Here is a 72,089-nt window from a genome sequence, read left to right as displayed (position 1 = left end):
ATGGATACAAGCCATCACATTCCAACCCGAACCCCAGCACCCCATGTGGACAGCCAAGGCAGGGCAATATGATTCGCTCCTGAATTTTCCCATTCGGTGGCTGTCAAGTTCAAGGAATGACTCTATTCATCTGTTGAGTCTTTGCTATCCCAGCTCTCTCTCCTTGATGATGAATTCCAGAATATTCTCAAGGGACTGCACATTATTATAAATTTACCTGGTGCCAATAGCCTCATTATACTCAGGAAAACAAAGGCTGCTCTTCAACTTCTGTGCAGGACTGAGTGAGGTACACTAGCCAGCTCAGTATAGAAAATAAAAGCAGTTAATTTTTCACATGTTCGATTCCATATAACTCTGTGAAGCCCCAGAAATGGGCCATCATTTCAGTAAAAACACAAATCAAGGATTTTTTTTTCATGGCTGGCTTTCTTTCCAAGTTAGAAGGAGGTGATGTTATAACGAAGCCTCAAAACTCTTACCTTTGCTAAGCCATGCTTCACGCATTGAGAAAAACTCCAGAAAGTTAAACACACGTGTTTAAGAATCCTTGTCCATGAGAGAGAAGACAAAACACTTGTCCATGAGAGAGAAGATCATCAGCAAAGAAGAAAACATGAAAGGAGAATGGTGAAGTTAGAACAGAAAGGCAAATTGGAAACTCCATCTTCACATTCTCCACAGCTAGTGGCTTTCAAGTTAATATCTAAGACCTTTGTCCTGTGGCCTCTGGGGGCTCTGAGGATTCAATGTCAGTTCTAAAAACAGCACCAATGAATTATCCTCAGGTGTTTTCTCAGAAGTCCTCGGCACACCAGCTTCTACCTTCTCCTTTCCGTCTCTCCACATTAATCTCTTCAATTCAATTAGATCACACTAGGTACCTGCCAGCTCCACAGTTCCCAGCCCTTTTATCGTAATAGGATTTTCCAGAAATCATTTGGATATGGATCATACAAATTATTCTGCCCCTTCAGCTCTCGGTAACAGGAAAGCATCTGTTAATGAGATTTCAGTTTTGAAAGACATCAACATTTTCCAGAAAGGAGAAGGCATCATTTTCAAAGTACAGGAAACATTTCTCAAATGACAGGTACAAAAAGCACAAGAAATAGATAATGATGGGTGTAAAAATTATGGTCATAGGGCAGATTATTTATTTTTGAGCAATATTTCTAAGCATAAATAACATATGTTTTTATGATTCTTTCAATTGGGAGTCAGCACCCCACAAAATACTTGAATACATAAGAAATGAGCACTATCTGAAACTCAACCTCAGCTAGGGAGACACATAATGTAGTTGGTATTGGTCTTTTTTCATTTTTCTTGATTAGTACACTCACAGAAAGGCAGAAGCTTCTAGTATTCCCCAAAATGGATTCCATGGATCACTAATAGATACTCCTTGATTAAAAGCATTTGTGTGCAGGAAAAAAAAGGGTGCTTCAATGGAAAACTGTGATTGTTCAGTTCATACCTTTCTCAGTTATCTGGTTTTGTGTTTCATTCTCTTTGAACTATTTTACCACTTTGTAAATTGTAGATTATTGATAGCAATGCAAAATAATTATTGTTTATAGATGTGCAAATCTGTCCTGTCCTATAGAGGTTCAATGAGCTTCCCTTTCCTCTTGTGGAAAAACCAGATTTGCCTCCATTTGCACATTCATTTTAATAGTTCTAATCTGTAAATATGCCTGTCTTTCATCCTCTCCTTTACACTGGCTATAACATCTGCCTGGTTCCCTTACCCAATTATGAGTTAAATAAAATCCTTAACATGTATTCATTTTTATTTTATATGTTAGTCATGATTGTGTCCCTTTTTGAAAATTATCTTTTAACGTGTGTGTATATAAAATACATATTTGGGAAAGGTTGCTAAAGGAAATAAAGCACTTGTGCTACAAAAAGGAATGAAGTTGCGAGGCATGCAACATTGTGAATGAACCTGTGGGACATTGGGTGAGGCAAAATAAGCCAGAAACAAAAGAACAGTTATTGTATGGTCTCTTTTAGAAAATGCTTATAAGAAAACAGGGGCCTAGATTGTAAGCTCTTATAGCAGACACATTTAGTCCAGAGTTGTAATTATTATTTCTGGATTTTGAGATGCTGTTTTATATATGTATAATCTGGTATTTAGAGATAAGAAAGAAGCCAATCAGGTCAGGATTAAGGTAATTAAGAACACAGGGGTAAGGAAGACATTGTCTATATTTTAGAACCACATCTACTCTTTGAGACCAAAGGAAGAAAGGTTTATTTTGTCTGGAACCTAAATTTTCTGTGCACATAATCTAACTCAACCTGTCTGGATAGCTCATTTGAAAAATTGAAACATAGGGAGTCCAGAATAAGAATGAGGGCCTTTAATTCTGTATAGCTTAATGTAATGCCTGGATACATTCCAGATATATTAAGCAGATAATCAAAACATATTGGCAAAAAGTAAAAAAGAAGTATTGGCAAAGCCCCTCAAGAGATGGGAGAAAAAATATGGACCTATTGAACTTTACCACCAGAGAAATCCCTGTTACTGTGTCTAACATTGGGGACACCAAAATCAATAGGTCAAGCCCTTGATCTTCAGGCTTGCTCTTGTGAAGCTTATATAGGTAGCAGAGGCGCTTAGCCTACCTATAGATATGCTTAAGAGTTACTTCTGAAGGACCTCTTTTGTTGCTCAAATGTGGCCTCACTTTCTCTAAGCCCAACTCTGCAAGTGAAATCATTGCTCTCCTCACTATACGGGGCAAGAAATCCAGGGGTGAAAGTCTCCTTGACGGTATGGGAGATGATTCCCAGGGATGTATCTGGCCCTGGCACTGTGGGATAAACAATTCTATTCTGACAAAAAGTGGGAAAAGAAATGTGACAAAGTATCAGTGATGAGAGAGTTCAGATACAGCCGAGAGGCTACTCTGGAGGTCACTCTTACATAAGCTTCAGTTAGACATTGCTACCTATCATAACTTGCCAAACCCCTACCAAAACCAGTCCAGCCAACCCTAAAGAACACCTAGGGCAATATATGAGATTCTACAAAGGTTCCATGCACTAGTGTAACTTTCCAGAAACTTACAACCTCCAGATGGGTCTGTGGTCCAGATAAGTCCTGAAATGTTCAGCCTCTCCAGAACATTAACTAGTTCCATCTCCCTACCCCATATTATTGACAGCCCCTTCCAACATGAAAAAGTTAGAATGGCCATAGCCCAAATACCCCTAAAGAGTGGGAGAAAGATCAAAGGTGATGATGGAGTCATATGGAGAAGGTAGGGTTTAACAATGATTGTTGAGTCATTATACTGATATTTCTTTTAGTCTCCAGTATCTTAGAGCAGCTAGAAGAAAAACTTAAAATTGTGGAATTGTAACCAATGTCAAACTCTGAAAACTGTTTTACAACTAGTTGTTGTGCTGTGCTTTGAAATTTATTGCTTTTTTATTATATATATTATTTTTTACAAATAAAGAAAAAAATAGTCGATTGTGATGATTAAAAAATATTTATTCCTTCTAGCCTCCAAAGTTCTGGGGCAACTAGAAGGAAAAATCTGAGATGATGTTATGGTAGTCCATAACAAACTCTGGGATCTGTCCTGTAACTACTTGTTGAAGAGTGCTTTGAAAACTATTGCTTTCTCTTTTCTTTACTTTGTATATATATTATACAATAAAAAAAGTTAAAAAAAAGAAGAAGAAGAAGAAAGCAGGAGATCAATACATGCTGATGTTCAATACATGCCAAGATATGGCCAGGGGTGGGGGTGGGGGAATAAATTGCAGAAGAATTCATATTATATGATTTCATTTATGTAACAAAACATCAAAATCAAAACTATGCATGTAACTAGTTTTGCAAATTCCTTTGAATCTATAATCATTTCAAAATAAAAAGATAAAAAAGAAAGAAAATAAAGCACTTGGCCAAGAATCAGAAACCTGATTTCTACTCCAGATTTGCCATTAACTACAAGACAGCATTCTTCTAATTTTTTATTATGGAAAATTTCAAGCATACTAAAAGCAGAGAGAAGAGTATAATGAGCCTCCTTCCATTGGATCACCACTCAGCATCACAATTGTCACCTCATGACTAATCTTGTGCCATCTATCCTCTTCTCCCAACTCTCCTTCTCCCAACTCTCCTACTCCCTCCAGATAATTTTAAAGCAAATTCCAGACATCATATCATTTTTGTGTATCTCTAAAAGATAATGGCTCATTTTTTAAAAAAGCTAAACCATAACCACAATACTATCACACCTTGAAATTAACAAAAATTCCTTAAAATCATCAAATATCCAGTTACTATTCAAACTTCAACCTGTTGATTACTCATTTTCCGACTCTCAATCTCACTTCTTTGGCAAAGGGAAGCAGAATACCTACGAGCCTCTTTCTCTTTGATATACTGTTTGAAGATGCATTAGAATGCCTTGCTTTTATGCAGTGGCTGTATTCCTGGAATATTGAGCTTGTTCTGAAATTTTAGAAGCCCGCATCTTGGTTCATATGTGCCAGGAGAATTACTACTTTAAAAAAAACAGCACAGGATATTTGTAATTGATCATCTCCCATTAATGCGTTTGTATGTCTAGACTAATGGGAGCCAGCTTTCCTAAATTGAGACCCTCTTGATCTACTTTAAGAAGTATTATAAAATGATCATACTTCAAAGCATAATTACCAAGAGAAGGTCTTTGAATTTTCCTGCAAGGACATAGACATAGTGGTACTTATTTCATACCTTTAGATTGGCCTAAAACATAATAAACAAATAAGAACATCTCTGGGATCAAGAGATGGAATGAACTGTCCTCACTGTTGTGTTGGGTAATCTACTCCAATAATTTCATTTTTCATGCATAATTTGCCCAGTTGTATAACCAAGAAAGCAGGATTAAAGAGTTTTTTTAAAGGGATGATTTTGGTTACTGAATCATTATATAGATATTCCTTTTTGCTTTCTGGTATGTTGGAGTACAGATGGAAATTTCTGAAATCTCTAAATTGTAATCCAGCTGATTTGACCTCTGATAGTGATTGTATAGCCCTTATCTTCTGCCTCTATGATTATAAAAACCTTGTGACTAACCTTTATTTGTACTCAGTTACAGTTTTTCAATATTACAGTCCTGTAATCCTTAAAGACAGTCTCTAGTATTTATTAATGAAGGGTCTTGGGTCAGCCCAGAACTAACCTACCCCAAATCTAAAGTTATCTTGATGACCAAGATTGGATCTAACCAAAGTGGGCCTGCCTGACATGCTCAGTAGCTTAGACTGTAGTCTAAAAGTCACCTATATCTCATTCCACCATTTTCTTACATACCTTCTGTGACTAAGCACGTGATCAATCTGTGCATGCTCAATAATCAGATCAGCTCTAATTACATCATCTGGGGCCACTGTGCTCATTATCCTAAATTCTGCCCATCTTTTTCTCTAATAAAACTACCAGAATTCCTGGAGTTTGGGGGACAGATTTTGGGCCACTAGGCCATCTACACTCCTACTACATGCCTAGTAATAAACTCTTTCTCTCTTTGAACCCTGGTGTCTCAGGAATTGGTTATTAAATCCATCAGACAAAGGAATCCACAACCTTTGTCTGGTAACAATTAGGTGACCCAGATGCTAAAAACCTAGGAGGCTATCAATTTTTCTCTTTCTCTTGCACCTTCCAAAACCAATCCAGATTCAAGTCCTATCAGCTCTACTATTAAATTGTGTCCCAATTCCCACCACTAATCACCACTTTTATTTTAACCACCTCAATCCAAGTCACTCCCTTCTCTCAAATGGACTATGACCAGAGATGAACTTAGAACCTAAGTCAAATCACATCACTCCCCTGTTTCAACATCCCAATAGTCTGTCATCACACTTAGAATAAACTTCATGCTTCTCCCTAGGTGGCCTTTAATGTGTTAAATGATATGACCCAACCCCAAAGCCTATGCTTCATCTCCCCCTTGCTTATTTTGTTTGAAGTTATCAAACTCATTCCAGCCCCAGGGCCTTCACAATTACTTTGCCTTCTCTTAAAAATATCTATCATCTAGCTTTTGCTATGGCTGGATCCTTCTTCCCGGTCAATAAACTGTTGATAATATCACTTTGTCAGAGAGTCCTTCCTTGACCACCTTTTAAAAATTGCATCCTCTCTCCCTAGTTCTGCACTTTACCCTGATTTATTTTCTTCACAGTACTTGTAAAAATCTGAAATTATATCATTTATCCATTTGATTTTGATTGTTTATTATTGATGCCCCTATGAGAATGTAAGCTCCTTGAAATCACAGGTTCCTCCCCTTTTCACTGTTGCATCTCCAGTGCCTCAAGTGGAGTATGACGTATAGGATGCTGTGGTACCCTGAAAGGTGGACTCCAAAGATCTTTATCCATATCCTAATCCCCAGAAGCTATGAATATGTGCCCTATCATGGCAAGTGGGACTTTATAGATGTGATTAAATTAAGGACCTTGATTGAAATGGAGAGATTATCCTGGATTTTCTGGGTGGGCCTTAAATGTAACCACAAGAATACTTATAAGAGGGAGGCAACAGGGTCAATGTGATGCTGATGTGATAATGAAAGCAGAGATAGGAGTCATGTGTCCAGGAGCTAAGGAATGCTGGCAGCTTCTAGAAGCTGGAAAAAAAATGGACTGTCCAGAAGGGACTCAGGTCTGCAACCTCTTGATTTTAGCCCTTAAGATTTCTTTTGGACTACTGTGAAAGGATAAGTTTGAGTTGTTTGAAGTAAGTTGAAAATTGCCACAGTAGCCATAGAAAACTAATGCAGATGTATTTAATAGGTACATAATGAATCGATTACTTATTAGAGGCAATGTAACGATTGAGAGCACAAGCTGTAAAATAAGACTGCTTGGGTTCAACTCTCATCTCTTAGATTATGCATCAAAGCCAATTCAATCACTCCCTAGATTTCAGCTGTATTATTACTGCATTGTAAAGTTCAAAGAGAAGCCTAGTCCTATGTCCCTTAACCCTGATTGCACATTAGAAAACACTTGGAAAGCTTTAAAATGTTCGTACTTTATCTTTCAAAGGCAGGGTCAGCTACATAAGTTGCAGGGCCCAAAGAAAATGTGGGGCTCTTTCGTAATAACGTATAAAGAATCTCAAAAAAGAGCATTAAACCAAGTTCTAGACCCTTCTAAGCCTGGGGCACTGTGCAACTACACAAGTCGAATCCTCATGAAGCCTGCCTTTCCAAAAATATTCTGGAATAATTTTCTAGGATATTAAAAGCTAAGTCACTGTGGTATACAACCAGAGTTGACAACCACTGTTGTAGTACAACGGCATTATTTAATAAAAAATACCAAGGCCATGTCCAACGTTGGCACCCCAAAATATCACTGAAACAATCTATTGATGAAATGAAGTTGAGTTTATTGCTTAGGGTGGTAAAAGCAAGTACTACCTTGACAGTGACTTAGTAGCATCTCAGAGGGTGAAGGATAATTATTGAGATTTGGAAGTCTCGTTTAAAACGGGTTTTTCGATCGCGCAGGACTTAGTTAGGACTGGGTAGAAAATAGGATCCAATGGTTAGGGTCTGTGAACACAGTAAGACAAAAAGATTTGTAACCTGGCTTTTGATGCTTTCTACTGGAGTCTGCTGGATCTTTCAGAAAGTACCGAGAAAGAACAAATAAAGTTATTCAGGATTTTTTTTCCCCCAGGGTAAATGTTTCCTGGGATGTTAATGTTACATTGATGAAGATGGTGGAAAAATAAAATCATGATAATATAAACCAAAATCTGTTTAAATTGTTTGGGTTCCCATCCAGAAGTGTTAAATGATGTGCATGGAGTCACCAGTAGTGAGTCAAAGCAGAACCTAGAGGTTCTGACTTCAGATAGAACTCAACACTTTAGAGGCTGCTGTTACGCAATATATGGGACATGCAACCATCCAATTAAAACCTTTCAAGTCATAATCAGAATTTTCTACATTAACATATTTCAAAGAACGATATCCTCAGCAGCTATTACACTTTCAGGAAAATCAGAAAATAGTAACTTACAATTGAGGTCAAAGTATTTATTTTCATCACTATAAAGATATTTTCAAATCTAAAGGTAAATAGTGAAAAATTTTATAGAGGATTTCAAAATTGCTGTGCCACAAATGTAATACACCTGTAAATTTTGTAGTTAAAGCAGAGAATACTGAGTTGGCACAGAACTCCGATTTTAGAAGGTGTCACAAATTTTTATTTCAAAGCCATTACTGTAAATGAAACCTATTCTAGTCCTTCAGACTGTGTTTCCCTGTTTCAAATGATACAGCAGCGTACTTAGAAAATGTTCTAAGAAATTCCCATTTTTCTGTATCCACTTAGTTACGTCAAAGATAAAAGTCTTTGTTTCTTGGATTTTATCTAAACGAGAAAAGTTGGTGTTGTGAACAATCAACCCATATTTTCGCAACTTTTACAATGAGGATAAGTTCTAATTTCCCCATCAGCTTTAGCCATTTTTAAAAAAAGAAAACTAATTAATGATGCTGTCTTTGATGGGGAGATTATTTTCTTGAGCAGATAATGTACAATGCTAAGAAGACAACTGACCTCTGGAAATATTTTTACATATAAAGTTAAACCACATACATAAAAACAAATGCATTACTCATTGCACACTCTTTGTTGAGAACTAACGATGGTGGCACAGATGGACGGAGTCCAAGGGAAAATTCTCCCTGTGCTGGTGCAAGTAGTGTGAGAATCTCTTTTTTACACCTTCAAGGCTATCTCACTTCTGGGCAGACAGGTAGAACTGAATGGAATATTGCCAACTTGGAAACTCACTACACACCATTCACTCAAACATGAAACTTGCTGTGAGTAAATGTTGTAGAAGAGAGGAAAAACAATGGTGTTATTTCTAATTTTAGGCTGGAAAGCCAAAGAATCAGAAAGGAAAAAAGGTGGGGAGAAGAGAAAGTTGTGGGCAAAAATAAAGCTCTTAGATGCAACAAATTTTATCAGAAGGGACAATATATTAATTTGTGAGTATTGAAGCTTTCCCTCCAGCAAGGAATCGCACAGCTTTGTCTCATTTCTTCCTTTGCCCACACTTCTCCTCTAGTAGACCTTATTATGCAAGTTCAGAGCAGCCAGGGATACAGGGGGTGGGGTGGGGGGACACACAAGTCAAGAGGAAAGAGGGGGAAGAGAATGAAGAATGAGGAATGGGTCAAAGTTGAAGGGTAGCCCCATGCATGAGAGAGTAGAACAAAAGAAATGCGAAGGCACTCTTAAATGTTACTCTGGATAATGAATTGGACTTGTTTATTTTTTAGAGACAAAAGCAATTAATCATGCTTCTGGCTCCTGGGCTGAGTTTCTTTGGCTGGAAAAACCAGACCATATAGCGTTACTGGATTTAGGTTTGGGAGTGACCCTCCAGGGCTCTGGATTTGTGATAGGATAGCTAGTGCACTCTGGATAAAATTATCACCTGAGCCAATACTGCGTTTTTATCAAGAAGACCACACTTTTGGAACAATGGAACAAAGAAATAGGGACTAAAGAGTGGGTTCTTGAAATAGCTCCAGAAGCCAGAGCCAATGTGTTTGAGATCTTGCAAAACTGTAATTTTGGTGAAAATGTTTCAATTTGAAAAGCAGGTTTATGTAGCAAATATAATGGAATAAAATTGAAATTTTCTTTAAAAGAAAACTAAAATTCCCTTGTAAATTACAAATTGGACATTATAGCTTTAAGACAGCTTCAATGTTCATCCAGTTTCTTAATAAATTATATTATCTTCTTGACAGAGAAAGACTAAGTTGGTCCTGCTTGGAGCAGACAAAACCTGCTGTACTGCTGGTAGTGAATGGATTTATTTCAGTGGGATCTAGCTGCTACTCTGGAACTCAAATTCAAGCAGACCTTTGGAACCACTTGAACAGGCTAATAGCTCCCAGAAACTTCAGAAATTTGTGGGAAGTATTATGCCAAGGAAAAGTCAAATAAAAAAAAATCTTGAATTGCGGTTTGAATATTCCACTAAAATGATACAAAGACATAGAAACAGATTAAAAGAATAGAGATGCTAGTATATAATATCCTACATTAAGGGTGACATGTGAAGGTAAAGCCAGAAAGTTGCCATTACGGACATCTTTGAGAAGATGTATCTTCAAGAAGTGGCTGGAAGAATTCCCATAGCGGGCTACCTGACGAGGGATGGAATGAAGCTTGGAGCACGGAGGTAAGCAAGCCATGGTATGCTGAGTTTTGATCCTGAAGCAAGAGCCACCTGAATTCTACCTATTGGGAAAGCTGACCGAGGCTGAGGAGGAGGAGAAAGAATGGATTTTAAGGGTTCACACTAGAAGCCTTGAGCAGATTTAGGGAATTTTAAGTCATGACCAAAATATTTCAGCCTAGTAAAATCTTGGATAAGCATAAGACAGAACTCAAATCCCAATCGGTGTTCCTGCAGATAGCTCTTCTTGGAAACCGTACGCACCATTTGACTCTTAGTGCCAGGAGGGTTACTGTGAGAAGAGGATGTTTAGAAGTCTGTAGGCTGGGTGAGTTCATGAGGTGACCACCCTCGGCCTACCTGGCCAAACTTAGAGGACTAGATGTGACCAATGTTTCCTCCAGTTGTGCAGAAATGGAACATCTAGTAGTAGCCCCTGTCCTGAGGGTGTTAACCAGCTGGACCATCTTTCATACATGAGGAATGAGGGCTAGAAGAGAGGAGTTGAGATTCTCGTGGGGAGGGGGAATTTAAAAATTGGACATGTTAGCTACCAGGGAAGTTCTCCAAAGTTGGTGGAGAGGATAATGGTGAATTTTGGCAGAGGCAGCTGAGTCTGACAGTGCTTCCTGTAAGAGGTCCTGGCAGGAAATTTGATCTGCCGGAGAAGTTGGGGAACAGATTTCTTTTGAAAGTGCATTAGGCACAATTTCTTTTGACATATGGATATTCATGGCTACCCTCCCAACTCCCAACCAAGGAGAATTCTGGCAGAGCCATTTCAGCATTTACCACCTCCTTGGGGCTCTGGGTGTCAGAAAGGATTAAGATTTCCTTTCTCCAGAATTTCTTCATTTAGGACACTATCTTCAGACTATGAAAAGAGTGTAAACTCAAACTCCAGTAAGGTCATGCCCATCGATATATCAGGAAATCTACTGTTTTTCAACACAAAAGCCAGACCAAGACAGATATATGTTGCTGTAGTCTCCACGTGCTAGTGAGCAGATTTGTGTTTCACCAAGGTCATAGCCGCCATTTTCCAGCTCCCTACAGCCAAGGCCCTGCACCCTATACCTACATGGCCAGTAAAACACACACTCTGATGACCCAGGCTCTTCACTACCACCACCATTACCAGGGCAGCCAAAGTGGCAGTCGTGATTATTTTTCCTTCTGGCTTTTAATTTTTACTTTCCTTTGAGCCTGGTTCTGCCTTAAAAAAAGATGTCAACTAGATTTAAGCCAACACTCTCTGTTGCACAATATTGCTTGTCAAATAAGTTTTGGAAATGCTAAAAACTAAACTCCCCCTTGGAACTTTACATCTTTAGCCTATTAAAAGCTAAAAATTTAAAAATATCTTCGGGCAGGCCACGGTGGCTCAGCAGGCAGAGTTCCCACCTGCCATGCCAGAGACCCGGGTTCAATTTCCGGTACCTGCCCATGCAAAAAAAAAAAAAAAAAAAAAAAAGAAAAACCTTTGATCACAAATAGGCAGTATACATTAAGTTGTCTCCTTAACTTGGGCTTGCCTCTAAATAACCATTGTGTTTGCAAAATATGAATGAGGCAGTCCTCCCTGTGCATGAATAGCCACGGGCTCAAGTGTTTCTTGTGGTTAAGAGTTCAACCTATCACTAGGATTGCATTGTGGGCACAGGGGAGGGGGTTGTCCTTGTCATACTAAGAGAACAGACCTGCAGCGTTAAAGCAAATGCCAGTATTTTTTCATATATGTTAAAAAGCACAGAAAAATTATATATTATCCCATCTTGTGCCATTTAAGAGGACAATTCACTCTGTTAGAAGGTAATTCTTATTCTCTCAGGGTCAGTAGCTTGACTCCATAGTATAATCACATGGTTTTGCCCACAATTTATTCCCATCTATGGAAAACCTTAGAATACTCTCTTCAATGTTATCTGTTAACATGATAAGTCAGTGGTCATCTATGCATATCTTTCCTGGTAAAATATCAAGTCCACAAGAGCACACGCAGTTCTGAAAATTCTGGCATCTTGAAGACTAATAATGGCAAAGTTCGGAAGACAACCAGAATTGGGCCCATAAGTACCCTCTCTCCAGCCACAAGCATATGCATACTACTAGCATTTCTCAGGAACTTACACTTGACAGGAACTAGGTATGTAAAGGTAAGTCAAGTCACTATACCAGAGATTGCTAGCTCTCCAACATTCCTCTCACCATATGGCATGGTTACCATTTCCGTTCAGTATGTCCCTGGGACTATGCCCCATCGTGGGAATGTGAACAGAAGTGATGTATGTGTGCCTCTTGGCAGCCTAGCCTTAAAATCTCCCAGGACTGTCCCTCCATGTTCTTTCCCCTTCTGACTGGGGCTGGAGGGAGGTAGCCAGTTACCTTAGAAGCTATAAGTTAGAGACAGCTGAGCCTTCCTCGACCTGGGTGCCTGCATGAATCAGTCACTAACACCTGTACTGCCTACCCTGGACTAAGTGAAAAAGTAACACTACTCTTGTTGCTAAAACCCCTGGGAATTGGGAATCTATTATCACAGCCTGGCCTAGGAGATCACGTGGGAAGAATTCTTAGTATTGCAGAATATGTGCTAAAGAGCCTTCAAGATTGGGACAGAGGATTAGTTTGTAATAGAATGGTGTCAAAAACTGCAGCTTTTGTTACCACCAAGAATGAGACCAAGTTCCTCTGGGCTGAGACACAGTCTAACATCATTTCTCTGTAAGTGCCACCAGTCAGGCATTCTGAGCCAGTTCATCTGAGGAAGGAACTTGTGAGAAGCAAGTTCGATAATTTCCTTCTAACTACACAAATCCCTAGTAGTCTTCCCAAGAGAAAAATCAAATCTCCTGGTAGTTTTTCCCAAGATAAAAATCAAATCTCCATTACTTTATTTATGAGTGGCTTCACTTTTTTGTGCTTCCCCCTGCCTTGGTGGTAAGGAGAGTTGGGGGCAGACCAGTCTGTCGAATGCTCTTGAGATGACTCAGACCACAGCGCTGGGGAGGAACGTCAGAACCCATTGCCACTTGTGAAACCTCCAGTCACCCGAGATCTGTGGCCAGAACGAAACCTGAGAGATGGGGGCACTGAGTGTCAAAGGCAGCACAATGGGCTGAAGTGAGGAGGAGACTTGGGATCTTTGGTCTTATCCTTTTTTTAGTGCAGACTTTCCAGAGAAGTTATAGGGCAGATAGGATGGGTTTGGTTACCAAGTCAGGGCAGGGGCAGGAGAGAAATAAGACTCTGTGAATATACAGAGGAAAATTATCTTTTTTAGCAAAGTCATATTTCTTTCACTGCCTACACAAATAGCTCTTGTGAAAACAATATGGAAAGGAATACACCATTTTGTTTTTACTCTTAATCATCACTATAATTTAGTGATGATTTGATGAAATTTTACAACGAAATGAAAAGATAAAGGCTCAAGAATTATGTACAATTATGATCATGTAGTTTGTAATTCAGGCACTGTACTGCTTCAAACTCGTATCAATTTCTCATTCTAGTTACTGCAGATGCTATTTGAGGAAGCAAAGAATACATGAGGAGGAAAATAATTAAATCCTACAGGGCCAAATAATCAAGATATTACAAAGAACACAAATAAATTCATAATGAATTGCAATACAAATAAGCAGTATTCTTAGTATAAAATTGCATTTCCATGATGAAATTGTTTATAACAGATGTGATTAAGTCACATTGGAAAAAATCAAAATTGTAGAAGTCGCACATATACAACGTCACAGTCTACATGAAACTTTACTGAGAATAAGCCATCAGAAGGCCGCATCCAGGTTTGAGATTTCAACTGACCTTCCTGCTTTAGAAAAGCCATCAAAGAGCCACCATTGGGTTTCATCAAACTAGTTAACTCCACATTTGGCTTTTTCAAGACAAGCTATAATCTCAAGAAGATCAAAATGCAGAACTGAGGTAAAGTGATATTCAAAAGAAAGGATAGTTTCTGTTGGCACAAGAGATACCTATGAATACTCCCCAAAGTGCTGGCATACTTGACAGGATGGCTCAACTAAACATTTGCAATACTGGTGGAAATGACATTGCAACACTGAGATGAAGGATATAAACTTGATGCACATTAGCAAAAGCACCAGTCTCCCCCTTCCTCTCACTTCCTGCTATTTTAAGGTTTTATGCTAAAGTATCAGGTTTACCCTACTTTTTCTTGTCTTTTTTGGGAAGATGGGGTGGGAATGGGCTCTTTACTATCCCTCCACCGATAAAGTATCTACTCCACTCCTGAGGGACTTGATAATAAAAGGTTGCATGCTATGTACTTGCCTTAAAAGACATTTTTATCATCTACCCCAAAGGAGTTGGAGGATGCAGGCTCTGTAAATTGACATATACCCAACAATGCCACAACTATCAACAAGGTTTTTGCTAGTAAATAAGCCATCCAACCCTGCCAAGGCTTAATTTTTTAATACAGTAGCTACCTTGAATTCTTTACGTAGTTAGAGACATGTACCTAACACAGACATATGTATGAGGCCAAGTTACAAGTTTGAGCCCAAAGAGAGCAGAGCACTGTTAACTGAATGTGCCCCGCCCCTCATTGTATTCAATGCTGACACTTCAAAGGGAAAGGATTGGGACTGCTGCTTCCATCTGAGATCTCTAAGCAAGTCAGGATGGTTAATCAGATCTAGTAAATAGATGACTAATAAAAGAAGCTAATATAAAGGGATCAGGAAAGTTTCAAACTTTCCTTTTAATCAATGAAAAGGCAGGTTGCTGCAACTACCCACATACAAAGTAATGCATCTCCTTTCCAAAACACAAAGTTCCCTTTATTTAAAATCCACCTAATTTTAATTTACAAAGAATACTATTTTGGGCTTAAAAAACTGTTATTGAAATACAGGAAAGCATGATTACTTTTTTTTTTTAATCAAAACCATGTTTCCATGCATGTGATTTCTGGATTAAGTAAATTCTCCAGGAGAAAAAATCCATTAAATTCTATTGAAATGTTGATCTAATTTTAAATTTAAGAGTTTAGGTTAAATTTTTTCCTTTACTTTATATTCATTAAGTACTGAAAATAAACCTAAGGCCTCAAGTTGAGAAGACATTAAATGAGTGACTCATAGGGCTGTACAGTTAAACCCATCTTAAGCCAGAAAGTTAAAAAAAAAAAATGGAAAAATTGTTCACACAGCCAGATGCTTAAAATTTTAATGAATCTTCTTCTCCAACATATTTTTCTCCCCTCCCTCCAGTTTTTTTAAAAAAGAATTTCTGAGAAAAAAACTTATATTTTTCATATTATATATTTGGGCCCTATTGGAAATTCACACTAAATTTATAAAAAGACAAGGCAGATAGTATTATATTCATTCTTTCACTCCAGTCAATCAGTCCACAAAGCAAATGAGTATTTCAATTTGGGGGGAGGCATTATACAGAACAGCCACACTATGAAACTTTTCTTATCCCATACCTCTGAACTCGAATTTACTAATCTTTGAAAACCTTGTTTCATGTGAACATAAGAAACTCAGTGATGGGACGGCAGGCTCAGCTCTGCTCTGGCCCTGAAAGGCTTTGGGGTACCAGCAGGCAGAGCCAACCCCACCATAAGGGCACTAGCTGGGGGTATGTGTGCGGGCCCCACATGGTGGCAGGGCAGGAAATGGCCCCACCCAGATGCTCCCAGCCCTAGGCTCCAGTACTATCTGAAGACCATGATTACTGGGGCCTCTTCAGGAACCTCACATTGTATTGGGGAGGATACTGCCAGATATCTGCCTCAGAAAGACTTAAAAATAACCATCTCTAAACATCGGATCCTGTTAGAAAAAAATCTCCCAATGGCCTCATCAACCACACGAGGGCAGGGAGTCTGAGAACCCCCATCTCGAGCCCAGTGTAACTACAAGGAAAGGGCTATATAAACAGCCAGATACAGGTATACTGGATATTCATTTTAAAGGATGACAGAAACCTTCTGAGGTTCATCAACCATGTCCCTTACTATTCTGCCTGGAACCAAGGAGCATAGGATTAACTTTAGGCATCTTGCTTAAGCCTGGAATCTTATTCTACGAATTTATTCTAAAATATAAATCACGTAGAAAGGAAGAGGATGGATGGTTTTCTTAAAACAAACTGAGTCCCCTGGGTAGTTTTAGATTTAGTATTGAGAGATTTACAGAGATAAAATTCTTTAGAAGATTAAGGAGAAGGAAAGGAAAACAAATCTTTCATTTCAAGTTATTGACTTTCATTAATTCTGTCACCAAAAACACCTCTGTGAAGGAGAGCCAGAAGTGGGTCTCCAGTTATTATTAAACTGGCTCAAGGGCCAGGGAACCCTGTGAAATGGAAACAAAACCTACAGTCCTCACGTTCTCTGCACAAAACTACCTTGTGCTGGCAAGACTTAGAGGAATTTTTGGCTTCAGAAAGAATACTGGAAAGGAAGCTCTCTGGAAAGAAAACTACTACATTTGGGGGGGAGGAACCCAAAACAACCTTTCCTATAAAATTTCCACTTTCTTTTGAATCTCCAGACTGCGATTTCATCTGAGATGCTTGGCAGTCATAGTTCACACACTGTGGTTCCTGATGATCTAAATCCCCAAGTCAGAACCAACACAGCTGGCACAGGCCTGCATCGGTAAAGAAAAATCATGAAGACTGTGGGGAGCCTGCAGGCTCATGGTATAAATCGGTGGAAAAATTAAAGGTGAGAATAAGACCTAACGAAGGTCCAAGCTCTTTTCTAAAATCATAACCACGGTCCCCTCAAATTCAGTCTGTAAAAATGTTTCCCTGCGCTAGGATGCTTGATGTTTCTTAGCAAGTTTGACAAAAATAAATACTTAAGACAAGTACAGGAAGCAAGACTTCTGCTACACCTCTGAGGAGGCTCAGGAGTAAAGGCTGCTTTGCTTTTGATTTATGGGGCCTGCAGTCTTGTCTCCAGAAGATGCTAATCTGGGGGCTGCCTCTCTAGCCCCAACTAAATGAACTTGTTCCCATCCCAAGCCACCAAACAGATCCTAATACCACACTGGTTTTTCTGTTTCCTGATTGTCTTGCCTAAAAGATTTTCATTAATATACATGAGGCTTAATGCCCTAAGACAATATGACTAGAGATTGTCTTTTAAGAGAGAAGCTTCTCATTGAGGAAAAATTAAGGATTTGGTTTAAACTGTAGACCAGAGGGAAAATGATGCGTTCTTTTGGTCTGTATCACTGGAAACACCTTCATAAGATCTACGGTCCCTCCTCAGTGTGCTGACTTTTGCGCTGCCTCAGTGAGTCCTCTATCCCCTTCGTGTTTGCGGAACAAGACTGCTCGAGGACATCTCCTTCAGGCCCTTCAGGCTCCACGTCCCCCGGGGCTGCGTTGTCCTCCCTCAGGGGCCCCTGCTGGCTGGCGTCACTCCTTTCCTCCTCGCCGCCAGCAGCCAGGTTGTCTTCCTCTTCCTCCTCCTCCACTTCCTCCTCCTCGCCGAGATCTTCTTTCTCTTCTTCATCATCTACAAGGCTGTCCTTGTTCTCTTCTTCATTCGAATCATCCTTTTCCTCCTCCACATCCTGCAACTGTTCGGCCCTGTGAGCCTCCTGTGACCTCTGATTCTGCTCTGTGGAGGGAAGAGAAAGAACAAAAACTTCCTGTGAATAAACAGTAATAACTCGGCAATCATTTTGAGTATGTTTAGCTTGAAATGCACAGGGCAGAAGGCAAGAGGTACTTGACAATCTTTTCTACCATGAAGCTATGTTATCACACAGGACAGATTCTCTACTTGGTGTTCAAGCCCTGTCCTTCTCCGGGGATGGATTCTCTGTCTCTCTCTAGAGAATTCCCCAACCCTGTTGGCTTTGGCAGACAGACACGTGGACAGAGAGAGCAAAGGTTCTTCACTCCCTGAATTCTGTACTTGTAGAAGGCTCAGCAATATGATGGAAGCTGGGTCAATCAGAGTACACCCCAGGAACCTGGGGCCAGAATCAGGAGGAAAAGCCTTCCCTCGTTCTTCAGGGACTGCTAAACTAATAAAATGAGAGCCATTTTTATCAGTTTTTAATAATTTGTGGAAGGCTTAAAGCCTCAAAAACTTCAAAAGGAAACATAAATGCATACTCAGTTAATCTCCCACATAAAATTTAGCAATTATAAAGTCTCCATACAAATTCTCAAAAACAATCAGGAACAAAGACACAAGAGTATGTGGCTCCAGAAACAGCATGGAGCAGTCAAGGACTTGAGACTCAGAACAAACTGTCACAAACCAAGTTCTGTCTCTGTGACCTGGGACAATTCACTTAGCCTTTCAGAACCTCTATTTTCTTGCCTGTAAAAACTGTTAGGAGACTGCTTTTAAAGGCTTTAGCAGAGAGTTACACAGTAGAGGATCAAAAAATGTGAGATCCCCTCCTCCCTTCTGGATCCAGTGGGAATGAAGGAAAAGGCAACAACTGATTAATGAAGGGCATATCTAAAGGGAAAACACAATTGCTAAAATGAAACTTAGAGAATGAACATAAGAGCTTTTGTTCAAATACAGCTAGAAAATATATTTTAGATAATTTGGTAGTGGTAATGGTTTGGTCATCCAGCAAATCAAGGGTAAAGTCCACTATGCATCTGAGAACAAAAGGAAGGAAAACCAAGGAATTAAAAAGATACTCTATTCTTTGAGTTTATCAGGCTTACCAGAATGTTCAGATAAATGCCTTGGAAGTGGTACATAGAAACATTCTGATATTATCACCAAGACCTGGGGAAAAAAATGATTTTACAGTTAGTAGCTAGGACATTTATTATCAAAGGGCTCACAATTAGGCCTTACTTCTATAAACAGATATTCTTAGATAAATAATTAGTTGGTCAAAAGCCCTCAAACAGGACAAAGGAATAATTAGAATTTCCTATTTCTCAAATGTGGCATAATGGAGAAAAATACTATGAATTTACAACAGGGGTCACAAAGTCAAATGTCTATAGAAAAATCACTAGAAATAGATGAATCAAGCAGATTAAAGAAAAGGGACATTATCAGCCATTATAACGGTCTTTCTAAAAACATTATTCTGGACAAACAAACCTCATCTGCATATGGGTGGCCCATCACTAGTGGGTAATCCCCATGTGAGTGGAAGAACATTTTAGGGCCTGGAATTCTCACAATTACTATGAGAAATTTCCACAAATGATAAGAAACCCCATCAATGATGTGAACTAAACCCTATTTTAGACAGTGATTAATTTGCTTTATTTTTCATGCATTACCAGCCTGCTTTCCCCTAATAAACTCCAAACTCCCGAAGGGCAAGATCACGCCATTCCACGTTCCATGCCTGGGAGTGGGCATAGGTCATGGTGGTGAAGCTGATGGGAAATTCCAAAGGGGGAGAGTTAGCTGGAGCCACTCTCTACATCTGTGACTTTTCCCTTCTCTACAGCATCCCAGAAAACCAATGAGATTCAACACAAGAAGAAAGAAGCTGCCTGGGTTACAACCATTTGCCTACAGGAAGGCTATACATTTCTTCTTGTACTTAGTTAATCCTGGACAATGTCCTCACTTTGAACAATTGACTAGTCTTCAAAAGCGGAATAGCACTTCCTACATTAGTGGTTTAAAAGTGCCACAAAATGTTAAAGAATCCAATTTTTTGGATTGGATTCAATCTTATAAACATCAAATGAGTACTCTACATTGTGCTTACAATTATTATTGTCCATATGTCAATTTACTACTTTACTCAATATTTGATTCATTAGGTTCAAAGCATCCCATTAAAAGGAGCAGCTTCAAAATGAAGACATCACAGTCATGGCTCTTCAGGCAATTTAATAATAAGGTAATATGGCACATAAGTCTCATAAGAAAATGAACTTTGAGACTTCAGGGATAAAGAGATGACAGCCCATCACAGGGTAGGGGCCGGGAAGTCCCAGGAACAGGAAGCAGCAGGAAGGGCTGGGCAGGGGCAGGTGGGGATGGGCAGCACCAGCTGTCTACCTGCTCCTGGCTTATCAGTGACTGCTAGGATATCATTTTTTCTTTATTTCTTTTTCCTTCCTTAATTCTTATTAGAAGGGAAAAGTTTTGGTCCTTATATCACAAGGGAAAGAAAAATCACCTTCCAGTAACAGGAAATACCAAAATTTATAGCAAAGCCTGGGCCACCCAGAGGGCTAGCTGCATAAAGGGTTCCCAGAAAGGACTGACCAGATAGGAGTCACAACTTTGTCTCTCATTAGCTGTTTGGCCCTGCACAGGTCACTTGACTGCTCTCTCATTTGCATTCTTTCTCTAAAAGAAGGGTTTGGGTTAGCCTATGTTGAAGTCCATTATAATTCTAACAGTAGACAATTATATTATAGAGTCCTTCTTCCGGAAACCCCTCTCCCCCTCTTAGATTCTCTTAATTCAAGATCAATTTTCTGGTCCAAAAAACCCTTCCCTCCCTGAGTCCCTAAGAATGGTACTATTGAAAAACAGAATTTATATGGGAATGGTGCCTTCCTCTTCATCATCCATGATCACTCTTTCAGGGTTATAGATTCGGGTTTCCGCATCTATCCAGAGAACCATGCACCTGTGAGGAGGGCAGATGGCCTTACTATATTTTAGAGGGTGACATTCATGGCTGCTAACACTAGAGCCCCTCCTCTCAAGGACCTCTGGCCCAAGCACCACTCGGAACCATCGAGAAAGAGTACGAAAATTTGCACAGTGTCTACACACATACCAACCAAAATGGAGACCAGATAATACAGGCAAAAGAAACCCTGGCCTTTTATTTTTGTTACTAAACTATTACAGCTGAAGAGCCTTTACATCTAGGTCACCTGGATAGCTACCCATAGTCTCCACTGCTCTTCTGCTTGTCTAGAGCTTTGCTTTATTCTGACCTTGACAGCAAAGTCACTGCCAGAGTGATTTGATATATAGGATATGCACCTAACACTCAAAAAATATATTAATATCTAAAACTGAGTACGTTGTTTACATGTGAAAAATAATATTTAGCAAAATATTTCAACCATCACTGTAAGGTAGAAATGCAAGAAAGTCATAAAACCTGCATGGGCTGTAAATTTTGCATAAGGACATCAAATGGAGCATCTAAAGGCACTTTCCTTTGAAAAATAGGCAATTCTTATTACTCCATATGGGATATTCCATTCTCAGCAATTTCATTTCAGATTCATTCCATGTGAACTGCTCATTTAATTTAGACTCAGTTGGTGAAGCTGTAAATAATGTTTAGAGCCCAGATTCTCAAAATCCCCTCATAAGAGATCAAAGAATACTGAAGGCAAAATTACAGGTACTGTGTGCTTCTTTAAACACATATCACAATCGTAGAATAGGCCTTTGTGCAGCAGTATTTGCTTACAATTTTTCAAAACCATGTTAGAAAATATATGAGCCTATTAACACCTTAAAATTATTATTTTGCTAAATAAAGTTCTCTTCCCAACTTCTAATAAAGGAACAATATTCTGTTACTTAATCACTTGAACAGTCTAGAATCAGCACTCTTCTTTCTTCAGGCCAAACCTCCTGGCATCCTACACTGATTATCTGAACCTAAGTTTCCAAATAAATTTAGGCCCTAGGCAGGCCTGACTCAATGTCTTAGACTTAAAGCCAATTTCAAAGCTAAAATTCTAAAACTCTCTATGCTGAGAAGAGTTTTCAGTAATATTCCAATAGGCTCACACACTACCTACATTATCCATAACTCTTTCTCTGCATCATCCAAGACCTCTAATTGTTTTTCTCTACAAGAACTTTATACTCCATGTGACTCCAAAATACACTCCTAGAAAAATCTAGCACTGACATTAAATGGGAGAAGCACAGACTGTCACATTTCTTTCATATCCAAAGTCAAATCCCTTTTCACCCAGAGCAATGGAGACCTGTTAATTAGCAATAAAATCAATTCAACAAAATGAAACATACCCAAGACCTAATGAATGGTACATATATAGGCATCTAAGTCCAATTACCAGCCCCTTGCAGCAGCAAACAAATCTCAAAGGTAAGCCATGAGTTAAGGATGTCTGTGGCAAAATAAAACCAAGCCTCCTTGGCTCCCCAGAGTTATGACACTGTCATTCCAAGTTAAGACTTCTGTAAAAGCAACAGCTAGCATTTAAACTTCCCCTTAATAAGACCGTGATACAGATCCAAAATTCATTACAAAAAGCAAGGACAGATTTTTGGATAACATTACCAAAGAGTTTTTTTTTTTTTTAATTCAATATTTAGTAATCTTTAGCTATTCCCACTACAGTGTGTAGAAGCTGTCTGATTAGGATGCAGTACAATGGCTTCTGAGAATTCTCCTTATCTTAAGTAGAGTTTAAAACTCAGTAAAATTGATGAAGTGTAGTTAAAGGAAACTACACAGAGTTATTTCACTCTATCAAATAGTAAAACGCGCCAAAATACTTATAATTGTGTTTTGTAATAAACAATAATAGTAATAAATTTATTATTTCTACTCTCACCTAAAACATACTTAAGGAGAAAATACACAGATATCTACTGGATACTGATTTTCATGCCCAAAGGAGATAGATAATACGCTTTGCATCTGAATGGGTGGTTCTGGACACATTTTTTTTTTTACATAATCCACGTTGGAAAACCCAGGGTAGATGCAGAAGCGGCTGGTTAGGGCTAGAGTTACAACTGGAGGAAAGGAAAAAGAAAACTCACCTTGTCTACCCAAGGGACAAATTCACAACTTTGGTTTTTAGCAACACTGTGCTAATCAAGCAGCAACATCTGCTACCACAGCTAACTCAGTTGTCTTTGAAACTGACCAGTCTTGGAAACTGATCACATCTAAATTCAAGTGGGGCCTCTATCTTTCCTTTCATCACTACCCATATTCTAGACAGTAGATGCTTTCAGAATATGTAAGGGAAAGGACTAAGACATAATTTAATCAAATCTCCATATAACTCAAATTACCACTGAAAGTAGCATCAAACCGACAGATGTTATTAATTGCATAGATTACATACCAAATGATGTTTATGTCTTTTTTTTTTTTTTTACTAGTTTTGCATGAAATCCATTTTGCTTTTAAGATAGAAAAAAAGATTGACATTCTCTCTCACCAGACCCATGAAAAGGCCAAAAACCAAGGTGGCTACAACGAAAAAGACATAGGAACACCAAGCAGGAATCCCAAGGGTCACTGTGAAATAGTTGTGAAGATGCTGTAATTAGAAGAAAAAAATAAAATATTTTATTCACATATAATGAAAACTAAACATGTTTGAATTTCTTTCTCTTGCTATACCTCAAGTCTACAAATTGCCACTCTAATTATTACCTCCCACAAAGATCATGCAGTGGTTGGTGCATCTAAAGACTTCTAAAGAACAACTCAAATTGTACTGGGACTCTGAGGTTAAGAATCAAGGTCATATTTAACAAAAGTTATATTTCCCAGGACTTCATGATCTGGGTAGAACTCCATTAGAATTCTTTTCCTACTCCTTTCTTCCATGATGTTTTTTGTTCTTTGGTCACTTTTCCTAATAATTATATACACGTCAATGCTCTCTCATTAGAGGGCATTCATTAAAAACATTTAAAATTTCTCTATACTTTTTTTTTCTGGTTAGAGTCATGCTATATCCTACCCTTATTCACCCTTAACAAATTTCCTACGCTACCATAAAACATAATACATACTGTTAGACAGAATTAATATTAGCTCGTTTCCCCTTTAATTTGTTATGATAAATGAGAGTTCAAAATAGACTGTATATCTCTTCATGCTTACTGTTCCTCAGGACTCCATTTGATGACAAACACTAAAAAAAGTGTGACAAGATATATCTTAGAAACAATTTATGTTCTAAACTAAGCAGAAATTACATCTATGAACCTGCTAGTTTGAAGTCAAAGCCCATTTAGGTGTGGACTTACTAATTCAACTAAGACATCATCTATTTAAGAACCTCAGAGTTTCAAAAGTAGTCATTCATTATAATTTGCTTATTTAACAAGCAATTACTGGGCACCCATGATAAAATGACCCCAAGTCAGATGCTACCACAGGCAGAGATAATGGCTGCGTGACTTGCCTACAATGGATAAGGTTGATGAAAATGGAACCAAGTTTCTACTTTAATTACTTCATATTTTTCAAAATCTAAATCACTGAAGTATCTCCCATTGGTTGCTAAGTTGGTAATTATCAACACAATTAAATAACATTTTATTGATTGAACTCTGAATGATGAAAAAAACAAAAAAATGTGGTCACTAATCTAGAATAATCTGAGATCTCTATTCAATTACTTCTTCAGCAGAAAAAAATTGACCTAAAGCAAGCAAGCAAGCATTTTAAATAGTGAGACATGAACTCAAAGTGCTCAGTACTTACTGTCAAATAAGGAAAAAATACTAGAAAATGTTTAAACCATTCACAGGAAATATAAACAAACTTTTGATTTGTAAAGCAGTCACTCTCTTTTAAAGATGACCTGGAATGATGGAACTGTTTATCAAGAGTAATCAAGCACTTTGCACCCCCACAAGCAAAAGAGGTATTTGGGGTTTCAAAAGATTGTGTCATACAAACTCTTTCTAATGGAAATTCTAATATTTATTGTCTGGTTCCTTGTTTTAAAAATAATAATAAGCATACATAAATGCTTTTGCTTTTCTTGATGATCCAATGTTATCATCAAGGATAACCCTTGAAATGTATCACTGAATCAGAAGATACGGAGTACCAGGCTGCCTCTACACTGATGCATGGATGTCCTTTGGCACTTGCTTTATAAATAACATTGGTTCATTCACTTTACTCTATGGTTGATATGAATAATGTGCAGTTACAAGTCCCTCTGCACAGCATTTTATGCCTTTCTGCAAAATAAAATATTGAAGCCTCAAGAAATCTGCTAAATTATTTCCTTGATTTCAGTAAATTTTTTGCTTTAATTCCTTTAATCTCTGCATTCTAATCCATGCACTTCTTAGTGTAGTCAAAGCATCCTCTCATAAACTCCTTTATGGGATTTATTTGAGCTTCTTATAAAAAACCTGCCATCTTGTCATCTTTTTAGCGGTGATTATTAAAGACTCATTAATCAAGTTGTTTTGTTTTTTTAACAACTGCAGATATAACTCTGTTTACTTTGTCCAAGTTCACTAAGGTTTTAGAGCCCCTTAAGAGCATTAGAATTCATGGTACTAGGTACTTGAAGTTTTGCTGTATATATTTTTCCAAAGTACTAATGAAATAAAACTGATCTAATTTAGTTTTAGCTTTTTTGTGTTTCTGTTTTTTTAATTTCCGGGAAAAGTAACAGTTTTTTGCTGGAGAATATCTGATCCTTGTTCTGTATTGTATGTGTACACAAGTTAACACCCTACTCCATTTACATAAAATGCACTCAAACGACACCTGAGGGGATAATACCTTACATTATTGTAAGAGATGACTAATTAAAAGCTATTTATTCGCCTATATACAGACTGAGAGGACAAAATGCAAATATCATTACACTAGAATAAATGAGAAGAAAATTCCAATCAGAGACCAAACGGACTTAAGAACTGGATGAAGGCCAAGGCCTCCATGGATCAGAAGTATAGCCCCCCATCCCAGGGAAGCCAGCACTTCTCAAGGCATTCTGAACCACTGCAGGCTGGATTACATGACTGACACCCAAGGGCCCCCAGCCAACCAGCCCAGAGTTAAACAGTCTCATTCAGAGCTGGGGTATCCCTGAAGAACACAGAGCCTTTCGGATTCAGACCCTACCAGTGTCACAGAATGTACTCTGAGGAGTTCTAGAACAAGCCCTGTACCCTTTTCTTCAATCTCCCCTTTCTGGGAATGCAAGAAAGGACTCCTCAGTAGTGGCTAGAGGGCTCACTGTCCCTTCCTTGTTTGATTCTCTTAACACTGGGAGACAATCTTGATTTTCTTGTGAGCTCCATGAGAGGTATCTTGTAGATGCAACACTATTCTAGATATTTTTTAAAGGAGTAAAATATTAAAAGAAGAAAACCCCCTATCTACAACACAAATGTTTTTGAGTTTTAAAATTCAGTTTGTTATTCTCCAATCTAAACACTCACAGCCTTTAATTCTTAAAACAAGATGTTTATAAAGCATTAAAACTTCTGCCGTTTTAATCAAACAAGAGGTAGTATTCATCTTACATACTTTCCTCCCAAGCTGGAACTTGCCATATGCCTGCTTTCTTTTGTAAAAATCCATCCACAAAAGCTGTCAAGAGGCTTGGGGAGGCTAGATGTTAACACAGAGGGTAATACCAGATTTCTACAGTGTTGCACAAACATGGGTGAGGAGACCAAAAAAATTCCACAAATCTACTGTTTCTGCCCTTTTAGTAATGTACACATAGACAAAATTTATAATCTATCAAGACAAAAAGCATTATGGTATACAATAATGAAATGCAAACATGGAAATAACAATAAAAATTCTTCTCTTGGAGAAGATTCCAGGCCTATACATTACTTACATTTGTACAAATCCGTAATAACAGCAGTCTGAGGGCCGCTAAAGCAGTTAAGACAACATAACTGTTCCAAACTAATGAAACCTCTGAGGCATCTGCTGGAAATAAATGCTAAATGTTTCTTGAGAAAGAGGGCCTTGAAATTCCCAAAAGAAGAAAAACAAAGCAAGTGCCAATAAAGATGACATCATAATAAACAAATCAAACAATAAAAAAATCCACTTCAAATGAAGATCAGAAGACCAAGTTGATAGAAATTACAGAAGCAGAGACTTCAAAAATAAAACCAGGGTGGGCCACGGTGGCTCAGCAGGCAGTTCTCACCTGCTATGCCGGAGACCCGGGTTCAACTCCCGGTGCCTGCTCATGCAAAATAAATAAATAAACAAACAAATAAATAAAACCAATCTAAAAGATATCATGAAATAATATTTGTTCTAGATATTTAAAAAAACATTTAAATCCTTAAAAAGTAAGAGGGTATTATTAACAAAGAGAATTGGAAAAAATATAGAGAAGTTATTTAAATGAAAAACATATACATGCATTGATATTTAAACTCAGTGTCTGCATTAAATAACAAAAGGAAACACGGATCTGAAGAAATTACTCAGTTGTAGCAAAGAAAGGAAGAAAATACGAAAAGAAGATTAAGAAATGTGGAGGACAGAATAAGAAGTTTCAACATATATCTGCCAGGAGTTCTGGAAGGCAAGGATAAAAAGGACATGGATACTATCTGAGAATTTCCCAGAACTGATTAAAAAAAAACCCTATTAAAAACCATGATACATACCCAGAACATAGAAAAATATTCAAACCAGGACCAAGAGAGAAACGGCAGAACACTGAAAACAAAAATATTTTATATTACCTTTAAAAGGACAAAAACAGGAAGCAGATTTGCAATACAGCAACAACAGAGGAGAGAGGGCAATAGAGCAATACCTACACAGATCAATGAGGAAAAATAATTTTCAGCCTTGAATTTTATTCTAATCTAAATTTTAATTAGAAAACGCAAAACAAAGACATTTTCAATGAATTAAATACTGCTCACAGGCTTTCAATGAAACATTAAGGGGTAAATTTTGGAAAGAAGGAACTTGAACTCAGCAGGAAAGCAAGAAGAAGAGGTATGAAAATTAATTCGTAAACACATGGGTAAATCTAAAATATAACTGACTATAATAACAATACCAAAAATAATGACTAATTTCAAGCATTAAATATTGAACTAAAACCCTGCATAATGACAACACATATGCATTAAAGCATTTTAAGATCTTTGATTTGTTCAAAAGGAGGATAAATAAAAGGATGAACTTTAGACCTTGCTAGTTAAGCACGGAGGTTTAAATTTAAGGATGGTTTCTAAAAGAAAATAATATAACAACTTTTAAATTAATAGAGGGAAGAAAGAATAAAATACATTCAATCAATCAATAAGCTATAGATAAGAAAAAATAAATTTAAAAAAATACAGCAAACAGAAAAAAACGGCAAATGTAGAACCAGATAAATATTACTGGAAGAAATTCATCTGATGAAAGAATTATCCAAATGCTTTTCACAAGGCTCACTTAAAATATAACAATAAAAGGCTTAAAGTAAAGAGATAGGTGGGAAAAAAGATATTTCAGACAAATACTAATCAAAATGAAAAAAATGGTATTGATATTAGACAAAACTGACATTGACCATATAAAATTGTAATTTCTTATGTGTCAAATTTTGTGGTTTATCTTGTAAAATTACTTTTTTGTTCCCTTTCTAAATATTTGGATACATATTATAAAATTACTATACTTATCAATATTATATATACTGTATTCATCACTAAGAACATCTCAATTGGCTATGCAAAGATGAATCACATTCTAATCTGCAAAAAGCACCCTCTGTGCAGTCCAATAGAGAATCCATCTAGGTCGCTCATACTGGGCACTGTGCATACAAAGATAAAATACCTATTCCTGGCTTTGATGTGCTCCAAATGCCAAATATTATAATCATTTGCAAGATATAATGAAATACTATAACTCCTTACCTAAGCTCTTATTTAAGCACTGAATGGCAAGCTGTGTGAGGTCACAGTTATTTATCTTCCCTGATAACTGTTTCTGAAAGTAAACTTCTCTTTAACAGTTTGCAAAGGCCATGGTCAATGTCCATCTAAGCTCTTTTTAAGCCATAGAACAAATTCATCTCTTGACCTGTACTTAATTTAGCTTCTAAGATCTTGATTTCAACACCACCTGACATCCATTTATTACAATCATCTTGATGAATTAGACATTATAAGGCTTCTAAGCTCTTAGCCGGCTAGTCAGCTATGTGGCTCTGTCAACCTTTAGTGTTGAGATATTGCAAAAGGAGGACACCTTACATTCAATTCCTAATTTGCAAATCATAATTCATAGCCCTTGAATAAATTTCTCACTAGTATTAAAAAAAAAAAAACAGAAGGAAATCACATGAACCTCAAACCATATGGAGGAAAGGAAATAGTTCTTATTGTTTAATATGATAAACAAAAGCAAAAAAAAGGCTTAAAAATTTTAATCAAAAATAAACTGAGCCCAAGTCTCTGACTGGCCTCCGTTGTTAAAAAAAAAATTAAGAATAAAAATAAAAAACAAGCTGTTCCTATCTCACAAGGCATAAAATGTAATTCAACTGAGAAACCGCAACAGAAATGGTTCCTCCTAAATTTCTTTCAACAAATATTAATGTGCATGAGAAACAGAAAAGAGCCTTCATGAGCTCCCTGAATACTAAGTTCCAAATGCAACCCCATGATCTAAAAATAATGATTTAGAGCAGATATATGTAAGGTATATTAGCCAGAGTTCTCTGTATATCTGTAAATACAATGATATTTTTGTAAGAATTGTCTCACACAACTATGAGAATGTATTAAATCCAAATTCAGTAGGGCAAGCTGCTAACTGGCAATACTGATGAAGGTTTTTAATGAATTTCCCAAGAGAAGCTGGCTGGCTAAAGAAGAAATGGAAATCCTTTCTTTTGACTGTTGAAATCATCATTTCTCCTTTCAAAGTCTTCAACTGATTGTATGAGATGTCTCCCACTGCTGAAGATAATCTCCTAGTTGGTTGTAGATGTAATTAGCCACAGATGCAATAAACTCACTGAAGATTAAGTCCAAGAAATGTCTTTACAGAAAGACATTCAGTGCTTGCTTGACCAAACAACTGGATACCAAAACCTGGTTAAGTTGACACATGAACTTAAAACCATCACATAGTGTGCTGGTTTGAAAGGATGTATGTCCCCTAGAAAAGCCGTGTTTTATCTAAATCCCATTTTGTAAAGGCAGAATAATCCCTACTCAATACTGTATGATTGAATCTGTAATTAGATCATCTCCCTGGAGATGTGATTTAATCAAGAGTGGTTGTTAAACTGGATTAGGTGATGACATGTCTCTACTCATTAGGGTCAGGTTGATTAGTTTATGAAGTCCTATAAAATAGGAAACATTCTGGAGAATGAAAGCGATTCAGAGAGAGCAGAGCAGAACGACATAGTCATGAGAAGCAGAGTCCGCCAGCCAGCGACCTTTGGAGATGAAGAAGGAAAATGCCTCCCGGGGAGCTTCATGAAACAGAAGCCTGGAGAAGAAGCTAGCAGATAACGCCATGCTCGCCATGTGTCCTTCCAGATGAGAGAGGAATCCTGTGTTTACCATGTGCCTTTCCAGATGAGAGAGAAACTGTGACTGTGATCACCATGTGCCCTTCCACTTAAGGGAGAAACCCTGACCTTCATCGGCCTTCTTGAACCAAGGTATCTTTCCCTGGATGCCTTAGATTGGACATTTCTAAACACTTGCTTAATTGGGACATTTTCTTGGCCTTAGAACTGTAAACTAGCAACTTATTAAATTCCCATTTTAAAAGCCATTCCGTTTCTGGTATGTTGCATTCTGGCAGCTAGCAAACTAGAACACAAAGGGACACATGTCTAAAGATTTTTTGCAATACAGTTAGGAGATATATTTAATTCTACAGTAATTTTGCTAAATCTGGATTTATTCCACTCACACAGACAAAGAGGAACAGAAGACGATGTGACATATTCAAGATTTCATAAACAGTCATTTTAACCTGAATAACAGAGAGTAAATATTATAGTCTTATGGGTTATACAGTTCATCACAATTACTCAACTCTACTGTTTCAGCATGAAAGCAGTCAAAGTCGTATATAATGAATGAACATGTCTGCATCCCAATAAAAATTTACAAAAAAAAACAGCTGGTCCACGTGCCACAGTTTGCTGACACCTGATACACAGCAGCATTCTCCAGCTTGGTAGTCTTTGATCTGTAGATTATGGCAACAGGAAAATAAGAAAGAAGTAAAACCACTTAAGTCCTTCCAGCCTTGAGAAAGGGCCTTCATTACTGTTTTAACAAAAAATATGACTCTGACACAGTACTTATGGGTTCCTGTTCAATGTTGACTTCCTACAGAAAAATAGATTTCCACTGGTGACTCCACATACAAGTAGCTGTGTGGCTTAAGAAAAAAAATGAATATTATAAAAAGTATATCACCTGTTTATTTTCTTACTGTTTAGAAGCTACATTCATACTCTTCACAAACTCTGAGTATATAACTGTAAAAGCATATCTAAGAAAAAAATTTTAAAAAATAAAGAAAAAAAAGTATATTTAAGATTACTCACCCATATTTTGCCAGAGATGCTAAAAAGACCAGCCATTCCAGACATTCTAAAAAAGAAAACAATAAATGGAAGAAAAACCACTGGTTACATATACTATGAAAAATGAACAAAATTCAGGTTACAGAATCCATCCCTCCTCTAACCCCTCACCATTCTGGCTATACATTGCCTCTCTCCTTGAGTCACTTCTGTTTATAAGAGCCTAGCTTCCATGGCCATCATTTGATACACTCCACTTTAAGTATATTAATCCTTCCTTTTGGCCCTTTATTCCCTCCATTGTACATACTCAGCAAAACCCCCAACCCTGAGTAGTTGAATGCCACTAAGGAAAAAAAAAAAAAAAAAATCACATGGCCAGCTGACTGGCCTCACTTCACACTCAAAAATCCCAAGAAGTACTCAATGCTGCCCAGTTCCTCTCAATTTCTTTAGGCTCTGAGATGACAGCATATTTCCTTTTCCCTCTCTTCAAGGCTTACCTATCTTCTCCTGACTGTGAATTCTAAGCTAACACATTCCTCATACGTCGCTAAGATATCAGAGGCCATTATGTGATCTCCTTTACCTTCCAACCACGAAATCTGAGCCTGGTGTGCACCTGGTGTATCATCGTGGTGTAGACAAGTAGTGTCAGTGCAGTAGGGAGGATGGAAACCATGTGTGAATGAATAAAAGCGTGCTGGGGGTGGGGTGCGAAGAACAGTGAATATAGACTGTTCTTTGGAGAAGTTTCCCTTTGAAGCTGGAGGGCCATGTTGAGGTCCTGGGATGCTGCTGCTTATTTTTTTAAGATGGGAGACATTAGAGCATGTATGAATGGAAATGAGAATGATCCAGTATAAAGGGATCTTATTAAAACAGAGAAAGTCCATCTATCTGATCTATCAGAGTCCAATTCCTACACTTGTGCCTCGGATCCTATACCTTTTGCCCTGTTAATGTCTTGGTTATTTCTGTCATCCCCTTCCTGCATTAGCAATTTCTCCCACTACTTGTCTATGCCACGATGATCTCAATTGCTTCATTTAACATCATCTGTCAAGTCTCAGGCTGTATTTTCCTTTATCTCTTGGTAACAAGGTATACAAGCTACTCCCTCCTTTTCGAGTATCCTGTCCTTGGTTTCTAAGAAACCACACCCTCCAGGTTTTCCTTCTGCCTCACTGGAGTTCATTTTCAGTTTCATTTTGCTGACTCCTATTCTACCCAACCCCTGAATGCTGGAGTCTTTCAAGGCTCAGTCCCAAGCACTTTTCTCTTTTTCCCCTCTCTCCAGAGGTAACCCCTTCCTTTCTAAAGCTTTAAACACCATGTATATGTTGATGATTCCCACATTTGTAGCTGTGTTCCTGAACTCTCCATGGTAAGCCATGTCAAGTATCCAACCTGACAGCTCTATAAAGAAGTCTGATTTCAAATTTAATTTGTCCAGTACAGAATCTTTTCTTTTCTCTTATCCAAATAAGTAGCTGGTACCAAAATCTATCAAGTGCTCAAACCAGAAACCCAGGAGATTTTATTTGTTAATCCTTTCTTTTCTTCACTTTGGTCAAGTCTACTTTCAAAACAAATTTTAAATCCACTCTCCCCATTTCCCTGCCACCATCCTGATCTGAACTACTATGGCCTCTAGGTTGGACTATGACGACAGTCCCGTTCTCTCCTCATCCATTCTCACCCCCTCCCACACCTTCTCCTAAAAGTCATCTTCTCACTATATGTACTGATAGCATCCAAGTTCCTCACTGTGGCCACGAGACTTCCATGACCCAGCTGCAGCCGGCCTTTCTCACTCACCTTATAATATTCTTCCCTCTCTTTCACAGTGCTCAACCCTGGTTCTCAAGAATAAATTTTCCAAATTGGCACGCTATATTCTTTCCCAGAAATATTCTGTTCCCACTTTTTGCCTGGCTAGTTTTTTCTATCTTCAGATCTCTTTATAGAGTGGTCAGAGCAGACTCTCCTGACCACTCTACCTAAAGATCCATGCCCAGCTATTTCCTATCTTAGTAGATATGTTTTCCCCTAACAGCCCTTATTTGGGATAGAAATGATTATTTCTTTTAGATTTATTAATTTATCTCATTTATTGGGCGATAAATCACCCAAGGGGAAGGGACCAAGTATGGTTTGTTCACTATTGAATACCTACCACTTAAAACAGTATCTAGCGTAAAATCAGTGCTCAAATATTTGTAAAATGAAACGTCATATGTCAGCTGCTTTAAGGGTAAACTATCTGTTTCCTGAGTATTGTGTGATCTGCTTGTATTTTAGTGAGGATATTTCTTGCACTTGGGTATACTGATATCAAATTATTTACAAATATGTTAACTCATTGTAAATTAAAACTGTAGAAAATTTTATTATGGTTTGGTCTTATCTACTTCATCAAGTATTATATACAGTTTGTCATCTTGGCCAAAAGTTATCCCTAATAGCATTCTCCTAGATGAACATACCATAGACTTTATTTTCCACATAAGACACAAAAGAATTTCTTCATGAACTATCATTCACAAAAATTGTTACTCCATTTTATCAATAATTTAAGAGAAAAATAAGAGTAAATGGTGCTAAATAACATTTTGTAAAGAGAAAACGGTTGAGATGGCTTAAGACAAAAGCTAAATAAAAGTCTTGCTATAATCCACCCAAATCAAGTTATTTAATTTTCAGTATTCTAAGACCTAGCTGAAACATATGTGGGTCATAAAACCAGACACAACATAGGTCAAGCATGGTCAAGTGTGGTCTGGGTAATCAGAAATGAATATGCAGAAAAATGTAGGCTTTTAAGCCCAGGGGAACTTATTACCACTGGTTTTATAAATGACATCTTGTCATTAAAAAAATAAGTTACGTTAGAGAAGCTGGGGATTTCCAGCCAGTCAGAGGCTCAACTGATTGCCATTTCTTCTCTACAATGTAATTCTGCAGGTCTTCAAAGATTCCTGGGCCACGGTAACGGCGAAATATCCCATCCTTTGCACTGTAAATTATAAAAACAAATAGAAAATAAAACCGTTTAAAATAACAGGTGTTATAGATAATAAGAATCAAAATGACTTATTGGTCTTACATATAAATTCCAATCTGAATTTTAAATCAGCTTAAAAAAACATTTATAGTTAGATACAAATTGGAAAACATGCACAAATTTTAATCTATTACAAATGAGACATTTTAAATCTTAAAGCATTAAACATTCTATTTTATCGCTGCACAATTTATGACCAAAGCAAAGTTCTTGGAAGTTTTAATCTGTCAAGTTACTTTTTTTTTAAGAATTAAAATACCTTTAAAAGAAACTTACGTAATATACATATTTTAAATTCTTTTCCCATCAATAAAGGAATCAAAATATTTTCTGAAATATTTTCTCACAAGCTAGCTTCTTATAAAGAATTTACCTTCATTCTACTTTTCCCTCTCTCATTTCTCCCTCCCATTTCCAGAGCAGTTTCTTCTTCCTAAATAACTTTTGGGGTGTTATCAACATTTCTACTATTCTAGTGAAACTGAATGACCAAGTCATCAATCTTTTTTGCTTCCATTTCTTTTTTTTTTTTAATGTTTTTTACTGTAAAATATAACATACACACAAAAAAACAATAAATTTCAAAGCACATTTTAACAAGCAGTTATAGAACAGATTTCAAAGTTTCGTGGGGTTACAGTTCCACCATTTCAGGTTTTTTCCTTCTGGTTGCACTAAGACAGTGGAGACTAATAGAAGTATCAACATAACATTCAATAGTCAGACTCATTCTGATTATTGAATCCTATCTTCTCTGTTATAAGTCCTCCTCCTTTGAACCTTCTCCCAGTCTTTAGAGGTATTTGGGTTATACCCACTCTAACTTTTTCATGTTGAAGCGGTGTGTCAACAATATGGGATGGGGGATGTAATTAGTTAACATTCTTGGAGAGGCTGGCCCCTCTGCATTTCAGGACTTACCTGGCCTAGGAACCATCTTGGAGGTTACAGGTTTTTGGAAAGTAATCTTAGCACATGAAACTTTTATAGAATCTGAGACAGAGCCACAGGTGTTTTTTAGGGTTAAGAAGAATGGTTTTGGTTGGGGGTTGGCACACTGTGGTAATTAGCAACATCCAGCTCAAGGTTGTTCAAGAGTAGCCTCCAGAATAGCCTCTCCACTCTACTTGAACTCTCTTACCCACTGATATCTTATTTTGTTACATTTCTTTTCTCCCTTTCTGTCAAACAAGCTTTGTCTTTTGTCAAACAGGCTTTGTTGATCTACAGTGTCAGAACCAGGTCTTTCCTGGCAGTCATGTTCCACGTTGTCAGGGACTTTCAGTCCTGAATGTCATGTTCCATGTAGGGGAAGGGTAACGATTTTCCTTGCAGAGTTGGGCTTAGAGATAGTGAGGTCTCATCTGAACAACAAAAGAGGTTCTCTGGAAGTAACTCTTAGGTGTAATTATAGTTAGGCTTAGCTTCCTCCATTAAAGAAATAAGTTTCATAAGAACAAGCCTCAAGATCAAAGGCTTGGCTTATTATCTTAGGAGACCGTAATGTTTAAGAGAGTTTCAGGGGTTTTCCAGGTGGGAAAGTTTAATAGTTCCAGATTTTTTTTCTCCAGTCCCTCAAAGGACTTTGCCAATACTTTTTTGTTATGTTCCCAAAATACCCTGGGATGTATCTAGGTATTAAATTAGGCTATAGAGATTTACAAACCCTCATTCCCATTCTGGGCTTCATGTGTTTGGGTTGTTTAAAATGAACTATCCAGGCAGGTTGATTTCGATGGTATGTTACAGAAAACTTATGTTTCTGACAAAATAAACCGCTCTGTCTTTGGTCTCATAAAGTAGGTGAAGCTCTACGATACAGACAATATCACCCAGGCGGGCCACAGTGGCTCAGCAGGCAGAGTTCTTGCCTGCCATGCCACAGACCCAGGTTCAATTCCTGGTGCCTGCCCATGCAAAAACAAAACCAAACAAAACAAAAAAACAAGGTTGATACAGACAATATCGTCCTTCACCCTGTACTCTGATTTATCTAAGTCCCAATCAGTTCAGCTTTGTTCTTATCTCTAACTGAAGCCTTATCTCTTTTTCAGTTTAACAGTTGTTGTATATAGCAAATGTGACTTTTAGAGTGGCAAAACTCCCAAGTCTGAGTCTAAGGTGTCGTACAGGTAGCCAGAGTTCCAGGGAAATACCAGATTATACACAAACAGACAGAATCACAGAATGTAGAAATACACTTACAACTCTGGACTAAATGTCACTGCTATAAAAGCTTACAATCTAAGTTTCAATTTTCTTAAAAGTATTTTCTAAAAAAGACCATACAGTATTTGTTCTTTTATTTCTGATTTATTTTGTACAATATAATGTCGCTAAGGTTCAGTCACTTCATTGTATGTTCCTTTCTGTAGCCGCACAATATTCCATCATATGTATACACTACTTTCTGCTTTTCAATGTGCTTCATAGATAACGCTCAAAATAAACAATCCATGTCTTATAGTATCCTCACTTAGTTGTACAATCATCGACACTCTCAATTTTAGGCAATTTTCATTAGTTCAAAGAAAAATAACATAAACATATCATCACCAAATAGCAAATCTAAACCTCCCTTAACTCTTGTCACCCCCTCCCCCGCCCCCAATTATTTAGTCTGGTACTGCTGGAGTACTAAAGATGTCTTCCTGTTAACTATAGGCCACAGCATGCAATAGTAGTTTTCCTCTTATACCCCTCCAGTATTGTCTCTTTGTACAAGATTCATACCTGTAAAGTACTTCATGCAAGAACTTATTTATATTTATAGTGTTAATCGGTGGGATACATGGCTCTGTACAACCCCTTTCAATCATATTCACCTTCCATATGGCAATATTACTTATAAATCCACTAATGAACTACCATCACTTTTATCCATTCTCATACATTTAAGTTCACCCTCATTTAATTGTTTACCCATCTCTAGCTTCTGTGTATCTCTAGTTCCCCTATCCAAGTTACTTTTTATTATTTTTATTACCAATCACTTAAGTGTTTCTCTTACAACAGAAAAACAGCAACTGATATCAAGTATAATACATTGTATCCACATTTCCAAATTCTTCATCCAAGTTCCTCCCCTCAAGATCAACAGAAGACTCTAAGTCTCACATCCCGCTTCAGACTTTCCTCCTTTTTGCCTTCTCACCAGTCAAGTTTCCTAGGAAGGGACCACACTTGTTATTTTCTCCTTTTTATTATTCATGCACTATTCAGTGTGCTTGGGGGTTCTACTTCCATGACAATATTGAAATTGCTCATATTAGAGTCTCCAATTACTTCTAAGTACCATATCCATGGAATGCTTTTCATGGAAGTAATTTTTACTTCCTCCGTCTTTGGCAGTTTCCACTACTGAACACCTCTTTCCTTCTTCCTTTTCCTTGGCTTTTATGACATGGCTTCTTTGGACTTCGTCCTACAACTCTGACCATCCAATCTCAGATTTCTTGACTCAATCCTTGATAGATGCCTTAACGTTGGTCAACCCCAGGTTCTACCCTTGACCTCTCTCGAAATATTTAAACTGTAATCTATTTCAAAGCTAATGAATTCCCAATGTGTATTTCCAGTCTAGATCTTGTCTTCTGAGTTCTAGCTCCTGACATCAAACTGTCACCTGAAGATCTCCATTCTCCATTAGCCTAGGAACTTCGCGTTGAGTATCTATCTGCTCCATTCTGGACTCTAACTCCCAAACCTAATCTTATTCTAATGGATCCTTAATCTTTAAGGGTGGCAGCATCTTCCCTAGGTATACAGAGCCTGATTGAAGTCATCATAGTCTCTTTCTTTCTTATGGCTGAGTAACCTAGTTTCATTGATCCTACTTCGTTAAGTATTCTGGAAATCATCCCCTTCTTTTTCTTTCCCCAGTCACTACCTGAGCCTCTCTCTCTCTCACTAACCTCATCATCACACACCAAGACGAACTTTATGCCACATGTAAGCAATTCAGAACTAGTTACAGTTTCCAGAAAGCATCTCATGTTCTCCTGAGCTTTTTTACACCCTGTCTCTTCTATCCAGAAAGGCTTTTACACCTTGTCTGCTTAACCAATTCCTATTTACCATCCTACCTCTTACATCATCAGAAATATCTTCTCTGGTCTCTCCTCCCCAGCTACTCCTTCTAAAATTAAATCTCTTTCTCTGCATCATTCTAGGACTACTCCTCGCATAAGAGTTATCCATTCAGTGCGGACTAGTCTTTCTTCCTTCAGAATTCAAGCTGAATGACCGGTGATTATGGAAAACAACTTATAATTCCTAGCATACACCTTAATGATTTATAATCTTTACAGGATTTTTACTTCGGACAGAAAAGTTTTTAAACTTACTGAAAAAATGCTGGGAGTGTGGTAACAAAGAAGCGGCCACTCAAACCTACAAGACATGAATGAGAAAAAGTTAAACTCCAAGTAACACAGCCACATAATTTAAGTTCTAAAAATAAGCAGTCTTGAGCCTCTCCTTTAAAATCATATTACCAAAATCATTACAATTATTTAATCACATTTAAAATTTTTCTGACTTAAAAAAATTTAATTTCTACCCATTCATATCTACTTAACATTTCCCAGGCAGTGACATGCAATTTGTTTATATTCAATGCGCTATCCTGGTGTTTTCTGGCTTATGCATCATTTAGGATTGTATGACAGCTGAGAGGATGGGTTCTTAGAAATACAGTCTGGGTTAAATACTAACCTTTCTATTTACTAGTTTTGTGATTTCAGGTAAATTATATAACCTCTCTGAACCTCAGGTTACCTAATTTATAAAATGGGAATATTAAAGCCTATTCATAAGATTGTTTTGAAGCTAGATTAGATCAAGCATCTAAAGTGTTTAGCACAGTGCCTGATACTGTAAATAAATCAACAAATTATAGGTACTATTACATCAGTTGTATTATTAACTATACATCAAGGGCTATGCTGGGTACACATGAAGACAAAGATAAATAAAACCCTTAGTCACTCAGAATCGGGCAATGGATCATGTCCCCCACAGAAGGTTGTTCAGATCCCAATCCCTGGTCCTATGGGTGTGAAATCATTTGTAAATAGGACCTGAGAGGATGTTTCTAAAGTGTCCCAAACTGAATGAGGGAGGCCTTAATACAATATGGCTTAAGTCCTTAAAAGCAAAGGAAACTGGACAGAGAGAAGCCATGGGGAGCAGCTAGAAGCCAGATGTCAAAAGAACAAAGAGGAGAAGGAAAAGGGCACTGTATTGTGACAGAAAAGCCAAGGAATCCCAAGGATTGCGGGCAGCAAGCCCCAGAGTGCCATAGCCCTTGGGTAGAAAGCATTGCCTTGTTGATACCTCAACTTTGATTTATAACCTAAAATCCATGAGCCAGTAAATTCCTGTTGTTAAAGCCAACCCACTGCATAATATTTGTTTTAGCAGCCAAGAAACTAAATCACTCAGCAAATATTTATTAAGCACCTTCTCTGTCCCAGGGCCTGTGGTAACTGCTCAAGACAAACAGGTGAGGAAAAAAAAAATCTACAGTCTGTACTCATAGAGCTTACAGTCTAATGATAGAGGGAAATAAATTAATCAAAAAATCACAATCATCACTATATCTCAGAGAGATGACAGAAGAAAGAAGCACAAATATGGATGAGACTATAAAGAATAGTGATAAAGAATAGATCTTTGCCCTTTAAAAGTTCACAAATAAACAATATGAGGGCACAAAGAAATGAGTAAGAGTGACGTCATCAGCATGGCAAGTAAGACATCCCCTGGAAAAGTCTCCCCTCAGAATCAACTGAAAAAGGGACAAATCTCACTTGCATGGAACTCTGAAGTATGAGAGATATTAGAGAAGGACTCCACAAATGCTGACTCAAAGAAGGAGTAAAACAAATGCCAAAATCAAGTAGGCAACTTCTGGCTTGGTCCCGCAGGCCCAGACCACACCGTCTCATTCGGTCCCATGCAGCCTGGGAGGGGTATAGAGGTAGCACGCCCTGGCACCCTCCTGCCGTGGAGGCAGACAGAGCCACTCACAGCAGCGACATAGAACCCCACACACATCCAGGCGCAGGGACCCAAGTCCATGGAGAGCTGCGGTGGAACACAGCAGCTGAGGAGTGCCACATACAAAAGCGACCCCAGTGAAAAAGCAGACTCCAGCAGCACTGCTGGCAGAGGTGAGCACACTCAATGCAGCCTCTGTTGGCAGGACCTATTAAACAGGACCATGGAGGCAAGAAGGCAGAGGTATGATGTATTTAAGACACTGAAAGAAAAACTGCCAACCAAACATTCTTTATCCAGCACAAGTGTCCTTCAAAAATGACCTTTAAATATAAAAATATTTAAATATTCACACACTGATTCATAACAGGGAAGAAAATGGAGGCAGAAAAGCCTCATAGAAAAAAATAGGGCAGGATGGGGGTAGCTGGTCTGCTGTAAGACAGGATGGGTCTCAGAAATAAATAGTGCAATCATTGAGACTAAGGGAGACAATTTATATAAGTCAAAGGAGTTACACACACACACCCACACAAAACAACAGATCAAGTTTCCCGGAGAAGGAACAGAGGAAAGAAAGTTTTCTCCTTGAGGTGAAACAATCGCATGCATAAAGGGCAAATCTTAAAAACTGTACCACATACCCACGGCAAAAATCACACACAGAAGAGCTAAGAAAATTGAAACAGTTAAATACAGACTACTCTAAAGTCCAGAACAAGTTGGACAATGCATCAAAGAAGAGCCTTAACACAAAACCAATCAACAATAAAACCCTACACAAGAGGGAGAAACTGACCTTCAGAATTGGGAACATACATGTCCAAGAAATGCAACATGCTCTAAACAGAATAAACCTTAACAGACCCACTCTAAAACACATAACAGAATGCCAAATATTAAAGATAAAAGGAGAATTCTGAAAGTATCCAGAGAAAACTGATTTGTCATATACAAAGTATCCTCAATAAGACTAAGTGCCATTTTTACATAAGAAATCATGGAGGTAAGAAGGCAATGGCATGATGTATTTAAGACACTGAAAGAGAAAAATTGCCAGCCAAACATTCTTTATCTAGCACAACTGTCCTTCAAAAATGAGGGGAAGTTTAAATATTCACACATAAACAGAAACTGAGAGTTTGTCAACACAAGACCTGCCCTACAAGGATCACTAAAAGGAATGTTTCAGAATGAAAGAAAAAGAAGAATTTGGAGTCTTCAGTAAAGGTAACTAAGAGGGTAAATGTAAAACCCAATAGTACTGTACCCTCACTATAATTCTATTCTTTATTTCCTGTAAGAGTGAGAATACAGTTGAACAGGAAACAGCCATATTTCCTGATAAAGGACATACAAAATAAAACAATATAAAGAACGAAAACAGAAGAATATGGGAGTAGAAAACATGTATGCTATTTAAGCTAAATTGACATCTTATATAGATTATAGACATGGGTTATATAATACAAACCCCAAAGTAACTACAAAGAAACTATTAAAAGTATACAGAGACAGGGCGGGCCACGGTGGCTCAGCAGGCAGAGTTCTCGCCTGCCATGACGGAGACCCGGGTTCCATTCCCAGTGCCTGCCCATGAAAAACAAACAAACAAACAAAAGTATATAGAGACAGAAATGAGAAAGTCATCAGTCACATACATCACAAAAGATCAACTATGCAGAAAATGAGGCTGTAATAAAGAAAACAAAAGAAAAAAAAGCTATGATATATAAAAACCAAAACACGAAATGGCTGAAGTACTGCCTTTATAGTAAGAACATTGAATGTTAATGGAGTAAACTCCCCAGTCAAGATACAGGTTAGCAGAATGGATAAAAAAGCACAATCCAAATATATGTTGTTTACAAAACACTCACCTTGGACCCAAAGACACAACTAAGTTGAAAGTGAAAGGATAGAAAAAGATGCAAATAGTAACCAAAAAGAGTTGGAGGTAGCTATACTAATATTGGACAAAACAGACTTTAAATCAAAAGCTTTTATAAGAGGCAAATAAGGGCACTATGTATCAATAAAAGGCTCAACCCACCCAGAAGAAATAACAATCAGAAACATTTATGCACCTAATGACGGTGCCCCAAAATACACAAGGCAAACACTGGCAAAGCTGAAAGGAGAAACAAATACCTCTATAATAATTGTTGGCGATAAGAATACACCACTCTCATAAATAGATGAGACATCCAGATATAAGACAATGAAGGAAACAGAGAACTTGAATAATAGGATAAATGAATTGGCCTAACAGCCATATATAAAACACTGAACCCCAAAACAGGATATCTATTCTTTTCACATGCACATGGATCACTTTCCAGGATAGACCACATGCTGAGTCACAAAACAGTCTCAATACATTTGAAAAGATTGAAATTATACAAAGCATCTTCTCTGACCATAATGAAATGAAGCTGGAAATCAATAAAAGGTAGAGCACTGGAAAATTAACAAACATATGGAAGTTAAATAACACACTCTTAATCAATGGTTCAAAGAAGAAATTAAAAGGGTAATCAGGAAATATCTTCAGATGAATGAAAATGAGAACACAGCATATCAAAACTTATGGGATGCAGCAAAGGCAGTGCTGAGAGAGAAAGGAATAGCCCTAAAAGCTTACATTAAAAAAAGAAAGAGCTAAAATCAAAGTTCTAACTGCACACCTGGAGGAACTTGAAAAAGAACAGCAAACTAAACCTAAAGCAAGTGGAAACAAAGATTATAGTAGAATGAATGAAACAGAGAATTAAATAATAGAGTATTAAATATACCAAAAGTTGGTTCTTTGAAAAGATCAATAAAATTGACAAACCCTTAGCTAGACTGACAAAGAAAAAAAGAGAGAAAACACAAATAAATAAAATAACTGAGAGGGGACATTAGTACTGACTCCTAAGAAATAAAAAAGATCCTAAGAAGCTACTAAGAACGATTGTATGCCAACAAATTAGACAATCTAGATGAAATGGATAATTCCTAGAATTATACTCATTATACTCATACTCACCCTAGGAGAAATAAAAGATTTCAACAGACCAGTTATAAGTAAAGAGAGTGAATCAGTAATCAAAAACCTATGAACAAAGAAAAGCCCAGGACCAGATTGTTTCCCAGGGGAATTCTACCAAACATTCCAAGAAGAATTAATATAAATCTTGCTCAAATTCTTCCAAAAAATTGAGTAGGAGGTCATATACATAAATCATTCTATGAGGCCAACATCACCCTAATGCAAAGCTAGATAAAGATACAAGAAAAGAAAATTAAAGCCCATTTTCTTTATGAATTTAGGTGCAAAAATTCCCAACAAAATACTAGCAAATCAAATCCAACAGCACATTAAAAGAATTATTCAGCATGATCAAGTGGGAATTATCTCCAGGTATGCAAAAGCAGATCACATGAAAATCATTTACTGTAATAGACCACATTAACAAAACAAAGGGAAAAATAACAAGATCTCTCAATTGATGTAGAAAAGACATTTGACAAAAGCACATCCTTTCTTGGCAAAAACACTTAAACTAGGAATAGAAGGAAATTTCCTCAATATAAAGGGCCTGAAAAATCCACTGCTAACCTCATACTCAATGGTGAAAGACTGACAACTTTCCCTCTAAGATCTGGAACAAGACAAGGATGTCCACTGTCACCAGTGTTATTCAACATTGTACAGGAAGTTGTAGCGAGAACAATTAGGCAAGACCAAGAAGTAAAAGGCATTCATATTGGAAAGGAAGAAGTAAAATTTTCCCTAATTGCAGAAACATGACCCTATATAGAGAAAATAATGAAAACTCCACAACAAAGCTCCTAGAGTTAATAAGGGAATTCAGTAAAGTGGCAAGATACAAGATCAACATGCAAAAACCAGGAGTATCTCTATAAACTAGTAATGAGCAATCAAAAGAGGAACTCAAGAAAAAAATTCATTTATAATAGCAACTAAAAGAATCAAATATCTAGGAATAAATCTAACCAAAGACATAAATGTCTTATACAAGAAAACTAAGCAACTTCACTACAAGAAATTTTAAAAAAAGACCTAAATACATGGAAGGATGTTCCATACTAATGGACTGGAAGATTAAATATTGTTAAACTATCAATTTCAATTCTACCTAAAGGAATTTACAGATTTGATGTAATCGAATATTTGGAAATTACTTATCTGATAAGGTTTAATATCCAGAATACATAAAGAAATCTTACCACTCAGCAACAAAAAGACAACCCTATTTAATAATTGGTAAAAGACTTGAATAGGCATTTCTCCAAAGATTATATACAAATGGCCAACAGTACATGAAAAGATGCACATCATTAGCCATTAGGGAAATGCAAATTGATACCATTTCATACCCACTAGAATGGCTACTGTTCAAAAAATGGAAGATAAGTGTCACAGTGGATAAGAAGAAACATGATCACTCATTCATTGCAGGTGGGAAAGTAAAATGGTGCAGTCACTGTGGAAAACTGTTTGTTGGTTCCGACTTCTAGGTGTATACCCAAAAAAATGAAAGGAGAGACTGCCACCGATGTTCATAGTGGCATTATTCACAATAGTCAAAAGATAGATGCAACCTATGTGTCACTCAACAGATGAACAAACAAACAACATTTAGCATATACATACAATGGAAAATTATTCAGCCATAAAAGAAATGAAGTTCTGATACATGCAACAACACGGATAAATCTTGAAACCATCAAATTGTATCAAATAAGCCAGAAACAAAAGGACAAATATTGTATGCTCTCACAGATATGAAATACCACGAATAAGAAAATTCACAGTCTGAAGCTAGAATCCAGGTTACAAGGGGCTGAGGTGTGACAGGGAATGGGAAAATTAATGCTTAATTTGTACAGAGTTTCTATTTGGAGTGATAGAACAATTATAGTAATAGATGATGGTGACACTAGCACAACAAGATGAATGTAATTAGCACCACTAAATTACTATCAAAAATTTATACACTGAATGTGATTAAAAGGGGAAATTTTACAGTATATAGATATTACTAGAATTAAAATTTAAATAAAAAAACATGGGATTGTACAACACAAACAATGAGCCCTAATTTAAACTTTGGACTATATCTAATAGTGTAATTATAATAATGTTATTTTTTCAATTGTAACAAAGGTTCTACACTAAGGCAGAGAGTTAACAGTAGTGAAAACTGTATGTGTGTATGTGGGGAGAAGGTATATAGGAATTTTATTTTCTGCAAGAAATTTCTGTAAACCTGTAACTCCTCCAATAAAAAAAAATTATATCAGGAAAAATATATTAGAGAAAGAAGAGAAATCATGGCTGAGAATTATATTTTAATATGCAAAAAATACAACAAAAATTAAGTTCAATATCACGACAACAGGGATAGCTAATAGCTTTTATTCTACTGTCTAGTAGCTTTGTTACCTGGCGCACGTTAACTTCTCTGAACCTCAGTTTCCTGAATGACAGGAAAGAAATAAGTTTGTTCCTCATATGGTTGTTGTAAAGTTAAAATACACAGAAGTGATTAGCATGACAGACAGAGGTAAATGCTCATTAACTGTTAGTTAACTATCCCCCCAAAAAGAGTAGGTAATAAAAAAATAGAAATGACCCTAATTTAGAGACTGCCAAAATAATACAAAAGACTAGTTTATAATTTATCATATTAGCTAACTTTAGTGTAGAAAACTCAGCAAATAGAGAGTTTTAAACACCATGTTATTTTTGGTCTGGCAGGGGTCTGGTTTACCTCTAATCTACTGAAAGTGGCAACGCCCATGGTGCTCTATGAGCAGCTGGTGTTTTCCTGTCATTGACAACTAAGCTCATTTGTATGGAACGGAAATTCAAGTACATACTCTCTAAAATTTCTAAAACTAACTCAACTGAAACATCACCTGGTCTATGCAGTAGTATACAGGCAAAGTAATGCAAACTAGCTACAGGACTCTCCTTTGCTTAACTTGACACCTCAACTGTAAAAATGCAGTATTAATAAACTTCACTTTTTATAATTTTGAAATCTTATTTTTTTTGTCCAAAATACCTAAAGGCTTTCTCTTCAAAATATATAAAACTACTTGATTAGATACACCGATGGAAGAGTTACGGGTTTAACCAAAAAGTATACATGAAATACTTTGAAAATTCTTATATTTAAAAATATGACTTGCAGGGAAAAGAAATGAAATTATGTTACAGCACTCCTGTGGCAAGGCAGCCTGAAGAAAGAATGTAGACCTAAAAAAAGAATGCAGAATATAAAGTAGAAATTTATATTCATAAATATGCAATAAAGTACTCAACTGAGGGAGAAAAATAGTGAAGATCATTTCAGTGGTTTTTACTACTCATTCAGGATCTTAATTTAGTAAAAATGAAGAAACACTTAAAGTGCTTTCAAAAGTAGGGATGAGCTGCAACGGAGGCTTGCCAATGAGTTAGTACGATATAAGGCACCCTCCTCTTCCTCTGGTTTCCAGGACCTTCCTACTTGTCCATCTTCCTCCTTTTATCACTGGCTGCTCCTCCTCTGCCAGGCATTCTTGCCCTTTTCTTCTTCTAAATGTTACGAAGCCCCAGTAGCACTCAGTCCCCAAGTAATCTCAATTCTTCCCTTGGCTTCAAATATCATCTATACTGCTAGTTCTCAAATTTACATCTCTAGCTCATCTCAGTTTGGATGTCTATTAAACCTTTCGGACTTAATTCCCTCTCAGTCTTCTCATCTTTTCCACACCCTACAACCAATCCATCAGGAAATTCTTTGAGATATACCAGCCAAATGGAGTATCTCAAATCCAACCACTTACCACTGTAGCTACTGCTAGGTCCCTAGTCCAAACCATCATCTTATAAAAACCCTCCCCCAGCCAATGTTTCACTTGGAAGCCAAAGGAATTCTTTCAAAACCTAGATCAGATCATGCCTCTTATCCGTTCAAATCTTCCAGTAACTTCCAGCCTATTATATTTCAAAAAAAGTCTCAACTCTCTGCCATGATCAATAAGACTTTAGATGACCTAGTTGCTAACTATTACTCTATTCCCATTTATTTCCAGTTCTACACTAGCCATTATATTGTTCTCAGATAAACCAAGTACACTCCCTCCTAAGCATGGCTCTGCCCAGAATGCTCGTGTCCCAAAGCTTGTAGTTCACTTCCTCAAGTTATCAAGAACCCTAGCGAGATAGACCTTCCGTGGCTACTCTATTTAAAATAGCTGTCCCATCATTTTCTACACTTTTAACCTGTTTATCTTTATTCATAGCTCTTAATACCCTCTAACATTGTTTTGTTTCATTTTTAATACTATTTATTTCCTTCACTAGAATATAAGCTTAACAAGGAGCCAGAACATTGTCTTCCTTACTTGCCTCTGTCTCATCTAGAACAAGGCAGAGTAGGAATTCAAATATGTATTGAATAAGCACTGTATTTCTAAATTCTTTAAGAAATTAATTTAAAGCATTAAGTTGTAATTCAAAGTAAAATTATGGTAGAGTACAATCTGAAGGCAAATATTCTCCAGGTCACTCAATCACATATGTAAAATTTGGCTAATTTTATTTATGATCATGGTTTTTAAGGTTTTATCATTGAGAAGAATTCTAGAGTCTCTGCCTTTAAAAATTTGTTGTAATACATAAAACAATCATATTTCCTTTCTTGGGGACTTTGTTTCACTATTCCTAACGAGAATTTCAGACATAAGAGTAGTTTTTTACCTTCTTCCTTAATGCATATTTCGAGTACATATAGCTTATATATATATATATACACACACACACAAACATAATTATGAATCATTATTTTAAAATATTTCTTCATAATCAATTTCTCTTAATTATTTAAAAAGTACTTAATCCATTCACAATAGGAAAAAATAAGTGTTAGTCTACATTTTAGATGGAAAGATCACACTCAATTAGACTTTAAGACTCGTGAATATCATCACAGAGCTAAATGCTTAATTTTTATAATTCAGATTATGCTGTGAATTCACAAAAGGTATACTGACTCAAATGTGAAGAGGACAACTGCATTTCTATGAAACCTATCACAGAATGTGTCTGGTCACTAATAATTAACAACTCGTACAACTAAGTTCACTGTAATCAAACTACTAACAGATGAAAATAAATTTTCAGCAAAAATGTAACTGCAATGACTTGGCCTACAAACAGAATAAGTCACTCTAACAATCAAAAATCATAAACTAAAACTGTAATTTGTCCACCTCTAAGAAGCACATGGGCGCAGGCAGTTTTGTTTCAAATGTACAGGTTTGAAGACTCGTGGCTTTTAATAGAAATCTCTCTGTTTTTTGAACTCACAGTTATTACAGAAAGGAGAATAGCTACACTTTCATATTTACATCTTCTTTACTCATAAAATGATGCATTAGGTAGAAATTGAATGTAGACAGGAAGAGATGACCATGGTCTACAGAATAAAAATAATTTATTCACAAAATCTAAAACATCCACATTTTAGAGATTTGGATCACAAAGGCCCAATTTTTCTTCTCAATTTATATATAATGCATAAGATTATTTTTTAACTACAAATATAAATTAATTGTTTATATGTAGTCACAATTTAAAAGACTCTCCTTTATCTTTCTCCACTCTTCGGAATAAAAACAACCGCTTTTTTCTCTTTAAAATGTACAGCACTTGCAACTCAAAAAAATGTAGATGGAATGACAGAATTGGAAATTCATCATTCTAGAACCTACAATTAAATATCTGATTCAAGCAAGATATTCACGGATCTTGAAGGCCCAAAGTATCACCCCATTCCCCATATATTACCTGCTAATCACAAAGTGGGGCTGTTTGTAACTGAATCACAAATTAATTAACCAAGTGCTCAACTCAACCTCACCAATGACAGTAAGTACCTTCTGATGGGGTGTACAATACAAAGTCACAGCATCATCTATAAAGTACTCTTGCTATAAATGTCTAACCTGAAGCTGCTCAAACATCTGTTTACAGAATATACCAAAAACAGAATCAGTTAAATGTCACCCTGAGGAAACATCTTGACAAATCCTGACCTATTCTCTTTAGCATGTCAATATTCATGAATTATCAATATTCTAGTCTTTCAACTTTTCTGTATGCTTGAAAACTTTCAAATTAAAAGTTGGAAACAGGGGGTACAAGGTTAGTTCAATGGTAGAATTCTTGCCTGCCATGGGGGAGATCTGGGTTCGATTCCCAGTCTGTGCACTCCCCCACCCCCTAAAAAAAAACAAGTAAGCAAAACAAACAAACAACAACAAAAAAAAAAATTTCAAGAAAATGGCGCTGCAACAATAGGATACTCACATGGAAAAATAATGAAATGTGACCCCTCCGGACAGTACACAAAAAAAGCTGGAAACAAACTTCGGCCTTCAACGTTCAACATTTACAGTACCTGGTTCTTGAATGACATCTACCTTCCCCACGCTGATCTGAAGTGTTTCACCATTCTTTGCAAACGTCTCCCACTCTGAATCAGTTTGCTGGCAGGATGGACACCAGGGGGCATAACTATAAGAGAATAATATAAACATGGAAAATAATCTAAAGAACAAAATACTGCATTCAAAAAAAAGACCAGAAAGTTCTTAGCTAGGAGAATTACGAAAATAAAGCAAGCTTTTCCAAAGTCATTCGATACAGAAAAGCAGTACTTTTCCCCCTAGGATTTAACGTATGAACATCAAATCCCTAAGGAAAAAAAAATAGCCCAAGTCTGAGAAGATTTTCAAACATTATTGTAATACATAAAATATTCTGTTTCAATCTTATTCTTACAATCAATCTAAATTTTGTCACTTTCCGGAAAGATTGATCTTTGAGGGTAACACTGCTTTGAATACCTCACTAAAGGAGGACTTTTTACAAACATGCCCATAAACTAGCCAAACAAGTTCCAGATCCAAAAAAGCTACAGATCTGATGGGTAGAGACCAGAATATCTGTTTCTTGTGGGTGTCCAGAAAATGTGAGTCATCCCAAAGATTTATGGCGGTTCTGAACCATGCTGAGAAGGAAAGTAGAGGTGGTAATTTAATCCATCCATTAATTTCTTATATAAGAGTTAGAAATACCTGGAACTTCAGATCAGGGCCCTGTCTTTTACATTTATTTTTTCATTCAATACACAATCACTGAGCACTGCGCTATAATCTGAGGCTACAACTGTGAATCAGATAGACTTGGTGCCTCCTCTCCTTGTAAACTGCACAATACAGGGATGAAAGAAGATAAGCACAGGAGTGTAAACGCTATAACTGAGAGTAAGGAACAGGTAAGGGAAAGTTCAAGACGCTATGGAGACACAAAGAAGCTGGGGTATCGCAAAGGGACCACAGAGAAAGAAGCATCTGTGCTAAGATCTGAAACAGAGGTAATGGCTAGAGAGGGGTTGAGCAATCTTCTAAAACAAACAGAGATAAAAGCACACTGAAGTAGAGGGTGAACACATCATTTATGGTCTGTAAAAGAAAAAAAAGAATGGTGTAAATAGTTAGGACTTTATTCAAAGCTCCATTATAATCACTTTGGCAACTCTCTGGAAGATGGATCAGGGAAGGACAAAATGGAAGCAAAGAGAAGAACTGGGCAGTCATCCTGGTAAAATGCTAGTGGCCTACCTTGCCCTCCTATGGTTCTGAAAAACCATCACAAGTACTCAGACCATAACACTCTGGTGTGGTCCAGGAGTCCACCTGTAGATTCTGGAATGGAAATCCAGAGAAGTTTCCTGCTTGAAAAGTTTAGTGGATAGTAGTGTCCCCCAAAAGATTAGTCCAAGCCTTAACCACTGGTATCTGTGAATGTGACTCGATTTGAAAATAGGGTCTTTACAAATATAACTGAGTTAAGGATCTTGGTATTAGATCATTCAGGATTTAGGGTAGGCCCTAAATCAAATGACTGAATTCCTTTTAAGAGAAAGGACAGGGAGATCTAACAGAGAGACCAGTGGGAAGTCCATGTGAAGACAGAGAGACTGGAGTTATGCCATTATATGTGGAGGACCCCAGGATGGACATTAGTCTTCAAAAGGTAAGAGGGGGCATGGAACAGAGTCTCCCTCAATGACACATGGATTTTGGAGTTCTGGGCTCCAGAATTATGAAAGAATAAATTTCTATTATTTTAAGCTACCAAGTCTGTAACCATTGGTTTGGGCTACCCTGGGAAACTAATAAAGAAAGAAAGATGATATTTGAAATTAGTAAGAATTGTGATCAGAAAAGTTTATGGAAACTGAAAAGTAATGGTAGGGCAGTGCTTAATACAAAATAAAATTAAAACTAAAATGCTTACATATGATACAATTAAAAGGAAAACAAACATTTACAGAATAATGTCTCACACACACACAAAAAAAAGTTGGTACAATGGAGAAACAAAGATGCTGCAAATAAATCACTGTTCACAAAATAGATACTATACCCTGAAAAAAATACCAAGCACTTTGAATATTTCAGGCTGTCCACAACAGCTAGACATATTTTTAAAATAGGCTTAAATATACTTAAATTTTTAAGAAATCCTTAACTCAAGTCAAAAAAGTTAAGGGAATATTTGCCACAGATATAAAAAAAGGCCTTGAAATCACTTATCTGCTCACTTATGACGGGTAAATCTTACGGTATATAAATTGTAAACTCAAGGGGTAGAGGTCAGTGATGTATTGATTAAACAAGACTGGCAATATATGGATAACTGCTGAACCTGGGTAGTGAGTAATGGGGGTTCACCACTATTCTTTCTGTTTTTGCATATGTGCGAAATTTTTCATAAGTTTTATTTTCTTAAAGAATTTATTAAATGAAGAGAGATAATAAGTTCTGGATAAGGAGGCTAAGCATTTTAAAATGTCAATTCCCCCAAATTTATTTTCATTTCTTCCATTCCTGAATGGTTATACATCTATATCTAGACTAACAGAGAAAAAGGGGGTAGGGAAATGAATGGAGGTAAGGAGGAATGTCTGGCCCAAAAAGCAATCAACAACCAGAAAAAAAGATGCCTTAGGAAAGAAACAAAATAAAAGGAGTAAGTACTAGAAAACTGATGAATTTCTGTAACAAGACTTAGGTTCAAAGGTACTATCAGATCATCACCTAAAAATCCATCTAGAATCCTGAAGTGCATAGAAGCTCGTTTATATGTGTCATTCAAATATCAGTGTAATGAAGGGTGCACAGGTGGTCCAGTAGAAGAATGTTCGCCTTCCATGACGGAGACCCGGGTTCAATTTCCAGACCATGCAGCCCCCCAAAATATATATATATATATCAATGTAATGATGTACATAAACCAACTCAGCTGAATAATAACAACAAAAGCCCCGCTCGAAATTGGACAGATTTTGACCTTTTACATTATAAAAAAGTATGTGTATGCAGTAGGTGGGTGGAATTTGCTGAAAAGTCAGGACTTGGGAGAAAGATACATTTATTTTAGGACGAGAGGTGAAAATTGGACAGAGCCAAGAAGAGAAAGAGCTGCCCAAAGGCAAGGCATGCATTTCTCTCTCCATCCAGTCCCCAGAAGCAGCCAACTTAGCAAGCACAGTTATTATCCTTCTGTATCTCCATCTCCAGAAAAAACCATTATAGCCAATTCTAGGATCATTCTACAAAGTCATTAATCTTCCCATTACAGCTCACAATCACAGACCAGAGATCAAGGAGACATAAACCAGGGAATATAATCTAAGACAAATCCACTGACATCTGTGAACCTAGATTTTTAAAAAACATTTCTATCACTACATTTCCAGGGCAAAGTATATCCCTGATATAAGCAGGTGCTCAAAATGTTTACTGAGAAAATAAAGAAACGAATACACTTAAAAGAAAAATAGATTCATCATCTGAAAAAATAAGTTATTATCTAAATATCCAACTGGCAAATGAGATTGGTTCAGGCAACTGGCAAACTTACAAAAAAAAAGGAACATTTTATTATAAAATACACTTCAAAGGCAGTTTAGTATATTGGATAAAAGCTCTTCCAGAGGAATCAGAAAGACAAAACCTCCGCATGTCCCAGCTTCCTGAACTGCAACTTGGGGTCATAATAGCTACCTGTTCTAGTCTGCTAGCTGCTGGTATGCAACACACCAGAAACAGATTGGCTTTTAATAAAAGGGAATTTATTTTGTTAGTTCTTCAGAGGAAAGGCAGCTAACTTTCCACTGAGGTTTTCTTACATGGGAAGGCACAGGATGGTCTCTACCGGCCTTCTCTCCAGGCCCCTGGATTTCAACAACTTTCCCCGGGGTTACTTCTTTCTGCATCTCCAAAGGCCTGAGCCGAGTTGAGAGTGCTGAGATGAGGAATGGCGAGCTGCTTAGGCTGTGCTACATTGTGCTCTCTCATTTAAGCACCAGCCAATTAAGTCAAACATCCTTCGTTGCAGCAGGCACGCCTCCTAGCTGACTGCAGATGTAAATCAGCAACAGATGAGGTTCATGTACCATTCACTCATATCCGCAGCAACAAAACTAGGTACGCTCACTGGCCAAGTTGACAACTGAATTTAACTACCACACTACCTTAAAGGTTATTGAGAGATATGATGACACCTGGCAAAACAGATACATTTTTCAGAATGATTATTAATGCAAATTACATTTTTAAGGTACTGCTTGGTTTCTGAGGCAACTTCTATGATGCATTAGCTCATCTGAAGCTTACAACCTCACTGTCAAACAGGTATACTTAAGGTCATGTGAGACCACCCAGAACAAGGAATTTATGTAATAAAAATTTTCAAACGAAGTAAGACCAAAAATATACTGGGGTGGGGGGTGGCTATGACAGAGCGATTCATTAAGAATGAAGTTATCAAACATAAGAAATCTTGAAGCACAATTTAATGAATCCTCTTAGCATCTCAGTGTGACTGACTTTGCATACAACTCGGGCACGTTTGGTAGATGAGCAAATATATTTTTAAATCCCAGTCCCTATTCTCTAGATAGGCTATTACATCAATTGTGTTTGTGGTTAAATCATTCCTCAGATATACAAATGTCATTAAGGTAATTTTAGAAATTCTCTCACCATTTTCTATAAAGCAGCTACCCACTGGTCTGCGGCACTGTTAATGCTACAATTTTTGAGATTTAATCAGAGCTGATTTTGCTGAAATGCACTGAGACCTCATTATTCATTAACCTAGTATATTCTTTCCATGGTGCAGATAAATCAGCACTGAATCTCCGATATGGGAGCTGGCCCATTGTTGCTGCAGCTTTTTAAATTATCATATTCTGTTATATCTAAAGAAAATTAATTTAGAAGCTACTATATGTAAAACACCTCCAGAGGCCAAATGAATACACTTTCCTGAACTTCCTTCCCTCCCATCTTTCCCCCCCACTCTCATTTATGCACATATGCATTCTAAACCCATCAGAAAGGACTAAACAAGATTCCTCCAAGAGGGATTAGCATGTCACGATGTCACTGCTTATTGTGGTTGTAATGATGATGTGGTGTTAGTGGAGATGATGTGGATGACAAGTGTAAATGAGACTTTAAACTCTTTGCATAAGTGTTCTAAAATCAAATACTTCTAGAATGTTAGCTTTTGAGGGCCTCTTTTTCATTTTTTTAAATACCCATAATGATACCAGAACAGTGATTCTCAATCAGAGGGAATAAGGATATATACATGGGAAATCGGGTACATTATATTTTTTATGTCACAAGAATGAGAAGAGTACTAGAACTGGCAGGGGCCATCTCATATATCAAAGAAATGTCCAGCCCAAAATAGCAATAGTGCCATCTTGAGAACCTCCAACGAATGTCCATTAAGTAAACATTTGCTAAATAAATGAATGCTACTTGTAGCAGTTATTTCCTTCCGAGCACAGGAGACTTTCAGTCCCTCCAGTTAAAGGGCTTTAGCTAATTCATCTTCGTCTTACCAGGTCCCCAGCTCTGAATCTGGAACATAGCAAGTACTTAATGACTATCTCTTAAATTTTGAATCAACAAATCAAGGCACTCTATTAAACTGCAAGATGTAACTAATTGACATGGGTAAGACAAGGCAATGATGTTCAATACATTTTTTTCTAGGTAAAAGAACGATACTGGAAATACTAACATCTAAAGGTCCAAGGGTTAAAAAAAAAAAAAAGAGAGGCTTTCCTTCATCATCAGATAGGGGCTTATATTCATTTTGAAACATGATCAACCCAAGAACAAAGTCAGAAAAAGTAGTGTTTATTAAAATCTATATGTTTTACAGGAAGTAAATTAATTTAATTCAAAAGACAAATTTTTGCTCTGGATATCAGTTCATAGGGATGTAGACCAAAATTAAACTGATTGGACTTCTACTTATTTCTTTTGGGAAAGAAAGCTACCAAAATAATATATAGAATGTATCATATTGTATGCTTTTGTGTTTCAAAAGAACAAAAAGCCATATTCTCAATGATTGATATAAGGTGAGCAAACTTTGCATCAGAAGTGAAGGGACAAAACACACAGCACTGCAGTAATAGCGACAGGACAGAAATAGAGGTGAAAATTATAAAATATGTGAAAGCAGACAAGAAGAGAAACACTGAGTAAAATAAGCCCATGTCATTAAAGAAAATCTAAGCATGGGGGAAGTTTTCAGATTTATTATTGCAAATATATTTTACAGATATTTCTCCATAACAGAGAAGTACTTTTTTAAAACTGAAAAGTCAATTCCAAGGATTCAGAAAATTGACTGTTTGATAGACAAAAATATATATAACAAATTAAATTTTTTTCATAGTTTTTCATGTCTCAGAACAATCAACAGTGCTAGGTCCTTCCAAATTCAATACCAATATTTCTACTGATACCAATAGAAACAGGAATTGCATTATAGAGGTTTTGTTTGGGTGGGATACAAAAGAAAGATTCCCAGAAGATAGCACATAATCAACATAAAGAACTTATTCAAAATAATGTCAAAATTTTAATACTGCCATCAGAAAGCCTAACTTACTTCTTCAGAGAAATTAAATATTCTTCTGTGGACCCCTAACAATCTCCATTTATCATGACTAGTTCACCTGCACAAACTGCTAACATGGGTACTGGTATTAATATATTTCCTTCATCCAAAATTCTGATGGACTTATTGGCTGTTTCAATGACTTCTTAGAAATTCATAGCAGACCAATAGTGGCACTGAGAATATAATGAATTTTATATTTTTTAAGGTGTTGGATTTTTTCACCAAAGTTGTAAAAAAAATACAGAAAACAAGGGCACATGTAGACAGACTCATAATATTCTTCAGGATGAGCACTTCGGTATACAGAAAGAAGCTGGACGTACCTGGTCTAAATCTTATTTCCCTTAAGGTTCACTTCATATCAACCTATCTGGAGTGCACTAGATGGAAACAAAACTTCCACTAAAATAATCTCAAGTTTTGCAAAGCTTGCTTCTGAGTTATAAGACTGTCTGCATCCCAGCCCAAGTATATTCCACACAACTGGACACATGTCAAACCTAGAAAAATCTCTCTCATCGTTTAGACGTGTACAATTATCAAGAAGTATAAAATCTTAAGGATCAACAAGGCCAAATATTGCGGCTCGTTTTTAGGTTTAATGTGGCTTACACTCACCTGAGCTTTAGTGTTCTTCATTCTTTTACTTAAAAATAAAATAAGAGGGTACAAGGGTAGTTCAGTCATAGAATTCTGCCTGCCATGCAGGAGACCTGGGTTCGATTCCTGGCCCATGCACTTCTCAAATAACAATAAAAATTCAACAAATGGTGATGTAATAATGGGACAGTCACATGGAAAAAAGAATGAAATGTGACCCTCACCATGCAGCATAAAAAAAATAATAAAATAAAATAAAAATAGACAAATATCTAAATGGATGGATAGAATGATATGGCAAAGGTAGCAAAATGTTAAAAGCTGATAGAGTGCAGGCCAAGGTGGCTCAGCGGGCAGAATTCTTGCCTGCCATGCCAGTGCCTGTCCTTGCAAAAAAAAAAGATGGTAGAGCTGAGAATCTGGACGGGGGAGAGTGCTATGCTGGAATTCTCTGTATTATATTATTTTTGCAACTGTCCTGTAAGTTTAAAATCATTTCAAAGTAAAAAGTTAAAATAAGAAGCAGAGCTCTCCTAAACCATCTAAAAGGGATGACACCATAAATATCACGAACCCTTTCTTGCTTTGACCTTCAAGCACAAACATAAATTCAGTTAATAGAAAGTTGACATCTAGAAAAACTTCACTGCATAGACACTTAATGATAAAAAGAACTTAATGTACTATTAGCTGATAATGCTTAGCTTCTCAAATTCTTCGATAATTACAAGCACAGCAGTCCTAATAGAAAGCCCCACTTCTTTAAAGTTGTTTCTTAAATAGAAAATGGCTTCCTCACTCCATGCAAAATAAAGTGATTTATTTTAATAAGTGCTTGATGTTTATGGATCTCTTTAACAATCTTAATGATCTATTATAATCCCCAAAGTATTTTAATTTTAAGTCTAAAACATCCTCTTCTTTGTAGTGAAATAACAGTAAATGCATGTGTGAAGGGATAAAGTGCATTATGTTCTTTGAACAACATAATCTGCTAGGTGAATTATAACTTTTGGTCCCTTATCTAACACTGAAGTCTTCACTCCACAGGCATCTGCCTGCAATTTATTCCAGGCCAGCTTTTCACCATCTAAACTGAAAGATTCAAAATTCAGTCTTGGACAAATAAAGGACAAATCCAATTGTGTGTCTATGTCCTCAGCATAAATGTCAATATCAGACAGTAGTTATCAAAGTGTGTACCTTGCCTGACACCACAGCGATGTGGGTTTCAGGAGTCATTTTCAGACATTCCTCATTTTCCCTGCAAGGCCACCACGGAGGTCTCTGAAGCCCATTCAGCCATCTTACCACTTCTCAACTTTCAATTTAATATTAGGTTGCATTCAACAAATTCCTTGCCTTTTCCTAATTCAAAACTATTATTTTCCCATCTTCTTAAAGCAAAGGCACTATCCACCATTACCTTCTACTGTTCAAAAGGGGCAACTTGTAAATGCCCTTCTCTCTATGACACTGGCACAATGAAGCGGTGAAAATCTACCCAGAAAGTCCTACCTCTAAGAATCAGAACAAATAACATTTGAAAAAATAACATTTGAAATCTTGTTTGAAAACTTAAAAAGGCACCCAACTTTCTGTTTTCCTTGTGACAAAGGCATCTCAGGTGTTCAAAATGAAGAGATTAAGCCATTTTGAAGGTCTGCCCTTCACCGTGCTGCAGTCAATTATTCATTCAACAAACACTTTGGCTCACACCTGATATTTATCGTGTGTATAAATGTCATTGAATGACCACTCTTTCTCCCACACACACACCGATACCGAAGCATACACGATTTTCTTGCAAATCTGCTCCTACCCCCCCCCCCCCCCCCCCGGTAAATTGACCACTGCATCCCTAAACGGAGAGTTCCGTCAAGGAGATGGGCAGAGCACGCATGCACAGCACACGGGGAACAGCCCCGGCGCCGCAGTTCGTCGGCAGAACATGCTCGGCGCCCAAGGTCTCTCCCCGCTGCAGTCACGCTCCGCGGGCGACCCGCGCGGAGCCGGGAGGTTGGCACCCGCGAAGACGGCATGGCGGGCGGGCACACTCACAATTTCAGCATCCACTCTCCCTCCATCACCAGCGTCCAGTTGGAAGCGGTCATGGGCTGGACCCGACTGGGCTCGGCCGGCAGCACGGCCTGCTCAGGATCGGCCGCCGCCGCCCTGCAAACGGCGAGGAGGGCGGCGAGGAGCGCGGTGGGCAGCGGGCCGCAGCGCCCGCCCGCCATGTTGGGGCGGAGGAAGGGGCGTCCGGGCGGTGCCCGCCGCCCACCGGGACCAGGCCCGCCTGACTGGACCTCTCGCGACCGCCGGAGGAGACGCCGGGCCGCGCCGCCTAACCCGGCCTGCGGAGATCTCGAACCCGACGCGGGCTACGGGCACCGCCTCTTATCGGCCCCTGCGCACCGAAGCCACGCCCACTCCCGCCAAGACTTGCGGTTGCCCGGGTGTCGGTTGCCTTAACAACGGCCGCCCTTTCCACTCTGCAGCTGAGCTGAAAATAAACAGATGACCCAATGCTGCTTAAGTCAGAACGTGCACTGCGGGTATCCAGGCTCCAAGAAAAAGGACTGGCTTGCGTGGGTTTACCTAAAGAGAAGCATGGCCAGCAATTAAAAATTGCGTTCCTTCCTCAATGGTTGCAAAAATAATAGCAATGGACAGCAAAATAGATGCGTTTAATGAAAAAAGAAATGGAGGACATGATGGGCATTTCTTGCTGAAAGGGAGAGGATAATGTAAACACTCTTTGCACGTGTATATTGAGACATCAGTGCCTAATTTGGTACAATGGTGAAGCTAGATTATGCAGTTGTATTTTTTTTTACAAAGATGAATTTTAAGTTCATAAAAATTTTTAAAACATGGGTTCTACAGAAAAAATGAGCCGATCAATAAGAATATTGCCAGCTGCAATACAATTGACCTCACACTTCTCTAAACTTACAGTTTGTCAGCTCTAAAATGAGAGTTGCCTTAAATGATTTTTAAGTCTTTTTCCAGATATACAGTAAGTGAATCTGTACCTTAGGAGCACCACAGCTTTAGCATGAAAGACTGAATTAAATTAGAGGTGAATGAGCTTCTTCAAAATGTTCTTTTCAGTCATTTACTATGTGTATGAAGCATAAAACTGGATAATATGGTCAATATATCATGAAAAAATGTGGTTTCTTTCCTGGACTTAAAACAAAGACAGCTCTACCACTAAGCATACTCCAGGGCACATAACATCAATCTCTGATTAGTACTTATAGAAGAGAAAGATTGATCTTGGCTGCAGAGAAGATATGCCAGAATTACATGTTAATTAATAGTAGTTAAAAGCCATGAGGACTCAATCCCTATTATTAAAATATAATACCCATGGGCAGGCATGGTGGCTCAGCAGGTAAGAGTACTTGCCTGCCATGCCCGAGGACCCGAGTTCGAGTCCCGGTGCCTGCCCATGTTAAAAAAAAAACTCTGAGATAATCAATACATAAATGTCATCACTTTAAGTCACTGAGTTTGGGGATCATTTGTTATGCAGCAATAACAACTAGTTCAGTGTTCAATCTCACTCATGTTTGAAGCATGGACCTACAATTGTAAGATGATTGGTAGCTGGTACTAGGAAAAGAGCTTTTGTATAGGGTAGTTCGTAATGGTGACACTGCAGGGCAACTGTTTACACAAAACTGCTGGTTCCTATTACGAAAGGGAATTGCTTAGATTCTGATGAGCTGACAGTGTCAAGAGAGAGGGAAGTGTGCAATAGATGCATATCCAGTTCCCCTCCCTTCCCCAGCCCACAAGGATTATGCCTCCACACCCCTTTGAAGTTAGACAGGTCCTCGTGAGTGGTTCTGGCCAATGGGATGGAACGGAAGGGATATGTGTGCATCACTTACAGATTGAAATATTTAATCGCTGGTGGGAGGCACTTCAGTGATCCTTTCCACAGCTATGGAAATTTTAGAGAAAAGATCATGATCTAGGAGTCTTTAAGATCAGAGTAGTAGCCTGAACTACTTCATGGAGAACAGTTGCCTTGGATCCTCAGTGGTCTTTACATGAGCAAGACGTGAATTGTTCTTGTAATAAGCCTGTTCTGATTAGGTACTGCTGTATGTTCTAGTTTGCTAGATGCTGGAATGCAATATACCAGAAACAACAGCTTTTATAAGGGGGAATTTATTAAATTGCAAGTTTACAGTTTTATGGCCATGAAAATGTCCCAATTAAAGCAAGTCTATAAAAATGTCCAAATTAAGGCACCAATTAGAGGTTACCTTCACGCAAGAAAGGCTGATGAAGTTCATGATTTCTCTCTCAGCTGGAACACAGTGACATCTGTTAGCTTTGTCTCCAGGTTTCTTGTTTCATGACACTCCCCCAGGGGCATTTTCCTTTTTCATCCCCAAAGGTCTCTGGCTGCATGGGCTCTTGAGGTTCTCGTGGCTCTCTGTCCTCGTGGCTCTGTCACTCTCTCCAAAATGCTTCCCCTTTTAAAGGATTTCAGTAAACTAATCAAGACCCACCTGGAATGGGTGGAGTCACATCTCCCTCTAGTCAAAGGTTAATACCCACAACTGGGTGTGTCACATCTCCATGGATCTTGGAACTTGGAACTTGGTCTAACCAAGTTTCCAATCTACAGTACTGAATAAAGATGAAAAGAAACAGCTACTTCCACAAGATGGATCAGGATTAAAACATGGCTTTTCTAGAGTACATGATCCTTTCCAACCAGGACACTATATAATCAACCACTTCAAAACTCAGCTTTCATGGTTCTGGGGGTTAACTGGATCAGCTACTTGTTTTTCTTGAGGTTATTCATATGGAGACGACAGTTGGAGGCTGGAGCTGGAATTACCTGAATCTTTTTCACTAACTGGGCCGGCACTTGGTACAGGATGGCCAAAACAGCTGGGGGTAGATCAGGCATCTCTATCCATGCAGCCTCTTCATGTGGCTTGGGCTTCTTCACAGCAAGGTGGTTTCAGGGTTATCATATGTACTCTCCCAAGAGCAGGAGTTTCCAGAAGCCTAGTTAAATGCATCACTGCTTCATAAGATCTCATATCAGAAGTCACAGAATGTCATTTCTGTTGCATTCTTTTGAACAAACAAGTCACTAAAGCCATTCCAGATTAAAGGTTAGAGGAATTAGACTTTACTCCTTAACAAGAAGTAGCAAAATAGATGGTGGCTGAAAAAAAAATCTATCAAAAAAAAAATACTCCAAAAATGTGACGTTGTCTGTCACTGAAGCGTAATATAGACTGTTTACCGACTATCCTTTGTCCTCCTCTGGTGACTTATTCCAGAATAGCTTGGGAACTCTGTATTTTATGTATAACTTTTTTGTAAACCTACAACTTTTCTAATAAAACAAAGATTTTAAAAAGTGTAACTTGAGGTTATTTTGGGGTGATATTTTCAGAGGACAAAGTGGAAACTACCCCTCCTCTTTTATGTTTTGGAGGTGGGCCCTGTAGGGGGCCTGTTTGGGAAAAAGGCCTTGGAGAGAATGGTTTCCATGCCCTTAGTTGCCAGATATTTTTACCACCATGATATATAAATACTTGTGGATGTCATAGGATTTTTGTTAAACATATCCAAAAACTAATTTAAAAATAGAATAAGGTTTATGGTTTATGTAACCAAACTTGAAGCATTGAATATTTATATTTTATACTCTGATCTCTAGTAAAATACGCGAATTTATATTCTAACAGTAGAAACTCTCAATAAAGTAGCAAGCAAACACCTTGAGAAATTTATAATTTGGGACTTGATAGTAAGAGGATAATCAATGTTAGATAAAGAGATTGGATTCTTATAATAACTATAGTAATAGGTTATATAAATCATATGCAATGGTTTTCCTGTTAAGGGTGGTGACACTGTATAGAAATATTAAATAATCTAAGCGACGATGTAAAATTAGTCCATAAAGTAATAATAGTACAGGAATTTAATTACACAAACAGATTTGCTAAATGCCTTACAGGAAAAAGATTTTGAAGAGAAAATTTAAATAGGCCACAGTACTACTTCCTAGAACAGATGGTAGAAGAAACAATTGTTACTGTTAGAAAACATGGTCTTAAATAGCCAGGCCTGCCTGATTTCACAATAAACAGAGAAATAATTTTCCTCATCTCGGTGAGAAGGTAGGTTTATCGAAGATACATCAAGAAAGAACTGAAGGAAAAACTTTCCAAGACCAGTTTGCAGTGGGAAGGGTGATTTGGGCTTTTTTAATCCCAATCAGGTAAAGAAATGGTCAGGATTCAGAAGACAGCAAAAGAGAAAAAATAAAATAAAATAAAAGAGGAAAAACTGTTTGGCCAACATGTTCTGTTGTATTGTAGGCCCCTCTTGTTGTTGACTATTTGGGCTTTTGATCTTGTCGTTCAAAAAGGGAAGAAGGTGCTGATATTAGTTCATATGATGTGTCATTCCTGCAAGCAGAGCGAGGGAGGGTCTGGGGAACGATAGTAAGTTTTTGAGATAAGACCAACAGCAAACTATTTTAACAAGGGCTTTTTATGCTTAAAATGACTTCATGGCTGCTTGACTGAAGTGAACAAGGGTAAGTTTTTAAGATAAAACCAATAGCAAACTATTTCAACAAAGGCTTTTATGCTAAAAGTAAACTCAAAGTTGCTTCAGTGAAGTGATTGTTAAAAAAAACACATTTTTCTAGCTATAGAAAACTAAACTAAGCATGTTAGCTAAAAAATTGTATGAGTATTTTTTAATCTATCTGTTTAAGATAGATTAAAATTTTTTAATCTATCTGTTTAAGCCATCACAATGAAGGATGGAAATCTACTGAATTGTACCTAGGCTAGTGACTTCGACATGAATCCAGAAAGAGACATGATAGTAGCAAACCTAAGACCATGTCTTGGTAAATGAGAACCACCTAATATTTTTTCCAAACTAATCAGTAAACTTAGGAGGAGCGCTAGATATAAGATAAGCATACAGAAATCTATTTTTTTTCTATACACCAGTAAGAATTAATTTAAAAATGTAATAGAGACCAGATCCCATTCAATAGCAACAAAAACTGTCAGAGAAATAAACCTAAACAAAATATGCAAGACACATGGAAAGAGCTAGGGAACTTTACTAAAGATCATAAAAGAAGATTTGAATACAAAGAAGGACACACAGTACAGGCAAGCTGTGGCAGGGATGTTAATTCTCCCAAACTAATCTATAAATCTAACGCAATATTACTCTAAATCTTACCAAATACATTTTTTATCAAATTCTAAAACTGTATCTTAAAATATCAGTGCTTATTTAATGAACTAATTCATGTAAAGCTCTCTGCATAAGTCTGGCTTTTCTGATTGCTTGGCAACCACTCATGTAGGCATCAATCAGTCCTGTTGTGCTGGTTTGAAACTGTTGTGTACTCCAGAAAAGCCATGTTCTTCTAATCCAATTTTGTGGGGTAGACCTATTGTTGGGTGGGAACTCCTGATTAGGTTGTTTCCATGGAGATGGGACCCATCCAATTGTGGGTGGGACCTTTTGATTGGGTTGTTTCCATGGAGATGTGACCTCGCCTATGCATGGTGAGTCTTGATTAGTTTACTGGAGTCCTTAAGAGGGGGCATGTGGGAGAGAACAAAGGCTTTTGGAGAAGCAGACAGAAATGCCCCCAGGAGATGAAAAACTAAGAAATGAAATCCAGAGTTTGCCCCAGAGAAGCTAAGCAAAGACATACAGATGCTTAGAGAGAGAAAGCCACTGGAATCAGAAGCTGAAGGCAAGGACCTAGAGCAAGGACTAACAGATGCCAGCCACATGACTTCCCAGATGATAGAAATGTTCCAGATGCTGGTTGCCTTTCTTCCAAGAAGGTATCCTCTTACTGGGGCCTTAATTTGGACATTTTCACAGCCTTAGAATTGTAGCTTATAATTTAATAAATTCCCTTTATAAAAGCCAAAAAAATATCAATGCTTAAGACTATCAATGGGATTTTGAAGAAGATCGACGATCTAGGGCTTCCTTCTTGGGTATTAAATTTTGTTATAAGGTATAGTGAAACAGGAAGATATCAGTAAAAAAAAAATTTTAAAAAAAGGAAAAAGATAAGTGAACCAGAATAAAGATGACAGAAACAAAACTATACGTTTATGAGTATAGATGTTAAGGGTAGTACATTAGTCAGGATAAAGCAAACTTAGGCTGTAGTAACACATGACCTCCCAAATTGCAAATGCTTAGTTGGTAAAGCTCATTTCTCTGTCGTGCAAAATCCAACAGGGAGCCCAGAGACTCTCCTCAGGGAAGTTGCACGCAATGCAGTTCCCACACACTACAGGCTGCGTTTATCTTGTGGCTCTGCCATCTCCACCTGGGCCTCCTCCACGATTGCCATAGTATGGAAAGAGAAATGTAGAAGACAGAAGACCTGCACTTCCTCAGTCCAGGAGGGACACATCGCCAGCTCATAGTCCCTTGGCCAGAACTGATCATAAGACCCTGTCTATAATGGATTGAATTTTGTTCCCCCAAAAGACACATTCAAGTCCTAACCCCCCAGACCTGTGAATGTGAACTTATTTGTAAACAGGCTCTTTGAATAAGTCATTAGTTAAAATGGGGCCAAATTGGATTATTGTGGGCTCTAATTCAATGTGACTGGTGTCCTTATAAAGAGAGAGAATTCGGACTTTCAGAGAGACAAAGAGAGAAACAGAGCCATGCAACAGGGACAGAGATAGACTTATGCCACCACAAGGAACACCATGGATCACTGGCCCTCACCAGAGGCCAGGGGAGACCTGGGCTGCTTCTCTTCTTTAAGAGTAAGCATGGCCCGGCCAGCACCTGGATTTCACGCATGCAGCCTGCAGACATGTGGGATGCCCTGTGTTGTTTAAGCCCCCTGGCCTGCAGTGCTCTCTCACAGCAGCCCTGGCCAACTAAGACACCATCGCACTGAAAAGAAATATGCCCTTCCATGGAAACTGGGAATTTATGAATATTAATAATGTCCATAAATTGCATTTCAAATCAGTGGGAGAAAATTGTACTGATTGTTAAAACAACTTCCCAAGAAAAAAATTCTATCTCAAGCCTCAAGCCATCCCCCAAAGCAGATTATAAATCCACTAATGAAAAAGAACAAAATTACAAAAGCTCATGGAAAAGTTTTTGGATAATATTTTTATAATCATCTGGTGGGCAAAGCCTTCTAAGTAACCCAAGGGGCACTGAAACCATAAATGAACCAAGTGATAAATTTTCTACATAATGAAAAAAAATTAAGAAAAGGCAAATTGAGAGAAATGATCTGAAATATATACAACACACAAAGATTTCGTGTCCTTATAATTCAAAGTGTTCTGCATATAATTAAGTAAAAGCCATATGGCCCAATAAGAAAATAGAAAAAGGGAATAAATACTCATAGAATAAAAAATACAAGTAGTAGATAAATGTGAAAAGACACTCAGGAAAAGTACATGTAACAGTGTAATAGTTATTAGTATGGTTTATTTGATAATTCACTGTAATTTATTTTAAGATTCAACCAAAAGGGTTCAGTACCAGTCACTCCAACATTATAAAATCCTCAGTGGAATCTAGTTATAAGATTTCCCTTTTGTGACAACAAAGTTTATTGAGCACTTATTATGTGCAAGCCTTCTGCTGCAATTTGTGAACTTAAGAAAGGTATAAGCCTGTTCTTAATGAGACAAGATGTTATCTCACAATGAGTTACATGATAAAAGTTAAATAATGTTTGGCAAACAACAATACAAGAGATGCCATGCAGAATATATGAGAAATTGTTAAATGAATTTATTCATACAGTAAGTGTTCAGTGGTCTAGAGCATTTCAGAATGGGAAGGATGAGTATATGCCATAGATGATATAGACCTTTAGATTCTTCTGATATATAGGTGAAATAGCACAGATGAAGATGAAGGGGCAGAGAAATTTCTAATAAAGGAAAATGCCATGAAGACAAAAAAGTGTAAGCACCTCCAAGTTTAACTGTCTACCTAAAATAAGTAAATCAATATACCATGTTTATTATGAGCAAATATCTGTGCTTGTCTTTTGGCATTTGAAAGTCAGGAAATCAGGAACTGTATTCGTGCACTTAGCACATTTAGTCAAGACTTATTTTTATTGAAAAGAAGAAACTGTAAAGAAACAGAGATGCCCATTGCATGTATTGCTTTGCTCCGAGGCAAGGAAGCATGCTAACTAAATGATTGGTCCTTGTGTGTCACGTAAGAATTTTCTTTTTAAGAAATATTTCTTGATATTTAAACTAAAGTCACCTCAGGGCAAGTAAATCATGTATCTTTAAAATTTATTTGTTTTATTTTGTTTACATTCTCAGGGAAGATAGAAAACAACTGCTTGTCATTTAATTTGTAGAATTTGTAAATTTCTGTGCTTAAGCACTCCCATTCTGAATGCTTTCAAGCTTGTGTCCATCATCTAGCAAAATTTCTGAAAATGTGTCAATTGCTGCTTGCAGTCTGGTACAAGGTAAGCTCTAGCATCCCATTGCAAAAATAGTATACTACTTATACTATTAATAAAATTGTACCCTTTACTTCTTGTTCTAACTACTAAAATGATGGGTTAAAAAAACTCTGACACATTCACAAAACAGATAAATATAGGGTTGTGCATATTCACGAGTCAAAACACTATGCTTGATTCAATCATGTTTTAGGCAGATTTCTTTATTTTAAAGCTTTAAAAACAAAGTAACAAAGAACACAGATATTTTAAGTGAAGTTTTTATACATGTAACTGAGTTGAGTTACTGTTTGCATGTGTTCCTGCACCCTACAGGTCGTTGGGCTATGGTGCTGATCTGCTTTCCAAACATAACTGAATGATGCTTTTCCTATGTCCCATGACAGATTTATGACGTTACCTAAACCCTGGTGAATCACAAAATTGAGATTTTTTAAGTAAAAGACAACATGTACTTTCAAAGGTCTATAATATAAAACATGCGCTGTGTTGTCAAGTTTTCAGTTTCTACCTTCTTTCTGATAAAAACGAAAATAAAAAATAAATCTAGCTAATCTTTTAAAATACTTGTTTTACATACTGACGGGCTGGTGACATTAGTTTTATTTTCAGATGTTTATTTTGAACATATAAGTACCTTCATCATTGATCTTATTCTATGTGATGCAAAAGAAAGATTTTTTTGTCAAATCACGAAAGGTGAATAAAAATTTCTCCCCTATAAATTTGCCGCCCTAAAACTCATTGAAATAAAGGAATGATGGAATACAAGCAATCTTGTGATGAACCAGCAGCGAGCTGAAAATTATCCTGCTGGAAGAAGATTTAAAAATGCCTCAACATTTTTTACTTATGAAAAATGTGGCAGATTCAAATAAAATTTGCGTGGTTATTGTAAAAGAGTCACAGCCATTCTAGTATTAGTAGTGATTTTCATTAGAAGATCACTGTCCCATGGTTCTCAGTGGAAGTGGGGGTGTAATTTTACCTCCCAAGCAATATTTGGCATTGTCTGAAAATATTGTGATTGCCACAACTTGGGGTGGGGGTGCAGGGGGAATGCTGCTGGCATCTAATGTGGAGAAGCCAGAAGCACTGCTAAAAAAATCCTAAAATGCCCAGGACAGCCTTCCTCAATAAAGACCCAGAAGATCAACAGTGCCGTGATTGAGGAACCCCATACTATACCCAGACCATTACACACAATTAAATTCTCAGATTTGAAGAAATACAACCTTTCCGGCAGCCCTGAAGCCCCTCGCCAGCCTCCCCCAAATCACAACCACCTCTATTCCCTCTGGTGGAAACTCTTTCTCAACTTATATGATAACCACTCCATTGTCTGACTTTATCCTTTCTCTATTTATGCATGGATCACAAATATTATAAGTATATTTTGCCTGTTTATGGATTTTATAAGAGAGGAATAATATTGCGGGCATTATTTTGCATCTTGCGTCTCTCTGTCACCATATGTCCGTGAGATTTATGCATTTTGTTGACTGTAGCCATGATCTTTTCATTTATCATGTTGCATATTAATGCATTGCATGAATAAATTGTGGTGTATTTATCCAGTTTAATGTTGGCAGATCTTGTTTGTCATTTGGGACTCCCACACACAATGAGGCTATGACTGTTCTCTCACATGAACCATGGTACGTACATGTGCTCACTCCTTACATTACATCCATAGAGCTGGAATGACTAAATCTTGGGCTTCACTAGATTCTTTTCTAAAACACTTGCTTCCAAGACATTTTCTGATAATCCCTGTTAAATGACGTCTCTTCCAATATTTGATATTGTTAGAGATTTGGATTCTACCAAATCGATTAGGTTATTTTAATTTCCATTTATCTGTCCACTAACACAATTGTGAATCTTTACAAATGTGTATTGGCCAATTTTCCCTCTTTGTGGAAGATCAAATTATGTACCCCATTAATCTTTTCAAAAAAATATTTTTACTGATTTATCTTTGCACACATACAGTCCATACATGGCTCAAAATATCATCACATAGCCGTGTACACCATGATCATTTTTTAGAACATTTGCATCACTCCAGAAAAAGGAATAAAAAGAAAAAAGAAAAAACGAATACATCCCATACCCCCCACTCCTCCCTCTCATCACCCACCAGTATTTCCATCTAACCTATTTATTTTACCCCATTCCCCCATTATTTATTTATTTTTCATCCATAGAGGCATTAATCTTGATCTGCATTTCTGTGAGCGTCAACCTATTGCAAACATTGTCTCTTGAAGATGTCATTTTTAGTTGAGGTGGAGCCCAATTGAATGAGGCCAGGTCTTAATTTGGATTACCAGAGTCCTTTATAAGGAGAAGAAAATCAGATATCGTGAGAGGAAGCCACAGGAGGAGCAGGAAATCAGAAGTTGGAACTCAGAAGTCAACTGAAACTGGAAGAGAAAGGAGAGGGCATTGCTATGCGAGCCCAGGCAGAGCTATACGTGGAGGGACTGCAAGGGTTGGCGGAGCTGGCCCCAGAACATTAGAGACTTCCTGAGGGGGAAGCGGCACCTTGCTAACGCTTCAATTTTGGACTTCTCCTAGCCTCAAAACTGTGAGCCAATAAATTCACATTGTTTTGGCCTATCCATTGTATAGTATTTGTTCTAGCAACCTGGAAAATTAAGGCAGTCTTTGATGAAGGACAGCTAAGGCTTTTTCCTTACTGATTTTTCTGATGTTTTCTTACTGATTCGTAGGAGTGCTTCATATAGTCTGGAAACGAGACTTTTGCCAGTTGTATGTAACTTGTTTTTCATTAATTTTATGATATAATTTTTATTAATAGAACTTTTTAAAGTTGAAAGGAGTTGTATTTATCTACATTTTCTTCTATGTTAGCACTACTATGTTCTGTGTAAGAGATTTTCTCCAAACATAAGGTCACAAAGCTAATTTTTCTTTTATTATCTTCTGAAAGTTTTCCATTTATGCTTTTAAGTTCAGGTCCTGCACTTCTTAAAATTGGTTCTTGGAAATGGGGAAAGGGAGGAATCTGATCTGATTTTTGCTTATATTGTTTCCCAATTGTCCCAGCAACACTCTTAAGCTGTGTTAATTTTTCCCCTATTGGTTTGATCTCTCACTCTGTCACAAAGCAACTATTTCTTCATATGTAATTTCTGTTTCTGAGTTACTAATCTATTTCATTGATTTATTTATTTCCCACAATGATAATGACATGCTATTTTAATTACTATGTCTTATAATGTATTTTTCCAAATCAGTGAATATGGCATTGCCCTCCTTTAAACAGATCTTCTTTAATATCTTTCATTAAAGATTTATGACTTTCTCCTTTGAGATATCATGCATTTTTATCAGATTTACTTCTGTTATTTTATTTTTTTATTTTTTTATTATTAACGGAAAAAAAAAAGAAATTAACCCAACATTTAGAAATCATACCATTCTACATATGCAATCAGTAATTCTTACATTCATCACATAGATGCATGATCATCATTTCTTAGTACATTTGCATCGGTTTAGAAGAATTAGCGACACACCAGACAAAGATATAAAATGTTAATATAGAGAAAAGAAATAAAAGTAATAATAATAGTAAAAAAAAACAGACAAACAAACAAACAAACAAAACCTATAGCTCAGATGCAGCTTCATTCAGTGTTTTAACATGATTACTTTACAATTAGGTATTATTGTGCTGTCCATTTTTGAGTTTTTGTATCTAGTCCTGTTGCACAGTCTGTATCTCTTCAGCTCCAATTACCCATTATCTTACCCTGTTTCTACCTCCTGCTGGACTCTGTTACCAATGACATATTCCAAGTTTATTCTCGAATGTCCGTTCACATCAGTGGGACCATACAGTATTTGTCCTTTAGTTTTTGGCTAGACTCACTCAGCATAATGTTCTCTAGGTCCATCCATGTTATTACATGCTTCATAAGTTTATCCTGTCTTAAAGCTGCTTAATATTCCATTGTATGTATATACCACAGTTTTTTTAGCCATTCTTCTGTTGATGGACATTTTGGCTGTTTCCATCTCTTTGCAATTGTAAATAACGCTGCTATAAACATTGGTGTGCAAATGTCCGTTTGTGTCTTTGCCCTTAAGTCATTTGAGTAGATACCTAGCAATGGTATTGCTGGGTCGTATGGCAATTCTATATTCAGCTTTTTGAGGAACCGCCAAACTGCCTTCCACAGTGGTTGCACCATTTGACATTCCCACCAACAGTGGATAAGTGTGCCTCTTTCTCCGCATCCTCTCCAGCACTTGTCATTTTCTGTTTTGTTGATAATGG

At 37.3% G+C, this 72,089-nt stretch overlaps 1 protein-coding gene across 1 annotated transcript; it reads right to left on the bottom strand.

Annotated features, from left to right (window-relative positions):
• Positions 1 to 15,459: 15,459 nt before the first annotated feature.
• TMX4 (thioredoxin related transmembrane protein 4) lies at positions 15,460 to 59,641 on the bottom strand. Its single transcript, XM_077115721.1, has 8 exons — positions 59,299 to 59,641; positions 50,033 to 50,148; positions 38,912 to 38,957; positions 34,389 to 34,517; positions 31,520 to 31,565; positions 23,408 to 23,509; positions 18,971 to 19,034; positions 15,460 to 17,894 (listed from the first exon to the last, which is right to left on the bottom strand). The coding sequence occupies exons 1-8, from the start codon at positions 59,475 to 59,477 to the stop codon at positions 17,524 to 17,526; spliced, it is 1,053 nt and encodes a 350-aa protein (XP_076971836.1). The 5' UTR covers positions 59,478 to 59,641; the 3' UTR covers positions 15,460 to 17,523.
• Positions 59,642 to 72,089: the final 12,448 nt, after the last annotated feature.

Source organism: Tamandua tetradactyla, chromosome 1, assembly GCF_023851605.1.
Source record: "Tamandua tetradactyla isolate mTamTet1 chromosome 1, mTamTet1.pri, whole genome shotgun sequence".
Classification (NCBI taxonomy): Eukaryota; Metazoa; Chordata; class Mammalia; order Pilosa; family Myrmecophagidae; genus Tamandua; species Tamandua tetradactyla.
This window is presented reverse-complemented; position numbering and strand designations above follow the sequence as displayed.

Coding starts and splice junctions, on each gene's coding strand:
- TMX4 (XM_077115721.1), bottom strand. CDS start 59,477: ATGGCGGGCGGGCGCTGCGGCCCGCTGCCCACCGCGCTCCTCGCCGCC. Junction 31,566..34,388: donor AAATCCCCAGCTTCTCTAAC/GTAACTTATTTT, acceptor TTTCTTTTTTAG/AATGTCTGGAATGGCTGGTC. Junction 23,510..31,519: donor GCATCTCTGGCAAAATATGG/GTGAGTAATCTT, acceptor TTCTAATTACAG/CATCTTCACAACTATTTCAC.